This window comes from Phodopus roborovskii, unplaced genomic scaffold (assembly GCF_943737965.1).
Source record: "Phodopus roborovskii unplaced genomic scaffold, PHOROB, whole genome shotgun sequence".
NCBI lineage: Eukaryota > Metazoa > Chordata > Mammalia > Rodentia > Cricetidae > Phodopus > Phodopus roborovskii.
In genome coordinates this window covers 26,417,106-26,488,046 of record NW_026126407.1, presented here as the reverse complement: position 1 = coordinate 26,488,046, position 70,941 = coordinate 26,417,106, and the positions used below count along the sequence as shown (strand labels likewise).

The window sequence follows — 70,941 nt, the reverse complement described above, 5'->3', positions numbered from 1 at the left end:
ACAGCAGGAGGCTTTATTCAGGATCCAGCTGGCTGGGGCTCAACTTGTACCACACAAAGGAGGAGGAGAGAAAGCCCCCAGCCCAATTGTACATGAGCTTATAAAGACAACCCCCCCCCACCGCAAGCTAGGGGGGGGTCTGGGGTTAGGGGCTAGCAAGCTCCTGATTGGTTGGGCCCAGGTGGCTGGACTCATGCTCCTTATCTGGTACCTGCATCTGTGTTTCTAGGAAATGTTTTGCAAGCCCATCCCCAGGAGTCCTTCCTGTTCAGGAGTGCAGTTTCTCAGGCTATTCTGAGACCTAGGGCAACTGAAAATTTTCCATCTTAACACCAAGACAGGCTCCAAAACAATACAGAGAAACCCTGTCTCAAAAACAAACAAACAAAGACAAGGTTTCTTTGTGTAGCCTTGGCTGTCCTGAAATTCACTCTGTAGACCAGGCTGGCCTCGAACTCACCTGCCTCTGCCTCCTGAGTTCTGGAATTAAAGGTGTAAGCCACCCCTGCCCAAGGGAATTGCCCTCCATAGAGGCCTAGCCCTTCAACTCCATCTGAATTCTCTGTGAGTCCAGGGGCCTGCTCAGGGGAACCCACAGGAATGCTTGCATCCACTGACAGGGATCAGGGCTCAGCCTTTGATGAAGATCTTCTTGGAGCCATGTGTACAGGAGGAGGGCAGATACCTTCATGAAGCAGTTGTTTCTTAGCAGTTACCTTAGAAAACCTCATCTCCACCTTTGCCTAGGTCCTGGCCTTTCTGGCATCTGTTCAAAGGCCACTAACCAGGAAGTGGGTACTATTTACGAGATGGTACCTGCCTATCTGCTTTAGCCAAAGTCCAACTTTCATTCCTGCCCTTCCTGCCAGCTTGGCAGCATCATCCCCATACCTTTTTCTTTTCCCAGGACTCCTAGACCTCCCTCCCCAAAAGGGTGATGTAGTTCTCTAAACTTGCCAACAGGGGGTGCTGCTGTCATAGGGGCTGAGCTTTAGAGGGTCAGAGGCTGGTGAGCATAGGACTTGAGGACACTCTGGTTTTGCAAGACAACAGTGAACCCATAGACAAGCCCCACCCAGCAGTGGAGGTCACCTCCTTCCCCCTTCCCTCTGCCATGCCCACAGAGCCAGGGTGCAAAGGGCAAGAACGAGCAATCTTGGGACATCGCTTTAGCCTCTAGCTGTGATCACCAATGACCAGGGCATTCCTGGGGCAAGCTGAGACTTTTTGACCTCTTGCCCTACTCTCTAACTCAAGTGCATTGATCTCAACCTCAGGCCCCAACCTACCTGTGGCCATCCATGTATGCACAGAGGGTAAAGTGCATGGGCTCTCCTTGCACAGCCCCTAGAAGGAGACCTGGGGAACGCCCAGGTGATTCCCACATTTTCTACCTCCCAGCTACACTCCAATTCCCATCCTCTGATTTGGGAAGCATCAAGATACCCCAAGTATTTGCAAACCTAGACTTAGATTCAGAGGATTGAAACATTTCTGCCAAGCCTGCCAACCTGAGCTTAAACTCTGGGTCCCATATGGTAGAAGTTGTCCTCTGACTACCACACACACAGTGGTAGGTGCCCTCCTATCACCCCTAAATAAATACAAAGATGTAATTTTTTTAATTAAAAAAAAAAAAAGCAAAGCAAAACAACAACAAAAAACAGCCCTAACCCTAACCCACCAGAGATAGTCATTTGAACTGTCTGCGGTTAGCCTCCTCACCTCTAGGGTGCAGCAGGGGTTTGGACTGGGGTGAGGCACCAATAACAAACCTTTAAGGAGGCACTAACTCTCAGACACACACAGAATGCAGAGTTGGTCCCTGAGAGTTCATGCTTCCTTAAATGCTGATTCATTGGCTGCCCCTCCCTAGTGGGCAATCCTTCACAGTAGCCCAAAGAATTTCTGAAGGAAGGCTCTGGTCAGGGACCCACTAGCAGCCATGATGTGCCAGGTAGAAAAGGGTGTGTTCTGCCTTTTGAGTTCCAGGCCTTGTTTTGTTTCTCTGTGTACCAGCTCTGGCTGTCCTGGAACTTGCTCTGTAGACCAGGCTTGTTTTGAACTCTCAGAGATACACTTGCCTCTGCCTCTTGAGTGCTGGGATTAAAGGCGTGTGCCATCACTACCTGGTAGAGTTCCAGGTCGTTTGGGCTGTCCCCTGATGGTGGCCTCTCTTATCCCTTGGGATGTGGACTTTGGCTCATGCCTGGCAGACTTGGTTAGACTGGTACCTCCTCAGAGGAGCCATCTCCTCTAAGTACTTGCTGAGACTCCTTGCTCCTCTCTCCACCGCTTCAGCATCTCTGTCCCTTTGCCTCATACTCTTGGTATGACACATATAAGCAGAGTGGACTTGGTAGGAGGAAGCCAATCTCCTTCTGCCCCTAGAGACCTTCTGTGTAGGCTAGCAGAAGGGATCTGTAGACCGCCTTGCTGAACAACATACCCCACAGGCATCAGACACCCTAAGTCTTCAACATACTGGAGTTTCTGCTTTATGAGAAGCTGCATACATAAGCCACTGCCTGGCACCCCAGCCCATGAGGAATTTTAAGGCATGGGCTTTGTTTCCTGAGAATGATAGACAAGTCACCACAAGCCCCTGGCTCAGTTTCTTCTCCCAGAATGCTATGGTTCATTCTGGCTCTACTGATAGAGCCCAGTCTTCCAGGACACTCCCTTTATAGCACTACATGTTAGCTATCTGACAAGGTGACACACTCACTGTGGTTTGTCACTCATCCAGCCCGAGGGCAGCATTACTTTTTCCTGACCACCGGTGGGGGTGGAGTCCTCTGCCTCCCGCCTGCTGCCAGACAGGTGTTCTTTTGGGGTAAGAAGTTTATTAGAGGAATTATAAACATAGACTCACAAACAAGCAGCATATGGGACTCTGAGGAGCATTCAGACCCATAGGGCAGAGTAGGAGACCCTTCTTGTAGGTCTGAGAAAAGGGGTGGAGGTTTTAGAACTGGAGCCTGGGCCAGGCGGTAGTGGCTCACACCTTTAATCCCAGCACTGAAGAGGCAGAGGCAGGTGGATCTCTGTGAGTTTGAGACCAGCCTGGTCTACAGAGTGAGTGAGATCCAGGACAGCCTCCGTAGCTACAGAGAAACCCTGCGGGGTGGGGGGGGTGGGGGGGTGGGGGGCAAACAAACAAAACCAAAAACCTGAAGCCAAGCTGCCACTGTGTCCTGGGTAGCAGGGGGAAGGGGGCAAATTCCTGGGAATTCATCCTCTGAGGACCCTAGGAGTCAGGCAACCTGAAATCTGTGAACTTCCTGGGGGAAGTGAGAACGACACCTGCTATTCTCTTGGGCTGAAGGATTCTTCACAGATCTGCTCCCAGTAGGGGGCTTGCTATTTCCTTCACTGATTAAAGGGGCTGCAGCAGGTGGGCATGGCCTGGAGCCTAACACTGGTGGGGAGAGGCTGGAATCTCTCACAGTGGTCCTAAGTGCTCTCTCAAGCCAGTCCTGTGCTTGCCTCCCAGGTAAGGAAGACAGCCACTTAGCTGGAACCTGCAAGTCTAGCCCCTTGTTTTCTGTCTGGGCAATTCTTTCACCAGGACTCTCATGGTCTCTGTAGGACTTCCTACAGGGACCACACACACACACACACACACACACACACACACACACACACACACCCCAAAGGAAGAGGGCAATGGAAAAGGGAGCAGAGGTCCCACTGGAAGGACAGAGCTGAGCAGAAACAACCCCAAATTCCACTCAGATAAGAGTCACTCTTCATTCTCTTCTGAGACCATGAAGTTTTTGTAGAAATTGTGTTATTGTTAAGATTATCCCAGGGAGTTTAATCTCTGAGGCAGGGCAGGCAGACCTCTGAGTTTGAGGCCAGCCTGGTCTACAGAGCTAGTTCCAGGAGACAGGCTCCAGAAATCCTGTTTGGAAAAACAAAAAACAAAAAGAAAATATTTTCCCAGGGAAAATGTACATACTGCTAAGGCCAGCTGAGTCCACCTGCCCTTTCATCGATTCACTTATCCACCCACCCACCATTCACCCATCCATTCTTTCATTCATCATTTAATCCATCTACTTATTCACTGTCCCATCCATCCGCCTATCTTCCCTTCTCCTCATCCACCTACCCATCCATCCATCTTTTTGTTCATTCATCTATCTTCTCATTCATCCACCTACCCACCCTCCTACTCATTCTTCCATTTATACATCTCCGACCCTATCCTGCCATCTACCCTCCTTCCAGAACATCCTGCACTACTTCTCATTGGTCACCTGCTTTATGCTGAGCCTCAGGCTGGCTCTTGAGACTACGGTAGCAAGCAAGCCTTCCTCTTGTCCTGCTTTTCTTCCATAAATGTGACCTCTACAGAAATCCAACACAGACATTTTTAGGCCCTCTCCCTGGTTTGCTTTATGAGCTAGGATCAGTTGGTTCTCTAACTCAAAAATACTGGGACTGAAGAGATGGCTCAGCAGTAAGAACACTTGCTCTTGTCATCCAGGTTATGTTACCACACACACACCCATACACACACACACACACACACACACACACACACACACACACACACCTACCTGCAGCTCATAATTGCCTGTAACTCCAGCTCCAGAGACGCTGGCACCCTTTTCTGGTCTCCTTGAGCATTGCACACATATAGACGAGCACATACAGGTAAAAATGGTCTTAAAAAGTAAATCTTTAAAAAAAAATCAAACAAACAAACAAAAACATCAAAAGCTCCCTAGCCATAGAAGGAAAAACAATAACATATTCTCTCTGGGACTTCACTCAATTGTTGCCATGGCTTCCCAGGTACTCTTATCTCCAGGGCAACCCCCTGGAATTGGGATTCCCAGGCTGAGTCACTAGGAACTGTGGGCTTAGCATAAACTCTGCTCTTGCAACATTTAGAGTTTCCCTAGCTCTCTAGTAGGCCATGCATGGCAATTCTGAACCCAGCTGGAAAAAGCAACACTACCCTGTCAAGGACCACTGCTTGGCCCATCTGCCTGCCTTCCCCTAGGCTGTTTTCAAATGGCCACCACTATTGCCTTCCCTGCACCCAGCTCTTCTGCCAGGGAGCTCTACTGTGATTCCTGTCTTTCCAAAAGCCACAGCCTCAGCTGTGGCCACAAAGATGGCAATCCGATAATTTATGGACACAGGCTTTTGGGTGGCCCTGTGCACCTTGACCCAAGATTCTACTTTGGACTGAAGATGCAAGGGAGGGAATCAGACTCTGTCTCCTGCAATACTCCATCCTCCCCATTCATTCCCTGCAAAGTTTCCTGGCTCATATTCAGACCCAACCCACAGCCATCTCTGACTGGAGCTCTGGCTTCTAAGGACAGAAGGAAGTAGCCAACCTCACACTAGCATTCCTCTGGGATGAGGGCAGTCTTCTGCCATGGACCTGTGGGAGGGCAGGGCTCAACCCTTCATGAAGGAGCTGAGGCCACCCCTAGAGAGGGACTCTGCTTTCATCTGCAGGACCTGGCTGGGCTAGGGACCAGGGGGCTAGATCGAGAAGTCCCCTTCTACTCCATGCCTTCAAATCAGCTTCACTGATTGACTGTCACTGTGCCCCTCACTGTCACTGTTCCTAGCCTTGAGCTTGGCAGGCTGGACTGGGCAGGAGGATCAGCACTTCTTGAGCAGGTAGGGAGAAATCTTCCCAATTAAAAAAAAAAAAAAAAAAAAAAAAAAGAAAGAAATAATAGCCAAAGAGTGAATATGAACCAGCACAGTTACCAGTACCAATAATCCCAGCATTTAGAGGTATGGGAGATGAATAGGATCATGAGTTCCAGACCAGCCTCAGTTACACAGGAATTTGAGATGAGCCTGGGGTACAGGAAACCCTATTCAAACACTCAGGTGTGCACACCTTCAACGATGTGGCTCAGTTAGAAGTGTCTGCCTAGCATGCATCAAAATCTGGGTTAGGTTACCCCAAGCTGCAAAGACAGGCATAGGGGTACACATTCCAGAGATGGAAACAGGAGGATCAGAAGTTCAAGGTCATCCTCAGCTGCTTAGTGAGTTCAACAACAGCTTGGGGTTGAGATCTTGTCCCCCTGCAAAGGCAAACAATAAAACCCTATGACTCAAATGGGGACAGTCATTCCTTAGTTATCACCTGACTTTACAGTCCATCCTCAGCCAGTGGACAGCCAACATTGTACCCTGTGCAACCACCCTTCTGCTGTCCTCCCTTGAGGTCCCCACCTCCTCTGGGAACAAACTGCAGCCAGTAGAGAACTGGGCAGGTGCACTGAGGTGGGGCTTTTCCGGGGCTGGTTTTCCCCAGTTCCCACTGGAAGTTCCATGAGCTGCTTGCTGGCCAGGGATTCTGGACATGTGCCCATCCCTGCTGCCCGCCTTGGAGCCCAGCTCAGCGCTGGGCAGTTCCGGGAAACTCCTCGATTTCCTTGTTGCCTCCACGTTGGCAAGAAAGCGAAACCCAAGCCCCGCCCGGTCCGACAGAACTCAGAGAGTGGGTGTTGGGAGCTGGGATTGGCTGCCAAGATACTGAGAGTTAGTTTCTCAGGCTGCAATAGATGAAGGAGTGTTCTTGTGGGACATCCTACACAACACACACACACACACACACACACACACACACACACACATCCTACACACACACCTGCTGCCAAGATACTGCGTGTTAGTATCTCAGGCTGCAATAGACAAAGGAATGTTCTTGTGGGACATCCTCCAGCACTTCTATGCTCCTTCCTACTGTGTGTGGGGAGAAGAGGTACAGGCAGAGGGGATTAGGAGCAGGAGCGCTTCTAGAGGCTTGCCAGCTTCAGCTCTCCGAGGTGTGATGGTGAGCACTGAGAAGTTTAGCAACTTGCCCTAGGTCACACAGTTTATAACTGCTGAGCTAGATGCAAACTGCTGCTGTAGGAGAATGCTGGGTGGGGGAGGAAGAAGTGCTCTGGCCACTGGCAGGTGAGCTGCCTGGCAGGGGTGGGGCAGGCAGCTAGTGTGCAGGCGTGAGAGAATATAGGCGTAGGGTTAGAATGTAGGCAGCCACCTGGGCGGCCCAGCTGGGAGGCTCTGCGGTTCTCCCGCCTGCCCCCTTCTCCCTTTCCAGGAAGCCAGCCGGAGCGGAGCCTGCAACTCACCCCCAAGTCAGGGCGGATCAGGAATGTGGAAGTTGGCCCAAAGGGCCTGGCTGCCCACTCTCCTCCAATCACGCACACCCAGCATCAGAGTGCATCACAAGAAGAGAGGGTCCACCCTAGAGCCAAGCCAGGCGGGAAAGCCTAGTGTGGGGTAGGGGTGGCGCCTCGTCTACTCCGCACAGGGGAAGGGTGCTGCTCCCATCCAGCCCTGCCCAGGGTCATGGCCTCTGGGCCTGGCCTCACAGTCTCCTCCGCTCGGCTCTCCGGGCCCCACAGGGCGGATGGGAACTGAGGCCTCTTTCCTCCCAATGCTGTGTTTATAAGAAATGAAACTCCACAGCGGGCCCCAGTGGCAGCCCACACGGTCACACGCATACTCCCGCGGGTGGAGGAGGGGCGATGAGTTCCGGAGCGGCACCCACACCACCACCACGGTGCAGCAATTCCAGTATGCTGGGACCCAGTGCAAGACCCTGTGCTTTCCCAGTCAGCTGCTGCCCCCCATTCTCCGAGGTCCGGATTTAAAAAAATAAATAACGGTACAGCGTTTATTCTGCTGTGTCATACAGTGTGAGTGCCAAAGCTGTGAGCGGGGAGGGGCTGGTCTCGTGTCCAGGCAATTCCCCAGAGTCAAATTTCAGGCTAACCCTGAGCAGAAGTGGGATTCCCATTTACCGAATAAGTTAAGATTTCGTTTTTGCCCAAAGTGTCTCATAGTCACAGTGGTGGGACCTGAAGTTTCAAGTCAAGCTTTGGGATGGTTTTGGATACTTTGATATATGACTGTGTCTTTATTTTTAGACAGAGTCTGTGTAGCCCAGAGTGACCCTGAACTACTGGTCCTCCGGCCTCTACTTTACTAGTGCCAACATTACAAGTGGGCACAGCACCTCATCGGGTTTACGCTATGCCAGGGTATCGAACCTAGGGTTTCGTGCATGCTAGGTAAGCGCTCTACCAGTTGACATAGGTCCTGCATGAAGTGGTTTATAGTGAAAATAGAGAGCTTGGCTGCTAGGTGGTCTTTTGGGCCTGTAAGTTAGGAAGCCCTGCTAAGAGCTAGTCTACTTTGGGAGCAGTCAAAAACCTATTGAAGCCTCCCTAGGCCAGGTTTCCTACCTCAGATCTCTGAAAGTGTTTCCCATCCACACCTGTCTATCAGCACAAGCACAGGCGTCTGTATAAGGAGAGTAGTCATCAGATGAAGGGGGGTTGAGTGTGACACATCCGTTTAGAAAGGAATTTTAGTGCTTTCCAGGTCCCAGGCACCTGCTGGAGACCCTAAGGGCTGCAGCATGGCTTTGGTGTAGTGTGTATACGTGTACGTGTGCGCGCAGTCCGTGTATTGGGGTGACAGCCTCCTGCGGTCCCAAATTAATAGGATCCCCACTTAGAAGGTGGTTCTGAAACCACCTCATAATCAAGGAGGCAGAGAACATGAGAGAGGTGGCAGGGGACAGAGTTTGGTCCACCAGATGAGAGGGGAAAGGCTCCTACAGTGTTTATGTGTGGATGATTTTGCCCCCCTACCCCATCTCATGTATCCCAGGCTGGCCTAAACCTCACTATGTAGCCAAGGATGATCTTTGACTTCTGATTCTCCTGTCCCTGTCTCCCCCCTGGGCTGGGATTACATGGATAAACCACCATGCCTGATTTTTGTGGTGCTGGGGTTGGAACCAGAGCTTCGTTCACACTACAGAGACACCTGTCAACCAAGCTACATCCGTGTGTCACTTCCAGCATTATGGTCATCATAAAAGTCACATTCAAGGAGACCCTGCCAAGCCCCTCTGGAAGTCCAGAGAACCTCAGGGTCACCTGAGAAGCTGCACAGTATACTCATCCTAATTGAGCCAGGGTACTCTGGGGGAAGGCACCCTATGCGTGCCATTGAGCAGGATAGGCAGCCATTCTCCAGCTCTCAGCTAACTCCCAGCTGTGGGTTGTGAGGCACCTGCTAGAATCTGACAGAAAAATGCAGCCTGCACGCCCTGTTCTCCACTCACTCGGGAGGCACTAGGTATGAGGAGATAAGACTCAGAAAGCTAAAGCCCAAGGGCGAAGGTGAGAGGGAGGAGTTCTGATTGGTTGTGCTGAGGGCACTCACAGAAACTGGGCATTTGTTCTGAGATTTTATGGGGCAGAAATGGACGGATGCCGAGTGTGGCAGAGCACTTCTGCAACTCCAGCACTTGGGAGGTGGAGGCAGGAGGATCAGGAACTTAATGTGACCTTTAGGGGGCAGGTAAAGGAACCTGCTATACAAGCCTACATAAAAACCACTAGGCAGAAGTTGAGGACCAATGCCCTAAACTGTTCTCTGACAAGAGATCTATGGGATTATACATGAACATGTACATACACATAAATAATAAACAGTTGTTCTTCGAGACAGGGTTTCACTGTGTATCCTTGGCTGTCCTAGAATTCACTTTGTACACAAGGCTGGCCTCAAATTTACAGAGATCCATCTGCTTCTGCTTCCTTAGTGCTGGGATTAAAGGTGTGGGCCATCACTACCTGGATTAAGTACATATTTTGAAAAAGACGACCTGGGTTACATGAGACCCTGTTTTTTGTTTGTTTGTTTTTGTTTTCTGAGGGAGCAGTTAGAAATGGAATACTGAGTATTGGGTAACATGGTGGGGGGCCTGGCGTGGAGAGAAAGAGATGGAGAGGAAAATAGTCAAGGCAGAGAAGTGCAGTAGAAGGCTGATGGTTTCCTGTGGACACTTTTCATTTAAGGAGTGTTTAAGGGCTTTGATAGTCTACCTGATTTCACAGGGGGAAACTGCAAGAAATTTGATTGAGAGTCTCACTGGCTTGCATGATTAACGAATTAGAATTAGCGCTCCTGCTGGGCAGCAGTGGGATGGTTTCTGTGAGGTCAGAACAAGGAAACAAAACAGCAGAAAAAACCTAATTGGTTAATGTTAGGGCGGTTCAGGGTGCACTTTGAGTCTTACAGCAGGGAGAACTAAAAACTCCTGTTTTTTAGGAAAATCTGGTTTGGTTTAAAATCTGTGTACTCCTTTAAAATTTCAATTAATAATGCAGTACTTAGCATGAGGGACTATATTTTGTTTGGTCTGTTGGAGCCTGGTGTAGGAACTCGGTCCAAAATAGTGGCCTCTGACAATTTTGTTTAACAATTTCCTCAACAATAGGAGTGACAGGCAGATTTTCTCTGGCTTATAGCTAACCGAGGCCCAGAGAAGAATAGTCATTTCTTTCTTTAAAAGAGAAAAAAATTTATTTCATTTTTAATTATGTAGTAGGTGTGTGCATGTGAGTGCAGGTGACCACAGAGGCCAAAGAGGGCATCAGATTCCCAGGAGCTAGAGTCACGGTGGTTGTGAGAGGGCCAATGTGGGTGCTAGGGTCCAAACTCAGGTCCTCTGCAAGAGGGGCATGTTCTCTTCTCACTAAATCACCTGTCCAGCCCAGGTAGTGTGGCAGAAGAAAGGCTCAGTTCCATATTGTTTTCTACCCTCTTCTCAGAACAGCTGAAGGGGCAGGAAGTGAGGTGGGAAGATGAGAGTTTGAGCCTAGCTGAGGATGTTGATAGAGTGCTTGCCCAGTATGCATAAAACCTAGGTTCCATGCCCAGCGCCAAATACACCAGATGAAGTGGTGTATAACTGCATTCCCAGCATTTGATCGGTCAGAGCAGGAAGATCAGAAATCCAGGGCCAGCCTGGGATACATGAGCTGCTTCAAAAACAAAAAGAAAGGGAAAAGTCAGTAACAATAAAAATATTGGAAACTTGGCAGGGCATGGTGGTACATGCTTTTAATCTCAGCACTGGGGAGGCAGAGGCAGGTGGATCTCTATGAGCTCTAGACCAGCCTGGTCTACAAGTTCCAGGATAGCCAGGGTATACAGAGAAACCCTGTCTTGGAAAAACAAAAACAAACAAACAAACAAAACAAAAACAAAATGGAACTCAATGAGGTTTAGCAAAAAACAAAACAAAAAGCACAGCACCCCTAATTAGAGGCAGATTCTTACCATTTAAAATCAGGCACCAAGCAAGCATGGTAATACAGACCTGTAATCCCAGCACTTGGGAAATCGAGGCAGGAAGATGAAGCATCTAAGGCTTACCTGGTCTACAAGAAACTCTTTCGAAAAACAAAAACAAAAATAAATTAAAAGAGAAATAAGAATCTCTAAAGTCAAAGTGGAGGGGGCTCAAAGAACATTTAAAGATGTAAATGTCAATTTCACTGGTAAATCCTAGATGTGGGGGTGGGGTGGGGGAATGTCTCCTAATCGGAAAGTTGTTAGCAATTGTGCAGATTTTGCTCACAGTGTTGTCTCTATTGGGGTAAAAATGGAAATAACCTAAATGTCCTACAACAGGGTATTTATTGGGTAAAATTTTATTTGTCCTTATGACAGAAAACAGGTACCCATCACTAACAGTACTGCCAATGGACATTCCAGGACATGGACTGACTTTCATTATGCATACCCACACAGGTATTTTAATGTATTTCTAGTCTCCTGTTGCTTTCAATAGGGTGTCTGTGGGCAGCAAGAGTTACAAAGTTCCTCTCCCTAATCTCATTTTGAGTTTTCCAATGGCTGTGTCAGATTGCCTTAATATATAAAGCATCCATCTGCTGCTCAGAAAGCAGGTGTCACGACTCTGAGTCAGAGTTCAGAAGGTCTCGTCTCTGAAGCAATTCTCCCTCTTATTTGCCACTTCAAATATCCCAAATTCCACCTCCCTGTTCTTTCTAGAGTCTCTGTTTCTTCCTCTAAAGTTCCTCCTGACATCTTGATTCTTGTAGCTTCGGAACCTCCTCCATGAGGCAGGAAAATGGTTGGCAGGTATAATCATTCATCAATACATGTATTACAGCTTTGCAACACTGCAACTGGGTGCTGTCCTAAAGAGATGGCTAGGGCAAAGAAAGTGACACAGGAAAATGACACCGCAGAGGAAGATGCACGAGGGGCCAGAGTTCTGGATGAAACGTGTACACACCAGCCCAGCCTCTAGGGAGACGACACTGGCAAAGGTTATGTGTGAGCACAAGTTAACCCACACTGCCTGTGCCGACCCCTTGGGACCTGGGTCCCCGTTTCTTTTATTAGATTCAATGTCTTGGCCACAATTTCTCTGTGCTGCCCAGAACTTCTTCAGAGCCAGACTTTGGGAACTCAGAAATGACTTCAATACTGCCAGGGAGGAATTCTCTCTCAAAGGCTATGGTGTGAGGTTATAGAGCAGAGGCAAGAGTCCTAGAAGGAACCACAGCCACTTCTGAATTCCCTCTACTTTCTTGGTCTCAAGTAGTTCCAAGGATACAAGGGAAAAGGGTCACCTTGGTCACTGCCAGAACCTCGTGGGGGATGGGGAAGCAAACCAGCATCGTGTGCCGAGGTCGGGCACACACATTGTCTCTCCCCATCACGATAAGAGGCTCTCCCATCACTGCAGACTAGCAAGGGGACTATTGCCATTTTGTGGTTAAGGAAATTAAGATTCCCTGGGTCCTTCAACAGCTGTGCCTGCAGAGTCCAGGCTGGGAGTTGCTACTGACAAGCAGCTCCACACAGCACCTGCAGCAGGTTAGACCTTCTGTCTCAATTTCCCAAAGGAGCCAAGCGACGGACCATTAAGAGAGGTGTCACCTAAGGCAGTATAGGGACCGAATCCCTCCCTTCTTGACACCTCATTACCAGACTTTTTTTCGGGGTGATTCTGTCCCGGGGTCCCTTCTGGAGAGGGAAGTAGGTGTCCTGGAAACCTAGGAGTTAGAGGTCCCGGGTGGAGGAGAGGGGGAAGACGGTCACAGGAGCCAGCAGGCTGGGAGCATGCAGAATGAGGCAAGTCTCGCTTTCCAAGACAGACGAGGGGGCAGGCGTGGAGGGGAGAGCGGGGCGGGCCCGCGGGAGCCCCGGGGCGGCGGCGAGGGCCCTAGGGGGTGGGGAGCACAGCCGCCTTGTACTTCCCCTTCGCTGCTTAGCTCTACAACAGCCTGATTTCCCCGAAATGATGAGGCGGCACGGACCAATGGGCGCGCGCAAGCGTCCCGGCGGGGGCGTGGCCGAGTCCAGGCCGGGGAATCCCGCTAAGTGTTTGGTTTTCTCCGCGGCGCCGCGGACTCGCCAGTGCGCGCTACTCCCTCGTCGAGGCAGGACGTGCTCTCAGACTCAGTCGATCCGAACCGGCCGAGGCGAACCAAGGTCAGCCGTATCCAGCGGCCCCCAGCATCCCGGGCATCCTTCGCTCTGTGCGCGCATCGCGTACCTACACCGCAACCCTCTCTGTCGGGTACCCTGTGAGGATCGCTCCTGCTGCAAAGGTGAGCCCGTCGGAACTGCGCGGGTACCGACGGGCAGCGTGGAACAAAAGGCGCGCGGGACACCAGGAAGTGGGAGCCAGGGACACCCTGGGCCGGGGTGGCGCGCGGGCTCGGGAGGGCGCTGCGAGCGATCCGGCGGGAGGCGGGCCGCAGCGTGCGCCGCCCCCTGGCTGCGCTCGACGGTCTGCGTGCGCGGGGCCGCTGCGGGGCCTCTCGGTGGCCCGGAGCGTCCGTTGCGCGCTTCGGCGAGCAGTGCCGGGGGTCTCGGGCGTCCGCCCGCGCGCACTTTTGGCTGTCGTAGCTTGGCGCCTGGGCCCCAGATTTCTGGCCCGCGGTGCTCGGTGGCAGAGGTTGGCTTGCTGCAGTGAGTGGCTGGACCCGGTTGTGAACTACAGGGTTTTCGGGAGGAGGTGCCACAGGTGTTGCTTGCGCCACTTCTCTTTGCAGCAGGGGAAACCAGGCCGGAAGGGGTTGTGCCCCAGCCTATGCGTTGTGGGCACTGGCTGTCAGAGGGGGCATAGCCTGGGTTAGGGAGTGTTGGGGGAAGTGCCCAGGATGGAGAGTGACTTGCTTGCCCAGTCCGGAAGGTGCAGAGCTAGTGGTGACAAGCAAAAGTAGTCTGTCCCTTTCTTTCCCCAAAGATTGCATTTTAAGAGAAAAGTTCTGGCATTGAAATGTCTGTATTTTGGCTTTTTTTTTTTTTTTTTTTTTTTTTTTTGCACATAAATCCTGAAACCATCCAGACTTGCTTGCTTGTCTCCTCCTGAGACTGACTGGGAGAGAGTGAGAGAAGGGGCAGGTGGTTTTGCCCATGATGCTGGAGAGATTTGGAGGGCAGTTTCAGTCTATTTATTTCAGAGTTCTCTTTTCTATGCCTATAGGACCGGATACCTGGCTGATGGCAGGGGGAGGATAATGACCTGGGTGTGAGGGCAGGGGAAAGTAATTGAGTGGCCTTGGGTGGAGCAGGACAGTGCCCAGGATTGTTTAACAGACTTCAAACACAGACCTTCTGTCTTCTCCCTTCAGCCACCATGCCTATCACTCGGATGCGAATGAGACCCTGGCTAGAGATGCAGATTAATTCCAATCAAATTCCGGGGCTGATCTGGATTAATAAAGTGAGTGTTACTCTGAGTATTTCTGCCACTGTTTTCACCCATGTCATCTTGGGGGCCAAAGTTTCATTAGTGGAAATGAGAGAGCAGGAAGATGTAGTTCCCAGAGGTGCTGCATGCCAGGACGTTCAAGGTTTGACTTTATGCTCCCTGCTTCTTCCTTCCTGAAGCTGTGGCCAGCCCACCCTCCTAGAGGCACAGTTCTCAGCACCTAGACTCCCAACATCTGCAGAGCAAGTAAGCTATATACCTAATATCCTACCTGGCTCCAGTTGGATAGACAGGCGATGTTGGGCTGGCTCTGCAGAGGACCCAGTTACTGTGGCCTAAGAAACCACAACTGGTACACATGGCAGCATAGACTACACAGATTTAGCAACAATACCAGCATTGCTAACAATAATTGCTGTGGTTGGTATCCTTCTAAATACATTGCCTGTACTGTGCATTTTAATCTTCATAGTTATCCCGTGAGTTGGGTCTCAGATAAGGAAACTGAGGCACTTTAAGGTAGATTACAGGATCACACAGAAAGTGTGAAAGCCAAGACTGAACTTGAACAAACTTGACTGAAAGTCTATATAATAGGTGAAGGCACCTGCTGCCAAGCCTTACAGCCTGACTTTGATCTCCACAAAAGTGCCCTGGCTTGCAAATATCCCTGACACACACACATTTAAAAATAAAAACAAAAACAACAACAAACAACAACAAAAAACCCAAAACATTTATCAGTGTGTGGCTGTTGTCCCCATACATACTCTTTTTATTAAAAACAAACTCCCACCCCAACACACATAAGAAAACTTTTCTCTCTCTTTGAGGACATAGGCAAGCACTACACAGGCAGTCAGCATCCATGTGTGATCTCGGGCTCCCTTGGTGCATGACCTGGATCTATGTAGGAACCAGTGGTTCCAGGTGTCCTGGGTAGACACTAATGCAGGAAGCTCCCCTGCTCCCAGTGCTCTGAGCCAGAGAAAAACATCAGAGACCTGCCAGGCTAGGGCTGAGAGAACATGCCTCTTAGGGCTCTCAGCACATCTGCAGCAGGCGTGTAGGATGGGGATATCAGAACCCAAACCACTCCTGACAGGTGCAGAATGGCCTGTTTAAGGCAGTCAGGATGGGTCAATCCAGGCCAGATGTCAGGGTGAAAGGGGAAGTCAGTCTTTTCCCATACTTGGGGGCTGGGCATATACTCAGCCACAAAACTTGTGGTCTCCAAGCTGACACAGTTCTATGTGTGCACTATTCAGGAAGAGATGATCTTCCAGATCCCATGGAAACATGCTGCCAAGCATGGCTGGGACATCAACAAGGATGCCTGTCTGTTCCGGAGCTGGGCCATTCACACAGGTGTGCAGGGTATTGGGGCAGGGGAGGCTGTTACCATGGAGGCTCTGAGTGGTCCTGAGCTCCTCCACACTGCATGCAGAACTATTGGAGCAGGGGTTGAGGTGCACCTGTGTTTCTCTAGGACAGAATCCATTGTTTAAGCAAGTTCTCAAAGGATTTATAAAGGCAAAAAAATCTTAGAAAGCATGCCCTCAGGGAGTCTGTAGCTAGAATACAGTTGTTCCTGGAAAAGACAGTTGTGAGTCAGGCTACCAAAGGAGACTTTCATCTTCCTTTCTCAAGGTATGGATTAGAAGCCTTGGTTGGCCCAAGTCTCATGTGATTGGTGGCCTACTTTTAGCTTTAAGGAATTCGGGTTCTTGGTCCAATTTAGACCTGTTAGTAACTGTCCTTGTTGTCCACTCTGTACACACTTGTACTTGGGAAACATCAAATAAGCCTTGGTATTAGCCGTCTCTGGCTAATAGTATAAGCAGGGAGACTGTCATGGCCCAAGACAGTGAACAAATTTTGGGATAGAGACACTCAACTGAGCCCTTCACTTGCCCTCTTGCCTGCTGGATGTCTGAGCCAGCCTTGGGCATATGACCCCCGGGGTCTGCCGCCAGTGGTTTTTGCTAGTTTCACCAGTATGGGTATTTGGGATACATCCCAGCCCAGGGAGCAACTGATGGATACATTCACTCTCCCATTCTGTAGGCCGATACAAAATAGGGGAAAAAGAGCCAGATCCCAAGACATGGAAAGCAAATTTCCGTTGTGCCATGAACTCCCTGCCAGACATTGAGGAAGTGAAGGACCAGAGCAGGAACAAGGGCAGCTCAGCTGTACGAGTGTACCGGATGCTGCCACCCCTCACCAAGAACCAGAGAAAAGGTAACCAAGGGCACTGGGACCTCAGGAGGAAGGGAAGGAGGGAGGGCGGAAGGAAGATCAGCTGGGGTTCACAGTTTGTTTGTCCCACAGAGAGAAAATCCAAGTCCAGCCGAGACACTAAGAGCAAGGCCAAGAGGAAGGTGAGTGTGGCTCTGTGCAGCCAAGTCTTTGGTCACCTTAGGTAGGGTGGGCAGTTCAGAGCACTGCAACAGGCCTAAGCTGTCTTCTCTTTACAGCTATGTGGAGATGCTAGCCCTGACACCCTCTCCGATGGACTCAGCAGCTCCACACTGCCTGATGACCATAGCAGCTACACAACTCAGGGCTACCTGGGTCACGACTTGGACCTGGAGCAGGACCTTAACCCAGGTGAGGTTGCCAATCTGGCAAGGGAACTCATAGGTTGAGTCCAAGAGGCACCGTGGTGGCAGCAGAGGGTAGCCTATTAGAGCAGGTTGCAGGGTGGAGGTGCCGATCGATGTAGACTAAAAGCATGCCATCCTGACCTATGCTTTCTGCTGTGCCCTCCTGCAGCACTGTCGCCGTGTGTCGCCAGCAGCAGTCTCCCAGACTGGCACATGCAGATGGACATTGTGCCAGACAGTACCAGCGATCTATATAACTTGCAGGTGTCGCCCATGCCCTCCACCTCTGAAGGTTTGTCCTCTTGGGGCCTGGCCTGCCTCATGTGTGTTTGGATCTGGAGGGGAAGTAGATGCTTAGAAATGTGCATGCCATTGAGCTGATGGAGCTGGAACTGGGAGCTGCTTAACCCAGCCCCCATAGCACGAAACAAGCCCATGGGACACAAGAAGACAGTTCAGAGCCTTTGTGTGCTCCAGGCCAGGAGGGAGGCAGGCAGGCCAGGGCCGCATCTTGGTCAAAGGTGGCTAGTGCTCCTGGCTTCTCTGCCCTTAGTTGTCTGAGGGTGAGGAAGGAAGTAAAGGGGTGGGATACGGTCTTGCTCCATGGTTGGGGAGGGTGAGTCATTGAACCGGTGTCCTATTCTGGGACCTCCAGGGCAGACAAGATGCTGGTTGGAAGGCTCCGGGTGGGGGTGGGGGTGGGGGGTGGGATTGCAGGGCAAACGTGCATGGCCAATCTCTGCTCTTCCTCACAGCTGCTACAGATGAGGATGAGGAAGGGAAGTTACCCGAGGACATCGTGAAGGTAAGTCCCCTTCTATGCCACATCTGTGAAGGGAAAGCAAGCTAGGGAAAGCTTCCAAATCAGTGTGGGCAGGTGCTGTTGTTGCTTGGCTGCATAGCCCCACAAGTACCCCCTCTCCGTGTGTTGGGGTGACTGCTGCTTCAGCAGGTGACATGCCTAGTCTCTAGCAGGCCTTCCTGAAACAAGCCTCAGGGTCCCAGACAGCTCTGAGTCAACCCCCATCAGCCCTGTGTCCTCCTCCCCAGCATGCCCAGCCCATTGAGTTTGGGAAATGCACATCAGGTTTCAATAATCAGCTTTTGGGATCTGTACTAAGATGACTTTTAAAAAAAAAATTTAAGAACTTTTTTTCTTTAGCAAGTGTTTTTGCATTTTCTTTCTTTTTTCAGCCTCAGTTTTCAAAGAGGCTGTAAAAGTTTTTGAGGTCGTTTTATCTGGACCCTGGCCTGTGGGCACAAACTTTGAGATGTGGGTCTAGTTCCCTGTCTTCAGCTGTCCTGGCTTGTTATGCTAACCTTTGCTTTAAGCTGCCTTTCCAGTTGTATGTCCTCCCTCAGTTGAGGGAAGTCATGCAGATTCTGTGCCGGGGGGGGGGGGGGGGGGGGGGGATAGGAAGAGAAGGACAGTGGTGACTAAGCAGAGGCCAGAAGGGCCCAGGTAGCTTGATGTCCCCCACACTCTTGGGCCTGGTCTTGACAGTTCTGCATATTGTCACCCATTGGAGAATATGCAAATATCCAAGGGTGTGATTCTGCTTGGGACAGCTTAGCTCACTGAGGGCAGGGCCGCAGGGTGAGTCTGCACTGGCAGATGGCTGATGGCTCCATGTTCCCTCCCCAGCTCTTTGAGCAGTCTGAGTGGCAGCCGACAAACGTGGATGGCAAGGGATACTTGCTTAATGAACCGGGAGCCCAGTCCTCTTCTGTCTATGGAGACTTCAGCTGCAGGGACGAACCAGAGATTGACAGTCCTGGAGGTAAGAGGTCCCCAGGTCCTTGTGGATTCTGGGAGAAAGGAGAAGTTTATGGTAACTTGGAAATGCTTGGAGGCAATGCCAGATAAAGATAAACTGGGTCAGCAGGTACAGCACCGAGCGCTGTTTCCATGCTGAGGATGAGCTGTGCTTGCTGCTGAAAACGGTGTGAGGTTTTCATACCCTTCCTTATACAACTTTCGGGTTTTTTTTTTTTTTTGGTCATCTTCCAGGGGACATCGGGATGGGCATACAGCATGTCTTCACGGATCTGAAGAATATGGACTCCATCTGGATGGACAACCTGCTGCCCCCCACTGTCAGGCTATCCTCCATCCAAGCCATTCCTTGTGCACCATAGTTTGGGTCCCTGACCCATTCTTGCTCTTCTGGGTGAGCAAGGCCTAGCATCATGGTGGCTGTGATACAGAAAAGCTAGACTGTTGTGGGTCCCTTGACATGGCAAAGCATAGTCCACTGCCAAGCAGGGAAGAGACCACCCTCCTTGGGTCAGAGGACTCTCAGGGCTTGGAAGGCCAGGGTCACAGTTTTTCTTGTGAGGTGAAGCTGGCCCTGACTCCTGGGAAGATGGAGTTGGAGTTCTGAGGTTGCTGTGAGGTGGGGGACATGGACAGGAGTCACCCTCTAGCTCTTTAAAGCCTCATTGCCTACAGAGGGTCTTGTCACTGGGCAGGCTCTGCACTGGGAGACAATTGCACTAAGTGAGTTCTATTCCCAAAGAATTGCTGCCCTTCCCAGCCGAGCCCTGGGATGGTTCCAAAGCCAGTGAAATGTGAAGGAAAAAAATGGGAGTCCTGTGAGGCCGGGCTCCCTTAGCCTCAGAGGAGCTCTGCCTCGCTATCTACTCTCCAGCTGTGGGGCTCAGGAAAAAGAAACTTGGCACTTTCTCTGTGGACCTTGCCACATATCTGATCAGAGGTGTACACTAACATTTCTCCCCGAGTCTTGGCCTTCCCATTTATTTATACAGTGCCTTGCCTGGTGCCCACTGTCTTCTCAGGCCTTGGCAGTCCTCAGCAGGCCCAGGGAGGGGGTTGTGAGCGCCTTGGCGTGACTTTGACTATTGGAAACGCCACCTAACTACTAAATTGTATTTGATCACATATGGATCTGTGTAAATATGTATATTTGTCTTTTTATAAAAAGCTAATTGTTTACAAGGAGTGTGACTTTTTGCTTAGAAATCGTAATCTGTTTTACTTTTTATGGAAACATTCTGGTGGGAGTCTTTGGCATTCTGCCTGAGCTTTGGCTGAGCACTGACATGCATCTGTCATGAATCTTTCCAGTTATGGTCAAGAAGAAGATGGCAGGAAGAGGGGTTTGGCATGCCATGTCACAGAGACTTGCTCATTTAAATTCATTTGTTATATTTATTTTTGTTTTTTTGAGACAGGGTCTCACTAAGTAACCCTGGCTGTCCTGGCATTCACTATGCACATCAGACTAGCCTCAGACTCACAGAGATCTGCTTGCCTCTGCCTGCTGAGTTTGATTGTTATAATCACATTTTATTTGTTTAGTATATATGCGTGGAGATCAGAGGCCAACTCCTAAGAATTTGTTCTTTAATGCTGTGGGACCTGGGATCAAGTCAGGTCATCAGGCTTGGGAGTTGATTTTGAACACTTGGGGCCTTGTTATCTGTTAGTCTATGACAAATTTGGAGGAACCTAGAGCCTATCTGTTCTGCTGGACAAACAGGTGCCATTCCAAACAATGAACAACTGGTATGACACTGGCAATTGGAATAGACAACAGTTCAGGCAATGTCCGCAAGGCCTGCTGCCGCCCTAGGTCTCACTTGATGGAAATGATCTTGCTGTATTGATGCTAGTCAAGCCTGGGAACTAAGTGCCTGAAATGTGACCAGTGATACATACAGGAACTTGACTTTTAATTTTTATTTCAGTGACTATGTGACCAGTGACTATGGTTTGGGCTCATTTGTACTAAATAGCAGGTACAGCTTGGGGGCAAATCTGAATGAGTGATTACCCTGAAGCATGAACATGTGTGAGTGGCAGGTGGGCTCTCACTAGGTGACTGTCCTTGACTGGGGGTGGGAGTCCTCCATTACAGGCCCTGCCCATCTGGAGATCCACTTCGGTTTTTCAAGGACAGCTTTACTGGGAACTAGGATAGAGATGGATAGCAGCCTTAGTCCTTCCAGGGCCCAGTCTTTTACCAAGAATGAGATTTGAGGTGGTTAGCCTCCTGTGGCATTTACAGAGTTTTCTAGTGGGTGGCTTTTTAAGTAATGGCAGGTAGGAGTGGTGTGAAGCCAGCTAGAGTAGATTATGGAGGGAGGAATTCAGTCTACCAGAGTCAGTGAGACCCACTTTAATGTTCTCTCCTGATGGGGAGTAGTCAGTAGTGACATACGCGAAGTTCATTATCATATCATCACTACATCATTGGAAAAGCAAAGGCATCATGCTGTCAGCTCCCAACCTCCAGGGCCAAGACAGTCCACATTTCCTCCTATGGTTAGGACCATCCTCTGGGGATGTCCAGAGGGGGACCCCAAAACTCTACCTAGGTCAAAAGTCCTTGAGGACTTCCAAGATGAAGAATTGTCCTACCATGGGTTTCAGCCCTTGCCTGGAAGACAAACCCTGTAAAATATGACTATTCAACTAAAGGTGGCAGCTGGTACCTGGAATGGGGCAATATGATATAAATTGAGCCAAATTTAGTCCTAAGATATTCTAAAGACTTAACAGTACTTCCAAGGGCTACACCTAAGAGTTCCTGTCTAACCACTAATGGACACTCCTGGCTGAGCAACTGGGAAGTCACTGAAAGATTAATTTCTTCCTGGTTATGATGACATCATAATTACCAAGGGCCACTTCCCAGTGGGATTAACTGTCAAAGAGGTGGGGTTTGCAGGAAAAGCCCACTTTCTCCAGCACAGAGTCTATGTTGGTTTTTAGATGGCATGGCAGAGCTCTGCCCTCCTTGTCATGGTGGCCCAAGTTAACAGATACTTGAGGGCATTTCTAGTGAGTCATTGTGGTCTCCTTGCCTTGTCCCAATGGTGTTAACTTTTAATTGAGGTGGCTTGTTCATTCACTTCTTTGAAGTAGGAAGAATGCCAGAGACTATGCTGTATCAGCCACTATCATCTCTAAGTACACAGTTTGCAAAGTGCTGGGACAGCCCTGGCTTAGAGGATGAGGGATGGATCCCTCTCAAAGCCAGCCGAGGAGAGTTGAGATCCTGGAGGAAGCTTGGTAGGAGCTGGAATCCTTTTCTCTGGAAGCAAAGCACTCCTCTTGGCAGGGTGGAGTCCTGCCCACAGTGTCAGATCCAAAAACCTACTCTTGTACAAGGGAGGGCAGTGCGTGTGTGTGTGTGTGTGTGTGTGTGTGTGTGTGTGTGTGTGTGTGTGTGTGTGTGTGTGCATGTGTGTACATCCTTCAGACAGTTCTGTTAGAACTCCCAGCTGGAAAATTTTGCTCTCATCAGATGCTATTTCTTAACTCCAATGCAACTCGCCCTCCATGTGGAGGATGTGTGAAGTTATCAGACCCCTGCCAGCTGTCCAAGTAGTAGGAAGGAGGTCTGGGTAGGAATGAGCTGGTACATGCCTTTTCCAAGAGCTCTCTTGGCCCAAGTCTGAGGCCTCACTGGCTGGCCTTGGAGTTTCCTCAGCTCCAAGCAGTTCCCAAGAGACTCACTGCTGCTGTTCTTAAGGAGATTGCAGAAATCCCTGCTTCTGATGACTAGATGGTGGGGGTCTGTGGTGCCTATGCTCAGTTTCCTTTCAACAGGGGAGTTTCTAGAACCACTGGGGCAAATGCATGAAGACAAAGTGAAAATTAGAGAGGCAGGCTTCCACCTGCCAACCATCTACCAGGAAGAAGATATCAGCATCTAGGAGTCTGAGGGACCAGACTATCTAGCTGGATATGACAACACAGACAAAATGCTCAAGTGCACTAGTATGCGTGCACCCACCTCCCTGCAACACCATCCCCTTGTTCACAGAGCGGAAATCATTGTTCAGCAGGCCAAGTGGCTTGCCCAAGTTGACATCTCTCCATGTCCAGAACCCAGACTGGTTCCACACTATCAAGGTTCCTGAAAGAAGGAAACAGAATAGCTAGGAAGGAAACTAGGACCCTATGCCAAGAAGGCATTTGGGACTGTTGAGCTGTCCCCTCCTGATGCCCTAGAGTCCAGGCCTAGAGAATGTGACTGTGCTTTCCTGGGGCCCTAATGGGGTGGGGTTTGCCTTGGCCTTCAAGAGAAGCAATGCTCTACCTATTCTGGGAGGCTACCTGCTGTTTCAAGGGCTAGGGCCCCAGGGGCTGAGAAACAGTAAGTAAGTTGATTGACTTCAGAGCAGCTAGCAGCTTGGCCGCAAAACATTTATTCCTGAGGACTCTGGCCAGCCAGGGTTTAGCTCCCCAGGGTTCAAGGTGCACTTGTCAGCCATGTTTCCACCTGAGCAGGGTGACCAAAGCCGCACTAAACCAAACCCACTACTGGGTTCAGAGCAGTTTCCCTCCCAGCTCTGTACCCAGAGCTGGACCTGCAGCTCTGGTGGGTTCCCCCACCCCCTCCCTGACTGGGCCTTGTCTCTTTCTGTTCTTCTTTCTTTGAACATACAAGCAGGGCAGTGCTGGTGCATGCCTTTAATCCCAGCACTTGGGAGTCAGAGGCAGGAGGATCACAGTGAATTCGGGCCAGCCTGATCAACAAAGCAAGTTCTTGGACAGCCAGGGCTGTTACACAGAGAAACCTTGTCTAGAAAAACAAAACAAAACAAAACAAAAGTCCCCTGACTATAGATGGGGCTGACTGACTCTGCTACCATTTTTTTCCTATGAAGGAGATCCTGACAGAGAGGAGTGCAAACTCTTCCACAGCAGTTACAAAACTGAGCTATACCTCTGCTCATGGAGAAGGGATGTGCCAAGACTTACCTCAGGAGAAGGCCCCAGGGTGGGTGTAAGGACATGAAAGACCTCTCTGAGAAAGCTGACTTTATGGACTGAGGTAGTTAGTTATGTAGTTGTGGAGGTGAGTTTTGTAGAGAAGAACCATGATTACTTGTTCAAAACTATGAACAAGTTCAGATGTGGTAGCCCACACCTTTAATCCCAGCATCTGGGAGGCAGGGGCAAGTATGTCTTCGCCAGCATGCCAGCATGCCAGGGTTACATAGAGAGGCCCTGTCTCAAATAAATAAAAGAAAACAACAAAACCCCACTCTGAACTAGGCAAGGAGTTCCATCATGTTTGTCATGTCAGAACAATGTCAGGACTCGGGTTGGAGCTGCAGATGCCTGTGGGAGGTGGAGGCTCACTGTCATAGCTGGGACCCAGGGTTCCCCTCCAAGTGCTTTTGCTAGCTTTCTGGAATGCAAAGGGGAGCCACTTGTCTGCGTGACAGAGCAAGGGCTGGAGTCTGGCAGTCCTGTGCAGTGTGAGGAGGGCAGGAAGGAAGGCTAGGAGTGTCCGTTTCCATGGCCATTCATCAGCACTCCTCTGTTGCAGAGCAGAGAACAGCCGGACGCAGATGCTGAGCCCAGTAGACCCTGTGCTCCCAGCTTGCAGAGTCAGCCTTAGGTCACTTGGGACGACCTCACTTTCTGTCTCTGTGTAGTGTGGGCCCTCATAGTCAAAGTGTCACTTTGTAGGTGTGAGTCCCTTCCTGTGTGCCTAGGTGGTCTATAGGGAACTAAATTATCCTGTTGGACTGGAAGCTCCCCAGGGACAAGGGCTCTCTACATTCTTACAGTGCTCAGCCTCAACTTAAACTTAAATGCATATGGACATTTGTCCATGGCACCTGCTCTGCTGAGCTCACAGGGACTGTGAGGTTCAGGAGAATAGGCTATGGGATGGAGGTACCTCTGGTGATTAGGCCTGCCTCTGCAACAGAGTCCTGACCAACCAGCAGCTAAGGCTAAAGGCCCAGGGACAAGGGCCACTGTGTATATGACACAATCTGCCTGTGTTCCCAGTAGGACTGAAGTTGGAAAGCTGAGTCATTCATGATGCTTATTTTTATTAAAACCACATACACAAGCACCTGGCAGGATGGTCCAGTGGGTAAAGACTCTTTGCTGCCAAGCCTGATGACCTAAATCTGGTCTCCAGCACTCACGTTGTGGAAAGAGAACTGACTCCCACAGGTTGTCCTCTGGCCTCTCTCTACACATGTGCTGTGCATGTACAGTAAACAAATTAGCAACAACACACACACACACACACACACACTCAATTTTCTAATGAAAGAAAGGGTGTGGATTTGGGTGGGTGGGGAGGTGAGAGGATCTGTGAGGAGTTGAGAGAGGGAAAACAGCGAACAGAATATATTGTATGGAAAAAAATCGATTTTCAATACACAAGAAGAACATGATTTAATTGTACAAAGAGGAAGATGTATGAAGAAATTAAAAAAAAACATTTATTAAAGACATCTGCAGAACACCACCCAGAAGTGACCAGGGTGTGACACTTTTAGACGCTCTGATGCAAACACATTGTGTCACTCATGCATACAGCTGAGAACGCTGAGCCATGCAGACACAGCTGGAAGACACCTCATCTTTCTAGCATCTATGAATCCAAAGGACTGGTGTGCAGGAAGCAGAGGTGACTGAGGCAGACCTGGAGGTGCAAAGGAGATGAGGTGCCAAGGGTCTCTGTTTGCTCAGAAATGAAGAGGGGGTTCCCAGGGTTTGAGACTTCTGGTCTCAAGGGAAGAGGCCTCAGGGAAAGCAGGGCTAGCTGCTTACCCTCCTTGAGGGGTACAGGCCCGGTCTAGACTTTCTTGCTTGTCCTTTATAGACAGGCTCTCCTGCTAGGGGTCAGAGGACTGACTAGGATTTCCCTTCCAGCTCTTAGCCTAAGGCTCAGAGGACAGACAGGAAGGAGTGAAGACAGACAGACAGGCTGTCATCCTGAGGAAGGGCTTAGGGGACCTCTAATATCTGCCTGCTGCTCTATAAAGCCTGAGTTGAGTTGCCCTCAGATTCTGCAAAACTCAGGCAGGCTCTGGCCTCAAAACCTGAAAAGCTTTTTCTAGGCTCCCACAGCCAGGGTGCAGATCCTGCCTTCCTCTTCTCTCTTCCAAGGACTGGGAGCAGAAGGATGGGAAAAGAGTCCAGGAGAGACTGAGCTAATGAGGAGGCGGCAGGTGGGAGGTGACTGGGCAATGACAGGCATAGCCCATCTGTGGTCTAGCCTATGCCCGAAGATGAGGTGATTGGAAAACCTAGAGGAAGGAGTGACTGAATGCAGCAAGCAGAATGACAGTCCTTGGTGGGACAAAGATGCACACATTCTAACGCACAGAACCCATGACCACGCTGTTTTGTGACAACGAAGGATTGAGCTTGCCCATCAGTTTAATTTGAAATAGAGAGGCATCTGGGTCCAGTAGCGTGGGCCTATAAACTCAAGAGACTAAGGCTCAAGTGAATCTTAGAAAAAAAAAATTAAAGTACATTTATTTGTTGGGAAGGTGGTTGGCCATGCCACTGCCATGTGTGTAAAATTAAAAGACAACTGGTAGGAGTTGGTTCTCTCCCTCCACCATGTGGGTCCTGAGGATAAAACTCAGGTTTGTCAGGCTTAGGGTTAAGTGCCTTCACCTGGTGAACATCTACATTCAACTCATCCTGCTCAGGGGAATCTTAAGGTCAGGATCTGCTTGGGCTACATGGTGAGTTCAAGGCAGTCTGAGCGACACAGCCAGATCCTATCTCAAACTTCAAAGGTTTTAACTTCCATTTATTTATTTATTTGATGTGTGTGTGTGTATGTGTGTGTGAGCACATGCACATACACATGCACACATGTGGACATGTGAAGCAAAGTGAGGGAAATTCTGGGTTTCATTCCAGTGTTGAAAGCCAATGCATGAAAGAATGAATAAGAGACAGACAACTACCCTGGGTTATCTGGAGAGGTTCAGTGGTATCACAAATGTCTTCTTTGGGAGGAGAGGTTTCAGGGATTGAACCTGGGGCCTTGATCATTCTAAGTTTGCTCAACTATCACTAAGTTAGAGTCTCAGTTCCCACAAGGGTTTTTGTTTCGTGTTTTTTGTTTTTACTTATTTATTTGTCTGTTTGTTTTTGGAGACAGGGTTTCTTTGTGTAGCCCTGGCTGTCCTGGAACTCACTCTGTAGACCAGGTTGGCCTATAACTCACAGAGATCTAGTTTCTGAGTACAGGGATTAAAGGTGTATGCTACTATACTCAGATGCCCACAGATGTTTTTAAGGGGAAAGAAGGAGGCAAGAGAGATAGACAGAACCTGGGATGTGGCATTAAGTGAAAGACAAGACCATCCATTGCTGGTTGTGAAGAGGGAGGAGGGCATCATGAAACCAAAGAATATAGGAGGCCTCCAAAAACTGGATGAAGGCAATTTAAAACAAAAACAAACAAACAACTTTTTTTTGAGGCGGGAACTCACTCATTCACTGTTCCATAAGAAGCCCGGGCTGGCTTTCAACTCTTGAAAATCCTGTCTCAATCTTTGGAGTACTGGGTGTGTGTCACCTTGCCCATTGACTGTCTACTAGAGCCCTCAGAAGGGGATATAAACCTCCTGAAACTCCAAGCTAACTCTACAAGATCTATTTTGTACATTGGACCCTTAGAATCATAATAGCAGTGAGCTCTTTTTTAAAAATAATTTATTTAACTTTATTTTATGTGCATTGGTACAAAGGTGTCAGACCCCCTGGAACTGGAGTTACAGACAGTTGTCAGTTGCTGTGTGGGCACTGGGAGCTGAACCTGGGTCCTCTGGAAAAGCAGCCAATGCTCCCAACCACTGAGCCATCTCTCCAATCCCAGCTGTGTGCTCTTCTCAGCCATCAAGTGCATGGGCATTTCTTACAGCAGTAACAGGAAGCTGACAGTCTTCAGAAGCTTCTAGTAGGGAGGCTGCAGTTGTACCAGGTCCCAGACTGGGCTGGAGTCAGTATCACAGGACACAGATGATGCCTCTCAAATGTACCCTGGGCTGGCCAGGGAGATCCTGTGCATCTTCTCTGTACTGGGGCCCAGGATGCCCTGAGGATACAGAGACTTAGTGGCAAATCCTGTTCCATCTAAGCCTGGGATAGGCAAAGAAGGATATCACCAGGAACACCTATGGAAACCGCCCACACAAGCCCTCAGTGACTCCAGATGCTTACTCTGGCATTGTCTCTGGCTGAGCACCTGTAAGCCCATGCCCTCAGGACAGACAGAACCCACAGGGAGAGTCTGTGACCACACCTACTGGTAAAGAATAGTCTCATTGCTTAGCTGTCCTCCCTAGGGGGGTCCAGTTTGGCTCCAGAAAAGCACTTAGAGGAAGTCACTGAGTTAGATAACAAGCAGGTCTGCACGAAGTCACTTAACTAGTTAGGCTCACCGCTGGCAGCCTTAGCATCTTCATTCTTAAAGTGGAACCAATGGCTAATCTTGCTTGTCAACTTGACACACCTAGAAAGAGGGAACCTTAAATGAGAAATTGCCACTACCAGATTGGCCTGTGTGTCAGCTACCCGAGGACAGGTGGTCCTGGATTGGATAAGCAAGCAAGCAAGCTGAGCAAACCAAGGAAAGGAAGCTAGTAAGCTGTGTTCCTCTGTGGTCTGTCTCTGCTTCAGTTCCTGGCCTGGCTTCCCTTGATTAATGGCTGTAACCTATAAACCAAATAAAACCTTTCTTTGTGGTCAGTGTTTATTACAACTGAAAGCCAGCTAGAACAATGTGGAGGGCAATACCTGTCTGTATCAGCTGCTCATAGAGCTTGTGGGGCTCTGATGAGCAACACAGAGATCTGGGCAGATCCAGTGCTGTGAGTCCACCTGCCTTTTGGTGTGTGTGTGTGTGTGTGTGTGTGTGTGTGTGTGTGTGTGTGTGTGTGTGTTTGTCCTGGGGTGGGGATGGGGGTGACCAGTGTATCCTGAGGGGAAGGAAGGGAGAGTACAAATTCATCAAAAGCACTTCTCACCCTTAGGCTGTAGCCAGTCTGTAAGAGCAGGCAGGCCCAGCTAGCCAGCCACCACCTCTACAGCTCACACAGGATGCGGATGCGAGAGCCACCCTTGTCCCCACAGGATGTCCTGCTGGCTGGAGCTCTGCACTATGCTTGTTTGTTTTATTTACCACCTAGCTAACAGGGTCTCACTATATATCTCAGAACTGGCTTTGAATTCACAGTAATCCTCCTGCCTCAGCCTCCTGAATGATGGGACTGCGAGTGTGTGCTACTGCGCCCGGCTCATTTTCTTTCTTTTAAAGAATATTTTCTGCGAACATAGATGCCTGCACAAGAAAGGCCTGCAAAAACCACACCAGTCTTTTTCACAAGGCCCCTAGATGGAGAGCCTTGTGCCGTGAGTGGGAGAACCAGTCTCCTTTAAGGATGAGCAACCCCCCAATCCTAAATGGTAAGCCCCAAACACATGGAGGGCTTATATTGAGGAGGGGATAGAGGCCATGAAGGGAGTTGGTGAGGGGAGGTCAAAAGGATCAAAATATAGTCAGCTTGCCTATGAAATTTTCAAATAAAAAAGAAAATGTTTTCTAGCATTCTTCTGCATTAAAAGCAGCCCTTCCTGAGAAAACACAACATTTTACAGGGAAAGATGGGACGTGAAACTGCCCAGTCAGCTGCAGCCTGAGGTCTATCTGATAGCCAAGGATGGAGTAAAATGCAGAGCAATACTTGTGGCAATTACCTCTGGGCGATGCGTTAAAGGTGATTTAGTTCCTTGTGTTTCTTGCATGAACTTTTCCTGGGGTGATGAAAATAAACTCCTATTCACCCTGTTCCCAACCTTGGGGTCACAGCCAGGACAGGAAATTCATTCTAGGAGGTCATAACTAGACTTGGGCAGACTGTGAAGTTCTGCCCTGGTATGGACCCTAGCCCTGGCCTTGGCATTGGTCCTGGACATGACACTCTGTTGCTGGGAAGATAAGATGCTAGATGAGATGCAGTCTGGATCCTTAACAGCTCTTTGCAGCATTTGCCCTGGTTTCATCCAAGGTGCTCCTAACTCAGCTTCCAGGGACTCCTCTGAGAGTAGAGAAAAGGGCAAACTCCTCCCCCAGGCCTTGATGTTGTTGACATCTCTCCTTGGCTTGCATCTCCCAGACTCAGTCTGGGAGTCTCTGCCTCTTGGCCTTGGCCTACACTGCAGCCTGCACCTCTCCCAGCCCTACCCTTCCTTGAAGAACAAAGCCTGGCATGGCCAAAGCTGGTCCAGCCTGCTGGCCTGCAGTGACCTCTGCTTCCCCCTAACGTGTGTAACAATAGCTGCCTCTGACTATTAACTTCAGGTCCCTCCACAGAAGTGTTCTTCTTCAACTTCAGGACACCAGAGACTTCACATGCTCAAATGTGAACAATACCCTCCAACAGCAACCCCCACCTCCCTATCCCCACCCCTTCACCCCTTCACTCACCCCCACTCCAGGGTACCAGTTCTGCAATGTGGTGATCCTATGCATTTTCAGATGCCTCTGAGGTATAGATTGTTAATTTGATTTCACTGGTAACTGAAGCTCCAAACGGTTAAATAACTCAGCCGTGGTCACTCAATGGGTTTGTGGCAGAGGCAGGACTTGATCCCTAGAAAGTTATTTTTATTCTCTTTCCATGTCCTAGCATTTGAAGGCACAAAGGGTGTGTTCAAGTGAACACTCAGAGGACACCCAATGATGTCTGGCAGTGGATGTGTTAATCACAGTAAGTAAGGTCAAGGATTATCATGCAATCAGCAAGTCTGTTCAGAGCATCTGGGTGCTCTGGCAGGCAGGGACAAGTTCATTCACAGCTGTACTCCTGCATCTAGCAATTCCTGGAACACAATACATGCTCCTTAAATGATAGAAGTAGTCTATCATCTATTCAAATAACAAAGTGAATAATATAAACTAATGTTGATGAAATGTATACTACCAGCCAGCTGCCTCGGGGCTCCAGGATCTGTGGGAAGGGTTACAACACAGGGTTTTACAACAAAAGATTACCTAGACAAAGGCCATAAGAATATTCTTTTTTTTTTTTTTTTTTTTTTTTTTTTTATTTTTTTTAAAGCTGCTGGTGATGGTGCATGCCTTTGATCCCAGCACTTGGGAGGCAGAGGCAGGCAGATCTTTGTGAGTTCCAGACCATCCTGGTCTACAGAGCAAGCTCTCCAAAGCTATGGAGAAACCCTGTCTTGAAAAATCTAAAAAAAATCTAAATAAATAAATAAATAAAATAAAGTCTTTTTTTTTAAAGGTTTAGTTATTTTTATTTTATGTGCATTGGTTTTTGCCTGCATGTATGCATGTGTAATGGTGCCAGTTTCCCTGGAACAGACAGTAGTGAGCTACCATGTTGGGTGCTGGGAATTGAACCCAGGTCCTCTGGAAGAGCAGCCAGTGTTCTTTAGAGGGCTGGAGAGATGGCTCAGTTGGTAAAGTGCTTGTATCTCAAGCATGAAGTCCTGAGTTTGATCCTTACAACTTACATAAAAACTCAGGTGCACCCTTGCAGTCCTAGCACTGAGGCAAGGACAGGAAGATTCCTGGGGCTTTCTGGAATCCTGGGGCCTAATCGGTGAGTTCCAGGTTCAGTGAAAGACTGCCTCAAAAAACAAGGCAGACGATGACTAGTGCATAACGCCCAATGTTGGCCTCTAGCCTCTACATACATGTGCACCCTCATACCCACACCATACTACAAAGGAAAAGAAAGCGGCTAGAGATATGGCTTAGTGGTTAACAGCACTTGCTACTCTTGCGGATCAAGATTTGGTTCTCAACATGTATTTCATGCAGCTCATAATCACCTATAACTCCAGCTCCAGGAAATCCAATGCCCTCTTCTGGCCTTTGCAGGCACTGCAGTCACATGCACATATCCACTCACAGGCATACACACACAGAATACCAGCAGCAGTGAAAGAATGGGAGTTAACATTTCCCCACCCACGCCTCTGATTCTGCATGTTCAGAATCTGGACATGCCTGTTGCTTCTTCAGACTGGATAACCAGTGTGCTCAGGACCACAGTGTGGAGAGTCATGCACACTGAAATTGGAGAAGCTAAAGGAATATGGCCTTTATTAACACTTGCCAGGACGTCCTATGTAAGAAGAGCCCTTGGGGAAAAGCCTTGGGCATCTCTAAGGAAGCTGGTTCCAACTGGTAGTAGAAGAAGGGGGCCCATGGGCAGCCTGTGAATCAGGCTCTAACAACTCTGTGCTTTGCAGCATATACTACCTACGCACTCACTCAACTGAGTTAAATGTGACACAAGACTCATGCCAAGAAGGGAAATGAGGGTGGAGTAAACAAAGTCTGTACCCACAGTGACTATCAGGCCACCAGGGCTGAGTGAGGGAGGCCTTGGTCCCTCACTAAGTATCTCCTAAGCTCCATCATCAGCCCTGGCTACTGGCTGCTTACCTCGTCCTTAAGATCAGGTGGCTGGCAGAGTGAATGAGGTGTCTATGAAGGGGGACTCCTTAGGGATCCTTGGCTGAGATGACTTTAGGTGGGGAGCAAGGTGGGAACAGAAACCCTGGTTGGGTCATTTGCATGAATTCCTCTGTTTCTTCAGGTCCTCTGAAGTACAGACAGGCATTGGTAAAGAAGACAGTGCTTTGTGGGCATTTGCTTCCTACTGGTGACACTATTAGGCAGGGGCAGGGGTAGGGGTGGACCCTAGGAAGTAAGTCAGTAAGAGCAGGCTTTTGAAGGTTATGGCCCAGTCCCTAGTTCTGGCCACTCTTTGCTTCCTGCTGAGCCCCAGCCATAGACTCCTGTCACAACTCCCACTCCCCTACCATGATGGACTGAAATCCCTTTGAAACTGTGAGTCAAAGTAAGCCTTTCCTGCCTTAAATTGTTCCCTTCAGCTATTGTGTGACAAAGCTATGCTTTCTTCCAGCCTCCATTCCCACACCACAGATGGCTCTCGGATATGTAACATATCCAAAGCTGTCTTCCTTCCTCCCTGCCTTCCTCCCTCCTTCCCTCCCTCCCTCCCTCCCTTCCTTCCTCCCTGGAGGGCAAGGCACTGTTGAAAGGGCAGGAAAGACACAGGACACACCAAGACCAAGTTCTCAGCACAAAGGAGGTTTGTTCCGAGGGACAGAGGGCAGGGAACAAGAGACAAAGATGGGAGATAGAGGTTAAGGCAAAAGGGAAAAGGAACAAGGGAGAGAGAGGTAGGGAAGGGATATTTTCCCTGGAGGGACAAAGGACTGCTTCGGGATAGAGAAGAGACAGATATGGCCCATAGGCAAATGACAGTTTATAAAAGGAATAGAAGGAAACCCCATGTTAGGATGAGTTGGTTTGTTTTGATTGGGCATGTTAATTAAGGTAGCAAAAAGGGGGCTTTTGGTTGCTGGACTTCAATACTTTGATAGCTGGACCTTGATGGTCAGCCTTAGGAGGAGGAAGTGGCCAAATAAGGGAACAGACCTTGATGGCTAGCTCTAGGGATGTCATCTAATGGTTAAGCAAGGAATGAGGGAGAGCAAGGCCTGCCAGAGCTGTGTTTGCCATGCTCAGGCCTACTAGAGCCCTTCGCTTTCTGTAGCTGCCTTTATCTTCCTTTGCCAGTCACAGGTTTGGTACAGCAATGTCTCCAAGGAGGTGCTGTCCATCACTGCACTCTTGAGGGCAACAAGAGATTCATAGACACCCACTCCTTACTTCCATGCCTCCCCTCCCCCCTCTCTCCCTTCTGCAGGGTCTCATGTAGCGCAGGCTGGCCTCCAGTTTGCTATGTAGCCAAGAATGGCCTTGAACGACTGATCTTTCTCATTTGACTTCCCAAATGTTAGGATTACAGGCATGGGACACCATACCTGGTTTATGTAAGACTGCAGTTTGAACCCAAGACTTTATGCACGATAGATAAGCATTCTACAACCTGAGCTACATCCTCAGCTCATGTGCTATTTATTTATTTATCTGTCTACCTATTGTATATATGCACGAGTAGGGGCCACATTTCTACTCTCAAGTACATGTCAGAGAACAATTGTGGAAGTCGAGTCTCTCTGTCTACCATGTGTGTTACTGGGAATTGAACCCAGATCATCAGGCATGGTGGCAAGCCCCTTTACTTGCTGAGGCCTATCATCAGCCCTGCTTCTTATTTCCTATGGTGAAAAATTATATGCATAAAAACATACAAAACATATGTTCTGTTTAACAAATAACCACAAGACAAATGTCTATGTAACCACCACCCAAAGCAAGAGCTGATTATCCAATGACTGGCCTCCAGAACCCTCCATGTGCTCCCATTCATCACAGCACAGCCTTGGCTCTCCTCTGTGACACTGATGTTCATTTCCATCCTTTGTGAGTTTGCTTTCCACAATCCAGTGTTGCCAGGGATAAGCTTTTGGAGGAAAATTTATTGTATGTATTTTGTCGTTCTCTTAGTAAGAGACAATGATCATGACAGTATTTTAGGATGGAATGGCTACTACATGTCTCTGTGTCTCCTGTTGTCACTGCAAGAATGTCGCACAGTTTATCTGGGCTCTTTGCTGTCCACGGACATTTGGGTTACCTTCTGTTTGCTTGTCTCCAGTAGCCTAAGCTGACTTTAAACTCAGGATATACTCCTACCTGACCTTTAACTCTTGATCTTCCTTGCCTCCATCTATGAGATTACAGATGTGTGTCATCATACTTGGTGACATTTTGGATTCTTTTTCTGCTGTGTAGATGCTGTGTAACAGTTTCCCTTAGGTTGAAACATTCCATCCTACAGGAAAGCTCCTTGAACAGGAAGGTAAACAATTCAAAATAGTTTAGGAAGTCCCTGAAACTGAGAAGATTCACTAGGCCCTTCCCTGCCAGCATAAACAATAAACCTGAGAGTCTGTCTCAGAGGGAAGAAAGTTGAGCAACAGCCAACCACCGACATTGAGCTTCCTGAAAGAGGTTTAGACCAACCGAGCCACCTGGAAAGGACATCCTTCAGCCTGTTGAGCTCCCAGCACACCGTGCAGGTTGCTCCAGGTCTCAGCTTTGTCAGCTGCCATCCCTGCTGGGGTGGGATTTGGTGATGCAGCTGTCTCTGAGTCATTTCTGCTCCTGTAACTAACCCCCCACCTATATTCCTGTAAGTAACCCCAGAAACTCATGGTTCACTAAGTTGGAGGTTGGTGTTATCCATATTTTGGTCTGTCGAGGGCTTCCTATCTGGGTAGACATGTATGCGTATTGCTTCTCCCCAGGAAAAGTTTTGTCACACAACAATGGATGTGCTGGTGTCCAACAGGTCAGACCGCAGCAAGAAAAGATTCTGCGTGGGACTTTGGGATAATAAGGTATTTGTATTTTCATCTTAATTTTTTTCTTTGCATTTATTTATTTTTTGGTAGGGGACAGAGAACATGCCAAAGCATATATGTGGAGGTCAGAAGATAAGTTGTGGGAATCAGTTTTCTCCTACCATGTAGGTACCAGATATAGACCTTATCATTAGACTTGGTGGCAGGTGCTTTTACCTGGTGAGCCATCTTACCAGGCCCCAACTTCTTTAAAAAAAAAAAGAAAAAAAACATAAAAAAAGTTTTTATTTGTGGTGTGTCTGTGTGTGTTCGTGTGTGTATACACATGTGTGTGCATGTATCCAGAGTCCAGAAGAGAGTGCCAGATGCCTTGGAGCTGGAGTCACAGGTTATCCACTGTGGGTGCTGAGGACGAACTCAAGTCCTCTGTGCGAGCAGCAAGTGCTGCTGACCACTGAGCCACCCCCTCAGCCCGCTCATCTTCACTTTTAATCTAGAAAGTGTTCCTCAGGGAGATAGTGCTATAACTCTGCTGTGTTGTGTGCCTCCTCTTAAGATCTGACTTTCTACCATCTGAACCCTTTGGCCTGGCCAGTACTGTCCCTTCTGTCCCTCTATGGCAACCTTCTCTCTGCTCCTCACACTGGTGGTGCAGTTGGGTGGGGGTGGGACGAAATTCAGAAGAGGAAGTGGAAACCAAATACCAGAGCCATAAGGAAGTCTGGTCCTCCAACGCTGCATACTCTGTGGAGGAATATGTGAGACTCTCGGGGAGCCTGTGTGGAGGCGTGCCCAGGCCGCCCCGCTGAGGTACATAGCCAGACAATCTATTGCTTGGCACCATGTTCCCCAGGCGTACATCACATGTGCAATCTTCACCTCAGTTCCCTTGTGTCACAATACTGAGTCATGGAGCCAGAGACCTTGAATGCCATCGGTACCGAGCACTGGCTAACAGCATGGGATCTGGACCTGTCTAAGTTGAGATTAAAGTGTGATTTATTAGTGGCGTAACTCTGGGTTAGCCCTGGCTTTCTTCCGCCTCGGTTTCTGTATAAAAGAGGGCTGGCAGGGTTACTGAAAGAATCAAAGGCTGTAACGTGTAGAAGGAGCCTAGCAGAGTGCCGGCACAAGTGAAGAATGAGCAGAAAATGGAAACTATCATGGAGTTCGTGGTGGAACCTCAGGCAGAGGGTGGAGGGCTTGTCCTGGCAAGCTGGGCTCTGGCCACTGCACAGATGGTGTTGGTCAGGCTCTGTGAGAGGACCCAGGTGGACTCTGAAACTCACACAGCCAGGAAAGTTCTGCCCCACCCCCGCTTGTCCACCTTTGTTCAGAACACTGTCCCTCTCCATGGGATTCTGAAGGGCAATGATTTCAGAGAGGAACTTCACTGCTTGTGGAAACCATCAGCCCGCCCCTGAATTGCCTCTAGGAGGCTGCACTGGCGGATGGCAGCCATGGCAGCCAATGGGCAATAAAGACTGTTGCTAGGGTCACTGTGAACCTTATTTGGCGACATGGGACTGACCCTGCATTCACCTCTGAGAACCCTGAGAAACGCCAACCACAGCTGTGAAATATGAACATCTCAAAACCACAGCTGCATTTCCTCTGAGAAAAGATTCGGCTCTCCCCCTTTCCCTTCCTTCTCTCCCTGGATGCAGGGAGAGACCTGTGATTCTCAGGGCAGAAAAGCCTGCCGCCTGATACAGACTCATACTGAGCAGGCGCAATGGCAAGAAGGCAGCGACCACTACACAGCCCCTCTCAAGTCCAGACCCTGCAAGGACCCAGCTTCCCTCAGCTGCTCCTCTGTACCCTCCCCACCACCCTCCACCACAAACACACCCAAAGGGCCTGCTCCTTGCCCCCACTTCCTGCGGCCTTAGGAAGCCTGCTGGTGTGAGGAGAATGAGGATGCAGGCAGGGAGGGAGGAAGTGGGCCTGCCCTGTGGGCCCTCACCATCTGCACTGGTCACATCGCTTCAGTGCAGCCCAGGCAGCCCACAGTTCAAACGGTTGGCGGTTTCGGTTTGTCACCTCTGGTACAACTTGCAGCTTAACATTAAATGAAGCCATTGTCACACCCCAGACAAGCATGAGAGGGGAGATGGGCTGACATCCACAGGTCCCCTCACTTTTGCATTGCTCTGTGTGTTTGGGATCTGTGCTTGCATTCATCTCAAAGGCTTCTCACAGCTCTGGCCACGGTAACAATAGTACACAAACACACACACAGAGTAATAAAATTATTTTAAAAAACAAAAACAAACCAGTCATGTTCCCAACCTTCGGCTCCCAATCCACAGGATGAAAATGGCTTTTCTTTCCTGGTCCTTCTGGAGCTGGGTGTCCTTGTGTATATGGGGAGGGCTACGTGAAGCCCGGCTCTATAGGAAAGGGGGCAAAGACAGGGCTATGTTAGGTGTACCACAGTGGTCTACCCCTGTGGCCACTTCCTACTACTAGACCTAGAATCCTGCCATATTGGAGACCATCCAAGTATTCTATGAGCTGGGGCTAGGAACTGGGGACTGCAGATCTGGGGTGCTCTGAGGGCCTGGGAAGGGGTGTGGACATGGAAGCCCCTGAGGCAGTAGTCTCCAGGGTGCATCATCAGGGTTATACGATGACCAGGCACATATCTGAGTGTGTACTCGCTGCATTTGAGGTACTTTGGGGACACAATATAAGCCACACAGACTAAGTCTGGGCCTCAAAAGATGTGTAGCTCAACAAAAGAGGCAGACATTGGACATGGTACCACAAAGATAGCTGACAAATTCGGGGTTGGGAAAGGGTGAAGTTTGAGGGTGTAAGCTTGGGGGGCTTGGGGCTGCTGTTCCCTGAGGAGGAGACCAAGTTCTCTCCTGTATTCTAATTTGATCAGGAAGTCTGCAGCCTGCAGGAAGAATGACCTGCTGGAACCATCCAGTGTGTGTACACTGGAACCCATGTGGTATCTATAGGGGTGGGGCTGGAAGAGAAGCAAGCCCAGGTTTTCTGATCTTTGACCCTCAGTTAAATTGTATGATCAAGCACCTCCTTCCTCATGGGGGAGTCCCCCTCAGTCACTGTTGGAAAGCATCTGCACATGAAGACATGTTATGTACTGACCTCCTGCCCTCAGTGCACAGGCCTCTTTCTCCCTCTGGGACTCTCCGTGTGGCAAAGGCGGCCTGGTACCTCTGAGGGATGTGAGGCTGTGATTTCCAGCTTCAGTTTAGAAGCAACTCTGCCAGCTTCCTACTGGCCCTCATCCTCAGGGCTTCAGAGAAGCTGTAGGGAGAGCAGGAAGCTGTTCAGCCAGCACCCCTGCTCTGGGGGCTCCTGGAGGGCAAGCAGGGGCAGAATTCCTGGTCTCTGAGCTGGGGTCCTTCTGGGATTCTCACTTGGCCTATGGGCTACACAAAGGCAGTCTGAGGGTATGAAGGCAGCTGGAGCATACCAACATGGCCTGAACCAGCTTCATGGCACTTTCTAATACAACTGTTCATGAAGGGGGGGCTCTCTGTTCAGCACCCCCTCCTTCTCTGCCTGACCTTTGACCCTCAGTTAATTTGTGTGAGGAAGCACCTACTTCCTCATGCGGGGGGAGTCCAGGCAGGCCACTGGAGTAAAGGCAGCCCTTTACAAAATGGTTAAGATAAAATGTGGCAGTTTTAAGGATCTCCAGGAAGCTTCTTTCTCCTGCCTCAGTTTCCTTTTCAGCTGCTAAAACACAGCAGGGAGCATCAGGACAAAAAAACAAGTCCAGAAGATCCTGTCCAAGGCTGTCAGGCCTCTTTCCTCTGTCCAATGTCATTTACTTGAAGTTCTTAGCCTAACTCTAACTGGCTTGAGGCCACTTTGCATCTTCTCCCCACCCAGTGTTTGAGAACGTGTGGGGTGGGTCACCCATGCACCCTTGCCCTGGTTTGATCTTGCAGAGAACAGGTGGACAGGTCCCTAGCCAGCCTGGCAGATGTAAGTGGACCTAATCTCTAGGGCAAATTTGTTCTTCGTTGCTCCTAGTATCAGCCTTTGATCAATCATTAATCAAAGATACAATAAAAAGACTATCCTCTCAGGACTGGGCTGTAAAGCTCCTGGCTGCAAGGTTAAATAAAGCCTTCTTTGGAGGCCTCCCAGTCAAAAAGAGAAGGGCTGCGTGTCTTCGGCTGCCCCAGAAGACAAACAAGGGCTCTGTCTGTACTGGGTGCACACACTTCAGCTCTGTCTTGGCCATGACATCGTGTTTTACCTTTCTCTACTGATCAAGGTAGAGACGTCTTGAATCCCAGACCAGGTGGCCAAACAGAGGAAAGGAGCTATAGTTAGGTTGGAATGTGAGCTTGGGGTACCCCCAGGGTATGTGGTAACTGCTCTCTTACTGGGTCAGATCGAAGTGCAGAAGATGGCCTCAGGAGAGGAGGCACAGAGAGAGAAAGAGGCTACAAGAGGGCTCAGAGGATTTGCTGTTCTGGCCAGCCCCTTGAGAAGGGAGGTCCTGTTCCCCAACAGGCTGGAGAAGCAGGATCTAATCAAGGATAGTGCTAGGCTCAGCACCATGTCCTAGAAGCAAGTGCCTCAAGGCAGAGGCTGGAGGGACCTGACTAACTGACAGCGGTTCCAGAGAGCTGTCATTCACCATCTATAAGGGCACAAGAGACAGGCCTCTGTCCATCCGTCACCCCACCATGTGTACCTGGACTGGCCCACTCTGCAGCACAGTTTTAGATACATTAGGAAAAAAATGGGCATTTTCAGAGAATTACGACCCAGTATATGAGTAGAGTAGAAATCATGAGTAGAGCAAAATCAGCCGGGAGAAATCTCTCAAGAGATCATTGACATCCAGAATACATCCAGTTCTGCATGGCTCCAAGAAAGGCGGTAACACTGTGAGATAGTGTGAGGAATTCTTCCTTTAGGTTCAATATGGCTTCTGAACACACACTCTCTCTCTGTCTCTGTCTCTGTCTCTCTCTGAGAGGAAATAGAAAGACACTGAAATTTTAACAGTGGCTATGTTTAGTGCTTGAGAATAATTTTGAGCCCCCTTCCATGTTTATTAATAGTTTCTAAAATCTAAAATACACATTCCTTTTCCTGGTCAAATATAATAATATGTATCACTACATTACTTACTTGCCATGACAAAGTATGAGACAAAAGCAACTTAAGGAACAAAGGCTAACTTTGGCTCATGGTTTGGGGTACCATCCTCATGATGAGAAGGCACATCAATAGGTTTAGGAAGCTGGTTACTTTGTACCAATAGTGAAGAAGCAGAGAGTGCTCAGCTCTCTGTTTTTTTATTGTTCAGCCTAGGATCCCAACCCACAGGATTATGCTGCTCACATTTAGGGTGGGTGTACCTACCTTAATTAACCGAACCTAGAAAGTGCTTCATAGACAGGCTCAGAGGGTTATTTTCCTCATGACTAAATCCTATCAAGTTGACAATCAAGAAAACCATCATAGAAATAATCATGCTTTGTGTCTGAGACAGATCTAAATAGAGAAGGCTGGTCTAGGACCCCTTGGTAGCTCAGAATTATCTTGCCTCAACCTCTCTAGTGCTGACATCTGCTTGGTCATTATAAGCCTTTTAAGAGTATGGTTTCTGGCTGGGTGGTGGTGGCGACAGTACTTGGAAGGCAGAGGCAGGCAAATCTCTGTGAGTTCGAGACCAGCCTGGTCTACAAGAGCTAGTTCCAGGACAGCCTCCAAGGCCACAGAAAAAACCCTGTCTCAAAAAAGAAAAAAAAATAAAGTATGGTTTTTGAGGCATTACATATAACCATCTTTAGAAGGTTTCCCCCATCCTAACTGGAATCCCTATACTCATTAATCATGAGTTTCCCACTTTCCCTCCTAGTCCTATCAACCACCCTTCTACTTCCTGTCTCTATGAAGGTGACTATCCTAAGTAGCTCATGTTAGTGGCATGTTACAAAATGTGTCCTTCAGAGTCTGACTTTTTTTTTTTTTTTTTTTTTTTTTTTTTTTTACTTGATGTAAGGTCTTCAAGGTATTTATACTCAGGAAACAATAACTTAAGCATGATGAATATTTCCAACCCAGAGCACAAGGAAGGGACAGGGCAGCAACTTCAGGGAGGTAAAGGATTTCCTTCCTACCACCTTCAGACCCGATCCAGCAAAGAACACCACAGTCTTGAGATGTTTGTACTGGCTTTTCATTAACTGAAAATGGTAAAATTCATATGGGGACTGAAAATCAAATGCTTCACCGGGAGCCCGGTGGGACTTTGTTGCAGCCCATGTCTGTTTTCAGAGTTCACTCTTCCTCCTAAAAACTTGGTTACCCTGTCTCAAAAACCAAAACAACAACAACAACAAATGAACAACAATTTGGTATACCCCATTAAAATGGTCATAATCACTTTCCATTGCCCTTGCAAAAAAGAGTAAATTCCTGGCACTTGGAGGTAGAACACATAGTCTTTCTGATGCCTAGAACCAAAAAACAAAAACTACAAACAAATACAAAATAGTGAGGTTGGGTGTATAAGCTCCTGACACTGGGCTACTGGGTGACCCACTCTTCTGCAAGTCCCTGATATTTATGCAGGCTGTTGACTTTGTATGCCTTTTGTTTCGTTAACTGTCAGTTCGTCGTCCACTAGATTGAAGTACTAAACCTTCAGAGGGAAACTGTGTACTTCATCACAACGGTTTACCCTCTTCCCTTGCTGCTGCAGTCATCAGAATTATTTGGTCTGTCCACTCCTCTGTCAATGTGTTTTCTGCACCCTTTGGCTGGGGTAAATAATGCTGCTATGAGCACTACATGTACTTGGATCTTGCCAGTTTTCCAAAGGCTAGGGTGCTAAATGCTTGATTGGCCTAAGGCACCAATGAGAAGTGATGAGACATTAAGGTGGGGACTGGTGGAATAAAGGTCACTGGGGATGTATGTGTCCATGAAGGAGATGTGGGGACTCCGCGTGTTCTGCTTCCCCAAGGACATAAGCAACTTCCTCCACCATGCAGCCTCTGTTCTACTTTATCCCAGGCCCAAAGGCAATGGTGTGGGTGACCATGGACTGAAGCCTCTAAAACCCTGAGCCGAATGGTCTTCTTCTTTAGGTTGATTACCTCAGGTGTTTTGTTATAGTGATGGCAAGCTGATAAATACAACAAAAATCTCTTCAACCCCTGCTTTCATTTCTTTTGGCTACACTGATAGAAGCAGAGGTGCTGGACTCTATGGTAGTTATTGTTATTATATTATTATTGTTATTAATAATAATAATAATAAAACAATACATAAGGTACTAGATACTGTGGCAGTTTGAATGAGATGACCCTCTATTAGGCTCATATATTTGAATGTTTGGTTCCAAGTTGGTGGTCTGTTTAAGAAAGACTAGGAGTGTAGTTGTTTTTCACTCTTTGGCTCTTTGCTCTTTATTCTTTGGGGGTCCACTACCCAGCTCCCAAATAAATTACTCAGAGACTTAATTCTTTCTCATGAATGCCTGGCCTTGGATTGGCCTGTTTCTTGCCAGGTTTCCTTAACTTAAAAATCCTGTTTATCTTTTGACTCTGGGCTTTACCTTTCTCTATTTCTGTATACCTTTCTTTACTTCTTACTCAGTATCTGGCTATGTGGTTGTGTGGCTGGCCCCTTCTTTTCTTGATCCTAGATTTCCCCCACCCTAATTTCTTCTGTTTATTCTCTCTGCCTGCCAGCTCCACATATCCTTTCTCCTGCCTAGCTAGCTATTGGACCTTCAGCTCTTTGTTAGACCAATCAGGTGTTCTAGACAGGCCAAGTAACACAGCTTCACAGAGTTAAATAAATGTAACATAAAGAATGCAACACATCTTTTTGTCATTGAACAAACATTCCACAGCATAAATGAATGTGACAACATAGGAGTGTGGCCTTGTCACTGGGATTGGACTTAGGTTTCAAAAGGGGCTGGTCTCTGTGTCTGCCTCTCCCTTCCTCCAACTTGTGGATAGGATATAAGTTGTCAGTTGCTGCTCTAGTATCACGCCTGCATGCTTACTGCCTTGCTTCTTGCCATGATGGCTGTAGACTCACTGTAAGTGAGCCCCCAATTAAATGCTTTCTTTTATAAGTTGCCTTGGTCATGGTGTCTCTTCACAGCAACAGAACAGTGATGAAGACAGACACAAACAAAGGGTCTTAATGATTCTCCCTCCTATATAGCCTCCCTGGCTCTTTTTCCTCTTCTGTGTTCCAGGCACCTTTTTGCCCCTTCCCATCCCTCTTCATCACCCACTGTCACCCTCTCTTGGTCTCCTTAAGACCCACCATTGTGTTTTCCTTCATGGCCACACCATTCTGTATTCTCATTAACCATGCACAAGACTTCCCATTTCTTGCCAGCACTTGCTTTCTGTTTTGTTTGTTGATAATAACCATTCTGGAAATTGTGAAGTAGCATCTTGTTACGGACTTTATTTGCATGTCCCTCATCCAAATTACTTTCTCACCATCCCAAATCTATCAGAACAAAATCCTTATAATAACTAATACTGTCTACTTGATGGGGAAGGTGGAGTGCAGACTGGGGACATGCCAATCAAGGATGCATGTCAGAAGCCAGTGGGGTAGGAGCCTTTTTGTAGGATGGAAGGGTATGATTGCTATTGGTATGTGGACCCCAGAAGTGAAAGGGAGCTTGCTCTTTTATGAATCTCAGATGGTAAATATGGTGAAAACAGAATATGATTATTGCTAGTGGGAAGATGAAGCATCTATAAGCTTCCTACAAAGGTGGAAGAGGGTGCCTGCTTCCTCTGGTTCAGGAAGCACCCTAGTCAATGGCTACTGCAGACCATTTGGGTCAATCAGGAGAACCTTAACATCTGCACTTGGATGATTAGTTATGGAGTGCTCGACTTCCAGAACAGTTTCTGAGATGCATTGTAATGAACAATTTTAACAGAGTCCATGAAAGCTCGGATAAAGGGAAGTCGGGCACTTATTGGGGAATTACTCATAAATGACAAAGCCGAGGCCTTCTGCCTTTAGCTGCTAGATGCTGCCAACCACCTTCCGACCACCACCCAAGAGAGCAGCTCAAGTGCATTTCCCAGTCTACATGTAGCCTCTGAGCTCTGCCCTGAAGGTCTCGTACCTCAAAGACTATCGATTGGCAGAATTCCTGCAACAATAGCTCTGTATCTGTGGGACATGGCATGAAGCAGAGGCCAGAGTGGTTCTGTGACCCAGCCTCTAACATGTCAATTTATGCCTTGTACAATAGTGTGTAGCTGGCAGAGTTTCAAAGAAGAGAAGGAAGCCCCTGTTCTTTTCCAAGAGCACATGGAGAGAGAACCCTGAATTTTAGGCACTAGGGTGAGTTCCAGTGGGGTGCTTGGAGCCTACTGCTCTGTGTTTGGGGGCCCTTTGTGCACACCTTGTCCAGACACCTGCATTCCAGCCTTGGTCCTGGGGACCAGCTTGTGACTCAGTGGAAAATCTCCTGACTAATCAGTGTGGCATGGTGCTACCATGGATCCCACGCAGGTCAGTCAGCTTGACCCCGCCTAGCTCTTGTCTATGTATGGACCAAGTCTCCTTCTCATGTTGGAAAATGTTCTTCCCAAGTTACCATGGGAGTAAGGGAGTACCCTGCAGTCCCTGGGATGAGGTTAATTACAGTTCACAGGCCATGGGAGATAAGCATAGGTAACAAGGACCCAATCAAGGCAGCATGCCCCCAGAAGCCATACTGTGTGTTCTCACTTTGAGTGCTGCAAAAGTCAGAGGCCTGGGGGTTAAGGAGAGATTAAGAAGGTTCTAGAGATGGAGGAGGCCATTCCAGATGAGGGATGCAACTAGGAACCACATGGGAGAGCCCCACCAGCTGATCTGGCATCCAGCACAAAGGCCACAGACAGCAGGCCTCTCTCTCTTAGTCTCTGGAACACATGCTCTACTGTCCCCAGCCTGACCATAACCTCAGACAAGAGCTGGGAACCATTCATGTTATCCTAGAAACTGGGAAGTACCTGGCATGGTGCCCTCTACTTCCTCTCCACGATTGCCCGAGGCTCCATAAGGACCAGCAAGGGGCCATTTTTGTGGTCAGGAAATGTCTGTGGTAGCTGTGGATGCCTTAAGCCCCACCCCCACCCAAGCCCTTTTGAAGTGGAGGTCACATTCCTGAAATCTTCAACTGTTAGCTTCAATTTCTTGCTTCTCTCTGGGAGGTGCATTTAGTGGGGAGTGAAGATTAACTTTCTCAAGTCTTTGAGATTCTGTCTAATCCAGGTAGGGTAGGAGACCCACACAGGGTTTAGTTGGGTGGTTTTCAACCTTGGCTGCACACTAGAGTTATCTAAGGACTTTCAGAAATATGCTCAGATCCTGGCTGGGGATGTAGCTGGGAGGATGGTTACTGGGCAAGCACTAAGTCCTGGGTTTCATTCCTCAGCATGGCAGAAAACTGGGTGTGGTGGCCTACACCTGTGATACCAGCACTTGGAAAGTGGAATCAGGAGGATCAGGAGTTCTACGTCAGTCTTGGCAATATAGTAAGTTTGAAGGCTAGCCTGGGCTACATAAGACCCTGTCTCAAAAAGGAAGAGATATGCTCATACACAGATATTTCATCAGATTATTTCCAGAGAGTTCTAAATGGCTACTAGCATATAAAAATGTATTCAACTACATTAGTCACCAGGGAAATGCAAATTAAACCCACATTGTGATGATGATATCACTGCACACCCACTAGACCAGGAAACGAGAAAAAAAAATCAGAAAATACTAACTGTTGGCAAAGATGTGATGAACTCTCCCCACACACAGCTAGAGGAACTATGCAATTCCACTTTTAAGCATATATGCAATAGAAACATACAGGCCCCTGGCGATCACAACAGACATTCATCTAGTAACACTCTCAGCTGTAGAAAGATCAGATAAATGGAGGGATAGAGAGCAACTTGTGGTTTAAGATTGAACAAAGCAGCCGGGTGTGGTGGCCCATGTCTTTTAATCCCAGCACTCAGGAGGCAAAGGCAGATAGGTCTCTGTGAGTTCATAACCAGTCTGGGTTAAACAGTGAGACCCTGTCCAAAAATTAAAAGAAAAAATTTTTTTTAACAAGTCATAGCAATTATAGGCAGCAACTTGGATGAGTCAACTCAGAAACTTGTCACTGAGTAGGAGCCAGAAACAAAAGGGTAGGCTCTGTCTAAGCCAGTGACTTATCTGCTAGTTTTTTTTTTTTTTGAGGTAGGTCTAATGGAGCCTAGGCTGACCTTGAACTCGATATGCAGTAGATACTTTTTCCTGTTATATATTATCTGACTAGCTGGGTAGTGGTGGTGTATGCCTTTAATCCCAGCACTAGGGAGGCAGAGGCAGGTGGATTTCCTGAGTTCGAGGCCAGTCTGGTTTGCAGTGATCTTCCTGCTCCTAGCTCCCAAGTGCTGGGATTGGGGTCGGGGAGCTGCTGTATTCACCTGTGACTGTTAACATGCCCACCGTATCCAGCTGTGACTCCATAGACAGGCCTGATGTTTCCATGCAGACCATAGTTATGACTGGTAACAAGGGATACTGGTGAAATTATTCAACTCAATGCTGGTTACTTAGGCTGAGTTCACTTGAGGAAACAAGATTGAGATATATATATATATATATACATATATATATATGCCTTTTTTATGTCATCCTTTAATAAAAACTTTGTATTTATTTATTTTAATTCATATCAATCTCTTTGGAATCTTTGGAGTCAGAGAGAGAGATCCAGGCACCAGAAGTTTCAAATACACCGAAGAAGCAGATCCACTGAGATGCTTCAAGTCAGAGCTTGAAAGATGGCTCAGTAGGTAAGAGCACTTCTTGTTCTTGCAGAGAGCCCAGGTTTGACTGCTTGTAATTCCAGTTCCAGGGGCTCTGAAGTATTCTTTTAGATTCCACTGGCACTCGCGCGCGCGCGCGCACACACACAGACACACACACACACACACACACACACACAATACATGAACACACACATATACAAAAATAAGAAAAATTCCTTTGTTTTACATTTAGTTTTGCAGGGGGGAATGCATGCTAGGAATGCATATATGGAAGTTATAGGATAATTTGAGGGAGTGGTTTTCCCCTTCCACCATGTGGGTCCTGGGAATTGAATCCAGGTAGTTAGGCTTAGTGGCAAGTGCTTTCATCTGCTGAGCCATCCCATTGGCCCTGACGAATATAAAGGTTTTTAAAGGCCTCAAGCAGTCCTGATGAAAGACACTTCCAGCAGAGTGCAGTGTATGGGTGCAGTGTGGTGGAGATGCCATTTTTTTTCTGTGAGGTCCCCCATACAGGTGGAAGAGGTGTTGCAGCATGCTGTTATAATGTATTTCTTCCATGGCAGTGTGTGCTGAAGGCAGTTGCATCAGGGGACATGGTGTGTAATGGGAACATGGTAGGCCCATGTTCCACTTTGCCCAGGGAAAGGGATCACTCACAGCTATTAAATCACCCAGAGAGGTGGCACCTGGGCTTCCCCAGGGCAGGAGCTTTGCTGAGGCTCTGACAACCTTAGCAGAGGGAAGATGAAGGCTGACTCAGGGTGTCTGTGTTTATGGGTAACAGCCAGCTCTGACCCCCCAGGCCACGCCTCTTGGCCTCTGTGTCCAGTTTAGAAACTTGCAACATCTTGCTGAGGATCACATTGGGCTCTGTTTTAAAAGCATACCCAGAACTTCCTGAACATTCCATGAGGTTGGTGACACTCTCCCTAGAGATGGCTGGCTTCCAGTATACTCTGGTCAAACTATAGGCAGCTTAGGCATGATGAGACAGGACACAGGCTCACACACAGGTGTTATGCCTACCTGAGCCCCATCTGTCTCTCTGGAAACATGGACCGTGACCCTCCTGCTGTGGGAAGGGGCTATGCAGACAGGTCGTGCTCGGGTTCCAAGCCTTGGGGTCTCTTCCATGCTTAGCGAGAGGGCTGAACTAAAAGCTGTATCTTGCAGCAGTGTCTCTGATCTGCCTTGCAGGATTGAGTTCACAAAGCGAACTGGAAGGGGATTGAGGCTTCCTTGCTTCTGCTAGACAGGGATGTTAGGGGTGGGGGAGGGGTGTCCTCGCATGGATGCACTTGACCAAAGGACTCAGAGTGGCGTGGGATGCAAGAGAATAAATTAAACTGATAGAAGCTAAGTCACTCAAGGGTTGAAATGACCCTTCCTGGAGTGGTAGACTGGATCTCTCCATGAGGCTGCACCATCCCTCTTCCCCTGGTTCTGGTCCCCTCCCTGTGAGATGGGAATGATGGTCTAGGCCTTTTCCTCTGCCTAGAAGGCCTGAAGGTCCATAGTCCTGGGGTGGGTGGAACAGAAAAAAGCCTGAGCCCTGAGGCTCTGCCTTCAATGCCCCTGGCTGGAATCTCATTCATCCATGTCATCTTGTCTCTTGTCTATAAAATACCACAATGGTAACTCGTGCTGATCAGTGGGATACAGCACTTCCTGTTGCTGTTAGTAGCCTCCTTCCTTGAAGTTCTGAGGTATTTTACTAAAAACATTGGTGCCCACAGACTTACTTAAGCTAAATTAACAACACAATTACTCTGTTTTTAGCCTGACCATCTAGTAAATCTTTCACTTCATTGATGTTTAGTTTTTTAATCTTATTTATTTTTGTTTTTTTGAGACTGGGTTTCTCTGTATAGTTCTGGCTGTCCCGGAACCTGTTTTGTAGACTAAGCTGGCCTCAAACTCACAGAGATCCAACCTGCCTCCACCTTGAGTCCTGGGATTAAGGTGTGTGCCACCAACACTGGGCTCATTGTTGGTTTTTAATGGTCTTGTGTGTGTGTTCTCCATGGCATGCATGTGGTTGGAAGTCAGAGGACAACTTCTGGGGGTTGGTCCTCTCCTGCCATGTGGATTCCAGGGATACAGCTCAGGATGGCAGCCAGTGCCATCCACTGGGCCATCTCAGTATTCCTGTCTTCCTGACTCAGCCGCTACCTGGAGAGCTTGTCTTCTGTCCAGGTGATGTAGGAGGATAATTAATCAAGCAGCATCTCCAGCATCTCTGTTTTGAAAGCACAGCAAACCTCAAAGTACTGTGCTTCTTGTTTTGACATTTAGGGATTAAACCCACTTTTGTAGCAGCTGCCAAAGCCAGGCTTCAGTAGACTTTGAAAAACTTGTTCTACTTGAGCGCTGTATGTTTTATGCCTTGTGAAATGTAAATGGGGGCTGAAGAGATGGTTCAGTGGTCAAGATACACACACACACACACACACACACACACACACACACACACACCACACACCACATACATATCACACATACCCACACCACATACATATTACACACATACACCACTCCACACACACACACACCACACACACACACCAGCAACCCCCCCACCCCAAAATACATCTTTAAAAGCATAATCATAGGTTGCAGAGCTCATAGCAACAGTGGTCAATGGGACTACTACCACAGCATCATGGCTCAGCTCCAGTTTGTTCTCACAGGACACGGGTCAATCCACCTCAAAGCCATAGCCACTAGCACACACCTCCCTGACCCAGAAAACAACATAGATACAGGCTGGCACCAGACCCTCCTGTTGTCCTCGCTAAGAAGCATTTATACGAGGGCTGCAGAAATGGCTCTGTGACAAAGCTTCTGTCACTGAGTCATCAGGATTGACTCCAGAGACCTTCATGGTAGAAGGAGAGAGCCTACTGGCACAGGTTGTCCTGTGGGGCCCCTGCCCCCCCAAAAGCACTGCATTGCATGGGAGCACCCCTCCAACTAAAAATAAAAAAATTAAAAAGCATCATTTATGACATTTCCTTTTTTGTGCTTTTAGGAACTGAATGTCAAGAAGGAGTTCTCAATTATATTTTATTTACTTTTTCTTTTCTCTAGAGATATGTGTAATTCAAAGGACTATTCGAATTAAATAATGAGGGCAGACTGGAGGCTGTGACAAGACAGTGAGAGAATCCAGGGAGTGTCCATGTAGACAAATGGCGGTCTGGACTCAAAGGTGGGAACCTCCAGAGTCAGCTGTGGTGGAGGCAAGGCACAAGCCTCCCTGGTTCTAGCAGGCCCTTGTGCCAGTGACCAACAAGCCCATGACACTGAGCAAAATTGATCCAGCATCACAGAAGCTGGGTGGGTCCACCTGAGGGACTTCTCACAGGAAGCCTGGGGGAATCCCACAGGACACTGCCTGGATGTCCCCCAAGACATCCAACTTCACCTTGTAAACCCAGCAAGGATTTGCTCTCCAGGAAGTTACACCCCTGCCCCACCTCCACCGTTGGCACTGTTCGCATTTTTCAACCGGCCACATAAATTCTGAAAGTCACTATCCAGTCTTTCTCCTGGTTTCTCTTCATTTACCTGTTTATTTTCTTCACATTCTCTACTGAGATGTCACTAACCAGTTCCCCTCCATTGTCGGTAGCACAGTTAAAAGCTAGGATGAGCTCACAAGGCTCAGCTGGAGAACAGTTTACATTAGATGCAAATCAGAAAATGTTTTGTATAGGTCAGAGTCTCAGGAGGAAGCAGACACATCCCTTCCCTCCACCCTCCAGGGATGGGAGAGTTTAAGGAAGGGCCTGTTTATAAAGAGGGGAGGGAAGGCAGCCTTGAGAGATGTCCAAAAGGAAGGTGAACAGCCAGCAACAACACAGTAGGAAGCTGTGGCCAGGAACCCATCTCCTTCCAGGAGAGTGGGCCTGGAGGGAGCTCCTCGGAACCGCTGAGCTAGTATGGCAGGGAGTTGGGGGACAGAGCCCCCAGCACCACTCTGCTCCTTGCCTACTCAGCTGAAGTCTTCTACCTGGCTGATCTTGGGCAGCGTGGAGGGGGCAGAGAAGGAACAGGAGCTGGGCTGGGTGGGGTAGCAACCAAGGACACCCAGCACCTGCACCCAGCTTAGTCATCTTAAAAACACAAGTTGTGAGCTGCTCTTTCTGCCCCTCTTCCCTTCAGCATCCTCACCACAGGTCCCCAGGACGGAGAAGCAAGAGGCAGGAAGCCATAACAAATGTGTCAAGAATTCAGCACAGGACCAGAGATATGGTGCTGAGGGTAAAGCACTTGTTACCCCTGGATTCAATCCCTGAAACTCACATAAGTGTGGAAGAGAAAACCCGACTCTAAACTGTTTTCCTTTGATTTCTACACACATGCCATGACATAAGTGCCCCCCCCCAGCATGTACTCACTCATATACAATAATAAGAAAAAATATTCTAGCCCAGGGTTGGGGTCCCTGTCATAGAAAGACAGCCACCTCTACTTGGCTTAGTACTTCAAAGGTAAGCATGCCTATTCGTGGAAGTGGTTGAATTATCCATGTGGCCACTGTACCAAAGGGCTAGGAGTGTGACACACAGTTTAGGCTATTCACACAGATGAGCCCCTTTCTCCCCTAAAGGGGCACAAAAATGCCACTGAAGAAATCAAATGGGCCCGGTGCTGGTGGCACACACCTTTAATCCCAGCACTTGGGAGGCAGAGCCAGGTGGATCTCTAAGTTCATGGCCAGCCTGGTCTATAGAGTGAGTTCTGGGGCAGCCAGGGCTACATAGAGAAGTACTATCTTAAAAGAGCCAAACAACAACAAACAAAACAAAACCCAAAAACCACAGACCAAAAACCCACAAATGGCATAAAACCCTTAAAAGTATAGAACAGTAAAGGAAACATGAATGGCTGAGTGATTTCCACAAATCCCGGAAGGGGGAAGAATGGGAAGTGCTGGCTGCCAAGAGGGAAACAGAGGGGTACACTTGCAGATGGGAAGCCTCTGTGCCCCCAGAGCTCCAGAGGGGCTGGGACTTGTGGCTGATGGGGGCATGGACGCTGGAAACTCCCATCCTATACCCTGCCCAGATGGGAGGAGAGAAAAGGGGTGTGGGGAGGGCAGAAGGATGCAGGGATGAAAATGGGTGGAAGGCTCAGTCTGAACTGAACCATGATAAGACTCAACTTTCAGGCTGGGGGGATGGTTGGGTGGTTAAGCCATTGCCATGCAAATAGGCGGACCAGAGCCTGGATTGCTAAAAAACCCACATAAGTGAGCTCTGGGCTTGATTAAGAAACTCTGGATCAGTGATGACTGTGGAAGAGTGATTGAGGATGTTTCTTTCTTTGTTTTTTGAGACAGGGTTTCTCTGTGTAGTCCTGACTGTTCGGTAACTCACTCTGTAGACCAGGTTGGCCTTGAACTCACAGAGATCTGCCTGCCTCTGCCTCCCGAGTGCTAGACTTAAAGGTGTGTGCCACCACTGCATCGCTTTTCCTGCTCTGGATGTGGACAAGATGGTGCTGAAGATGGGCAAGTAGCCAGTACCTTTGGCTTGTGGCTTCTCTCCGATGGACCAGAGCTGGGCTGTCTCAGCAGTTGCAGAAGGCAGTCACTTATCACCGGAAGCTCTGACAGACTAGCCTTAGGTCAACAACTCTTCTACCAGGAGCCAATGGTGAGGCGTGGAATGGAACAGGCTAGCTGGGGCTGGAGCAGGTCTAGAGGGCTATGTCTTTTCCTAACTGTTGGCCTCCCAGTGCCTCTCCTCCCTGCCTGGAGTTCAGAGTTTAGAGCTTTGCCCAAGTGGCTATTCAGCTGGCTTACCTGCCCAAGTCAAATGAACTACAGCTCAAAGAAAGTGTTTACATTTTTATTTAATGTTGAGTATTATGTGTGAAAGGATAAAAGTATCACATGTGGAGGTCAGAGATCACAGTTGTGTAGAGTTGGTTCTCTCCTTCCACTTAATGCAGGTCCATGGGATTGAACTGGGGTCTCTAGGCTTGCATCATCAGATGGTGGGCACCTTAACCCACCCGGCCACCTTGCCACCCCTGCCCTCTGTTTTTAACTCTTCAATGACTGCATTAAAAATATGCACACCTAAAAAAGCACATACATTTTTAAAAGTATGCCATCATTGCAGTAGTATGCCTTGTAGAAAACAAGGAAATGCTGACATGCCTTGTGAGTCTCTTAGCCTTTCCCCAAAACAAAACAGGACATCAAGGCTTCTGCTAAGAGTCCTCCAGGTCCAAGTGTTCCAGGCACACATTTGCAGAGTGCTCTGCACATGAGAGTCTGTGCTGCAGCCTTGGAGGTATTCCTTTCACCAAGTGTGGGAGACAGGCTGTGAGGCAGGTCACATTGTCCTGTTCCCAGGCTGGCTAAAAGACTACTCATTTTCAACTTCCCAGGATGCAAAACTGTCTCTGTGATGTAAGGTTTTTCTATTTTTCTTTATTCAAAACCAATATATCCAAATATATTGCCATAATCCCAGCACTTGAGGGATGGAGGCAGGAAGGTCAAGAGTTACAGGTCAGAGCTGACTACACAGTGAGCCCAAAGCTAGCCTGTGCTACAGCCTGTCTTAAAAAACAAACAGCCAGTTGGAAGTCATGGCATATGCCTTTAATCACAGAATCAGGAGGCAGAGGCAGCAGATCTCTGTGAATTCTAAGCTGGCTAAGTCTACAGAGTTTCAGGCCAGCCAGAGCAGCATCATGAGATCCTGTCTCAAAATACAACAAACCAAAACGACATCTTTCTCAATAAATACGTGTGTATGTCACTCTGATGCTAGCCACACCCTTGAATAGATGAACAAACTCCAAATAACTCCTTTTCTGTTTTAGAATTACATTTATTTATTTAGTGTGGATTTGAGTGTGTGTGTGGGAGCACATGTGTGCCAGCTGAGCATGGGGAGTCAGAAGACAACTTGTGGAGTGGGTTTTCTCCTTCCACCATCGTGGGTCTTGGGGATCAAACTCAGGTCTTCAGGCTTGGTGGCAAACACCTATACTAAGCAATCTAAAAGGCTCCTGAATAATTTCTTCTTAAAGTTTCCTTTACAAACAATGCAGTTATAGATACCTTTGCACATTCCCCTTTCCCTAGATATGATTATTCCTTAGTTCTGTAAAGCCAATTTCTTGATTCAACACTGTACACAGTTGTTCTCCCCCCCCCCACAGGGTTTCTCTGTGTAGCTTTGGAGTCTATCTTGGCACTCGCCCTGTAGACCAGGCTGGCCTCGAACTCACAGAGATCCACTGCCTCAACCTCCTGAGTGCTGGCATCAAAGGCCTGTGCCACCACCGCCCGCTGTACACAGTTTTAAAGTTGTCTCTTTCTAATCACATCAACAGTCCCCCACCTCAGCAGTTCCTCACATCAACAGTACATTTTGATACAGACATGCTGCCTACATCAACTAGCCTGAATATTTTCATGTTGTCATTTAGACTAAGATTCAGCAGGAAACCAGAGGAACCATATGCTGAGGTGGGAATGAGTTTAGTAAATTCCTGATCTAGAACTAAACTGCTCAAAGCCTTCCTTGACTTCAGAGCACTGTGTAGGAGCGCTCTGGAGAGAGCTGGAATGGGAAGGCCTTTGGGTGGTGGAGCAGGGAGGCTATCTTGTGGGTCCACAGACATTTTTCCCACACTGTGAAATGAACAAAGGCTGTCACTCTGAAGTCACTGGCTCTGTGGAACCCGGGTGACTGGATCACTGGGAGGGCAGGGTCATCCTCAGTGAGTCCTGCCCTATTGGCTGCTACCTCCTTCTTGTTATGATACTGCATGAGACCCATGCAAGATGGGGCCATCTGGCCTTGGGCTTCCTTCCCTGCCTCTGGGAAAAATGAGCCAAAATGAAATGTTTTCTTTTATAGCTTATCCAATCTCAGGTGTCCCGTTGTAGCAACAGAACACTGACTAATCTTCTAATGCTCATGATGTCACATCTCCCCTGAAATTACAGAACTGTCCCCTAGTCCCAGGGTTCACAGTCTGCCCCTGAAATCAGCACCAGCCCCCTGGGACTTCCTGGGCTACTTTCCAAACCCTTTAGCATGGGAAATCCCAAGCTAGCCACAGCCCTACTGTTCTCACCTCCGCGTTGCTCTTGTCTGAGCGGCTGCACGCTGAGCACCTACAAGAAGAAGAAAGGGAAATGAGCAGGGTCACTGAGATGTGGGCTAGCGTACACAAGCTGAGACAGACACAGTGACATACATGGCTTCCACCCAAGGCCCACTCTACTGAGATTTACTTTCACTCAGCCTTTGTAAACTGGAAGAAGTCCCAGCACTCTCCCATCCTGTTTCAAGGCTCAGTAAATAGAAGCAACCTATCTATTTATCTTCACTGATGAAGCCAGTCACCAGCTATCTACAGAGTACCCTATGGCCATATCACTCTGAATGTGCCCAATCTCATCAGCTATTTATCGAACACCTACTATACATGCCAGGTACTGTTCAGGACTCTGGGTATGCAGCTGTGGACAGAAGTACCCACCCTTAGGGGGTGTGTGGTGTTCTTGGAAATACTAAAAACGGAATAAACAAACAAACAAATAAATAAAAATATACACACTAGTCAAAAGTAGAAAAATGCTATGAAGGAATGAAGTCAGGAGAAGGATAGAGAACATTTTGAAGAAGCTTCAAACTTCTGAATAGTGGAGATGGGATGTAGCTTAGTTGGGAAAGGACTTGCCTAGGATGTACAAAGCCCTTGATTTGATGCCCAGCACCACATAAAACTAAGTGTGGTTGCATGTGCCTGTGATTATTACACTTGGGAGACAGAGTCAGGAAAACTGAAAGTTAAAGGTTATACTTGGCTACATAGTAAGTAACTTCCAGGGCATATTAGGATACAAGAGATACAAAAGAAGGAAAAAAGAGGAAGAAAGAAAGGTCTACACAATCACAGAGCCGGGGATGGCTGGATATCTAAGAAAGTACATAGTGGAAAAAGGAACTGAAGAATTGAGCACATGAACCCAATGGGTTAATGGAAAGGCATCCCCCATCCCCCAGTCAGGTACAACAAAGGCAAAGGTCTGGAGGTGACAGCTTGCCTGGAAAGGCAATGACCAATGAGGTCAGTTGTGATCAGAGCAGTAATAAGGAGAGGAAAGAGGAACAAGAAGTAGGAAAAGTGGAAGGACTCTAGCCAGGTGCTGGCTCAGGCAGGTCTTGCCCTTTCCCCCAATCCTTCTGCCCTGCTATAAACCATTAGATTACATCCCTAAAGCTAGCCCCCAAGGTCTACTCCCTTATTTGGCCACTTCCTCCTCCTGAGGCTGACCACCAAGGTCCAGCTATCAAAGTATTGAATCCAGCAATCAAAAGCCCCCCTTGGCTCACCTAATTGACATGCCCAATCAAAACTAAATACCTCAGGGCTGGAGAGATGGCTCAGAACCCACATGGCAGCTCACAACTGTCCGTAACTCCCAAGATTCAACACCTACAACGCACATAAAATAAAATTTAAGAAACCCTAAAAACTAAACATCTCATCTAACTCGGGGTTTCCCCTTTTACCTTTATAAACCGCCATTTGCCTATAGCCACATCTGCCTCCTTTCTATCCATAGGTAGTTCTTTGTGTCCCTTGTCCTTCCCTCCCCCAATACTCCTTCCCCCTCTCCTTTGTTCCCTTTCACTTATCTCTTCTCCTCTTTATCCCCTGCCCTCTGTCCCTCTGGGGCAAGTAAATCTCTTTTGTGCTGAGAACTTGGTCTTGGGGGTCCTGAGATTGCAGGGTGTTAGAGGAAAGCTAGCATACAAATTTGGGCTTTGCTGCAGGAATGGAGCCTCTAAAGGGCTTTATACAGAGAAACAATGTAACTGTTCATATTTGAGCAGCAGTAGTCCTGGAAGCATTGTTGTGGAAATTTAGGAGCAAAGTAGAACATTCAGCAAGAGAGCCAGCCATCACTGACACACCAGGGATGGTGGTGGCTTGGACAGAGTAGTAATGTGGAATTGCTGAGACATGGTCAGATTCTGTTAAGAGAAGCTTTGCTGATGGATTACAATTGAGATTTTTTTTTTTTTTTAAAACGAGGGAGGACTCCTAGGAATTGGGGGTTATTTTGGTTTGATTTCTGGTGCTGTGATAAAACACTGAACAAAAGCAACTTAAGAAAGGCAGGGTTTATTTCATCTTACACCTCTAGATCATAATGTATCATTAAGGGAAATCAGAGCAGGAACCTGGACCACAAACCATGGATGAACGATGCTTGCTGGCTCCCTCTCTGGCTCATGATTTTGCTAGCTTTCTTATACAGCCCAGACCCATTGGCTTAAGGGTGGTGCCACCCACTGTGGGCTGGACCCTCCTCCAGTAACCATCAATCAACAAGAAAGTAGAAGTCAGGAGAAGAGATGTGGACAACAGAAGCCCATTCAACAGCATTCAACAGCTCAACAAAGGTGCCTGAGGGCTCACAGCAAGTAGGCAGGACAACAGGAGAAGCGTGTCAGGGAGGATGAGCAGCACACAGAGCCACATAATATGAAGATGGAGAACTAAAGATTGGATGTAGCATCTTGTATACCTGGTCACCGAAAGACCAGCAGATGGGATGGGATGAACACTTCTCAAGTGCAGCAGGTTCAGAAGAGAGAAGCTAGAGACTGGGGCTGAGGAATGTGGGTAGCTGGTCATAGCAGGAGAGCTAGAGGCAAAGGGATGGAGCATGGAAGAGAATTGGGCTCTCTCTTCGCTTTCCTCAAATGCAGACTGGTTCACTCACACCACCTTTAACTGGAACCCTGGATAGGGCCAGGTTCTCCCAGTTGTCAAGATTTAGCCATTTCTGGGCTCATGAGCCTGCTATCTCTCTGCTTCTTGATTCCTAGGAAGTCAGTTTCATCTCACACTGCCATGCATAGCCTCAGGATAAATATCCAGAGCCTGGGGCTGCTGAGAAATCCCCTTGTTCTTACAAGCCAAGATCTCGAATCTGATCTTCCATGATGAGAGGCTCAAGGACTAATCAGCCAGGACTTCTGTTCTCTCTCACAGAGCTGCCTTCTGTTGCAGAAGGCAGAAAATACGGAGGACCCTCCTGCTGCAGCCTGTATTGTCAGCTGGCCTTTCTGGTAACCAAACTGGGCTAATTCCCCTCTGGGGCTTCGCTTGTATTATCTGCCCTCTCTGTACTCCTGGACCTTGGCTGGGGCCTGAGGTTGCCAAGCTACAGAGCCAAAAGGGGAGCCCACCCCCCAAATACTGTGGACATTTTCCTTCATGACTACAAAAGACATAAAAGACAATGTCTTTTCACTGATGGGTTTGGGAAATACATAAAGACAGTTAACCCCTTCTGAAGACATTTATAATTCTACATCTCAGCAATAATTACAGTTAATATTTGGTATTAACTGGGGTGGTAGCATACACTTGTGATCCCAGCATTGGGGAGGCAGAGGCTGGAGGATTACTACAAGTTTAAGCCCAGACTGGTCTACACAGAAAACTCCTGGCCAACATAATGAGACTTAGCCTCAAACAGTACAAAACAAACAACAGAAGCATCTCATCCTTCCAGGTGCTTTTTGGTTTTGTTTTTGCATATCTTTAGGCAGGGTTTCATGCTGCACAGGTTGGTCTTGAGCTCCTGACCCTAATGATTCCCCATCTCAAATTCTGGGATTACAGGTATAAGTCACCATGTCTGGCTTGCAATGTAGAATTGGGGGAGGGGAAAGAAATGAAGTCGTGTGTGGTAGTGCATGCCTGCAGTCTCAATGCTCAGAGCTGAGGCAAGAGGACTGCAGGGAGTTTGAAGTCAGTCTGAAATGTATAGTGAGGCCCTGTCTCACAACAGTAAGGGGCAGGAGAGACGACCCAATGGTCAAGAGCACCGGCTGCTCTTTCAGAGGGTCAAGGTTTGATTTCCAGCACCCACATGGTGGCTTACAACTGTCCTTAATTCCAGTTCCAAGGGATCTGAGGCCTTTTTCTGGCCTCCATGGACACCAGGCATGTATTTGGTACACAGACAAACATGCAGGCAAAACATCCATACACATAAAATAAATAAATAAATTTTAGTTACAAAACCAAAAAGAGAAAGAAAAAGAAACAATGAGCATTGTTTTGTGACTTGAATTTTTACTAACTCTGTTATGAAATACTTCTGTCACTTACGTTTCCTCTTAAGGATAATTTTTGTTTCTTAGTACTTTGTATGTATCTTCTCACAATATATTATCTAATCCCCAAACACTGGCCATTTGTCTTGTTTCTAGTGAGTGCCACCAAAAGGCAATGTCGTAATGAAAACCTGCTGTCTTTTTCCCCTCAGAAGTGGGTGGAGGTTGCAAATCTCAGAGCGTTTCCTTCAGTTATTAATACAAGTGTCACTGTCCTGTGTCATAGTTTCATGGCAGAAACAGGTGAGGGAGGAAAGAGGAGGAGGACCTCCAGACACCAAGAGCCTTGGTTGAGAGGCCAATTCTCAAAGGCCCTAGCCTTTCTTCCCCCTTAAGGGCTCCTGTTTAGGAAAAAACAATAGGCTCCTCCCATTGGCACCGAAAATCCATGGGGATTCCCCACCTTAGCCAGAGAGCAATGTCCTTCTCTGACCCAAGGAAAGAGCCCACTCCAGCCCCTTGGGGAAATCCCAATGGGGCTCCTCCCTCCCCTCTGTATGTGGGGTTGTCCTGGCTCTGGGTCAGGGCTGCAGGGACCTCCCAAGTTTGTTCCCATCCCTCATAGAGCTGCCAGGGACAGTCTGTGCCCTCAGAGGCAGTACCTAAAGAGCAAGCAAGTTCCAGCCCTGAAGGCCAACACCACACCTGGGAATGTGTCCTGTCTCTCACACACTCCAGCTTATCCCAGAAGGTGACCACCTGGGGAAGGCTTGTGCTGCAGGGGTGGGATTCTGTCTACTGGTGGATCTGTAACCCTTAGCTCCCTGCAATGGTCCTCAGCACAAAGCACTCCAGAGGCCTTAGCTAGCTCATCTGCAAGGTGGGTATGATAACATCAATCCTACAGGTTTGTCGTGAGGGTTAAATTAAACACTGGTAAAATACACAGGTGTCCAGGGTTCAGCAAACACCAGTATCCAAAGGCCTGGAGGATGGCTCCCACCATGCCCCATGACACAGACAGGAAGCTCTGTGGAACCAGTTGGCCTCTACACATTCACTTCTGAATACAAGACACTCCTGACTTGAAATGCACTGTTGTTTTATACTGGTACAAATCCTCATCTCCCATTCCAGGACAGTTTAAGGACAAGAAGTATCATCTTGAAGAGACCAGGGACAGTCATTATCTCCTCTCTACTAATAAGGAAATAAGCTTAAGAAGATAGGGGCCTTGTGTGAGTCACAGCAGGAAAAGGCTGGGCAAGATCAGAGCTGGGTTCTGATCCCTGGGGGCTCATTGTGTTGTGGGAGGTGGGTTTGTGGAGGGGAGTGTGGGTAAAAAGGGAACAGCCTAGTCACAGGTCCTTAAGAGAGGAGGCATGCCCTGGGAGCAGTGGCACCTCTCCACCACCACCCTGCCCCTCCACACTAACCTGAGCCCCACCCCATCTTCCTGTGTATCTTCCTGCAGGTAGCAGCTGTGACTCTCCAGAAGCCTGGGGCCAATGAAAGGGGGGCATGTCCCAGGCTCCTTCCATCAGTGCAGTCCTGCCAGCAAGGAACTTGAGGACCCATAGCTCAGGGTGGACATAGGGACTGTCAGTGGCCTGCTTAGGAGCTGGCTGACATTACTGTGAGGCAGGAAGAACTCCCACCAGACCATAAACATCTGGATTTATTAATTTCTATGCACGTAGGACCAGGACCCTAGGGTGTCTGGTATGGTGAACAGGCTGAATGAAGGAGAGACAGCTAGACTTAAGCCAAGGGTAAAAGGGAAGGGACAGAGGACTCAAGGTTTGGATGACCTAGTCTAGTCTCCCCTTCCCCTACTAAACGGAACACCTGTAGAGAAGCAAACCTGTGGCTAATTCATCTACATGGTTCCACCACACCCAAGAGGTCACACTGCAAAAAACCCGATACCCAGTAAGTGCCGCTGATTAGAACTGTCAGCATGGGACATGGCATTTGGCATCTACTTTGCATGCCTGAGCCATCAGGGCAAAGGCCTGTCCTGTTGATTCAATGTGTCCTGGCTAAGATGGCTCTGGACAGGGCAGCAATCCTTCCTCCCTAGCATCTCCCTCCCCAGACCCGGAATACATTGTTAACTTTCCCTTCCATAGTCAAATGGGCAGCATCTGGAGGAAATTTTGTGGTTCTAGGTATTTCCCTATCCATGGCAATGGCCTGGCTGTATGGTGGACTGCCTTTGCCCACTAGCACCAGGGAGCTCCTTAGGCCACAAGAAAGGAAAACAGATTCATTATCTCCTTGCTCAGACTAAATCTGTGGCTTTTCCGAGTGGTCAGACTAGCTGATACTTTTCAATCTGTCACCCTCACTATGCCACAGACTGCATGACTGCCAATAACCCCGATGCTTCATGCCCCAACTGGTGATACACATGTGTCACCCAGCTAGTTGGGATTGGCAAGGTCAAGGCTTGCTTGGACTACAGAATGAGTCCATAGCTAGCCTGGGCAACCTAGTGAGTCCCTGGCTGGAAGTAACACACACACACACACACACACACACACACACACACACACACACACACTCCAGAGAACATATCCGTAAGAACAAATCGGTAGTATTAAACATCACAGTGAAGTGAGGGGAAGATCTGCAGGTTGGAGATAGTCTACTCTCAAGGGTGGGTCCACTTGGGTGAAGCCTGAGCCTCACTCAGCTCAGCAGGCATGTGCAGATGTCTGTTTTGGATCAGATGTGGGGCCAGAGGCCAGGAATGGCTCTGTGATGCTGGGGTTGTGCGTAGGGTAGGGTGTGGGGAGCACCCCAGCTGACAGTCTTGTGAAGCAGCCACTTTCACACATGCTTGTTAAACCAGGCTCTCTCCTCTCCCTTAAAGCCTCCCCTTAGTCAGGCCCCGCTTGGCTGTCTGTGCCTGACTGTGCTGGGGCTGCAGGGCTTGTGCAGAGAACAGCACTGACTTGTCCAGCTGGCTGGCCCAAGGGAAATTCTACCCTCTCTGAGTCACCACACAGCAGGAGCTTTGCACAAGCGGTGGACTACAAACAATCATTGTGTTTGCTTCACCAAGCTGCACTGCTCCCAAAATCCCCTGTGATGTCTTGGGATGAAATCTGGATCCAAAAACTTCCCCATGTTTTCCCCAGCTTGAACAGAATGATGCCTTAGCAATCACATGCTACTCTATGAGCTTGACTTCCCCACAGAAAAGACAAGACCTTAGATTCAAGAGTATGAACTTATTGTATTGTCAGGTCCAGGAGAAACCCAGGTGCCTATTAGCATAGCTGTTAGCACACTGGTCTCCAGGATCACTCAGTACCTGTGGCTCTTTCTTCTCAACTCTTCTCAGCCCACGCCCTACCCTAAACCTCTCCATTGACTTTGCTTTCCTTCTCGGAGTCTGATTCCTACATAATCCTGCCATCTAGGCTTTGCGCTCTCTTGGTCCTCTCTGCTCTTGGCTCTTGGTTGGCTTGCCCCACACTTCTATCCCTTTCTTGCTTCCTCCATCCCTCACGGCCCGGTTCTGTCTACTGGGCATGTTCAATGTACTATTTTCTCTCCTTGTTCTGGACTATTCTAGATGCCTCTGGCTGTTCTCTCCCTCATAGCTACAATTAAAAAAGAAAATCTTTTTAACCATACCTTGGAGAGATCATGTTGGAGATCATGTTCTCATTTCATTCACTTGTGGTCTGGAGTGACCAATCCCCTCCCTACTCTTTGGTTGGGATCCTACCAGAGGCTGCCGCCAATTGGCTGAAAGGGCCCAACCTACTCATATTATCCTTCAGCAAAAAGACTGCTCTAGGACTCTAGGCTTCCTCCAACTCCAGCTTCATGTTAGATACACAAAGGAATGGTGCACAAGTCCCAACACAGAGCCATTTGTCACTGCTGTGGTCTAGCACAGCTGCTGACTAAATGAAAAAAAAAATGAGGATGTGACACTCGTAGGTATGGCTGAGGAGAGGGTTTATTGTGAGCTCTGGGAACCAAACCAAGGTCTTACGCTTGTGCAGCAAGTGAGGACTTTGTGGACTGATCTATCTTCTCAACTCTGTTAGTCTGTTGAAACAGGATCTCACTAGGTAGTCAAGGCTGACTTAGAACTCACCATGTAGCTCAGGCTGGCTTTGAAGTTGTGGCTTTCCTCCTACCTCTATTTCCTGAGTGCTGAGATCAGACATGTACCACCACATATACAGAATCCTCCCTCAACACACACACACACACACAAGAAATGACGTGCAGTAGAACCTGAGCAGAAAGGGATGACATTAAGTACCTGCCCATGCCTAAGAGCATGGATTGGGGTTAGGAGATGATGACCAGCACATGTCGGGACACAGCATTGCTTTAAAGAGTCTAATCTCTATTAGTTGGAGAAAGCCCTGTGCCCACCAAAGCTGCCAAGACTCTGAGAGAAGAGTACATTCTTGCCATGACCCAGGAGCCTAGGAGCCCTGCCTGTGTTTCTTTCGTATCAGACTGTCAAAAGGGAGGATCAAGCCTGGAGTGAAGGATAGCTCCCCAGATGGGCAGAATCCCCAGGAGCCCTGTTGGCTATGTCCTAAGTCCCTGCTCTCTCCTAAAGACAAGACACAGCTGCTTGTAGGAGACTGGGACCATATCCACCCCCTCCCATGTCACCCCCCCAACCCCCACTGCCACTGTACTCTCAAGAAGCCAGAGCCCCGCCCCAGCCCGCCAGGAAGTGAATCTGTAATTTGTATGGCCAGCCTCTCATGAACCCTCAGGCTGGCTCAAGACACTGAACTGTTGAATAACGGAGATTTTTTTTCCACCCAATGTTTTCAGAAACTGTTGTTTAAAAGATATAACCATCCCAACTGTTTACATGACCCTTGGGAAGTCTCTACAGACAGCATTCTCCATTCACAAGTGGAGCAGGGAGACCTTGCCCTGCTGAGCTCCTGACTTGCATAATTTCTTTTGATTTGCTTTTCCTGACATCTGGTGCTCCATATCACACACGACAGGTTCTGGGTCCCTGGACAATCTGCCCACAAGTCAGGTCTAAAGTGAGGTACAAACATGAGGGATCATTTAACAGGGACCTGATCTTGCTGGCTCCGCTTTTATGGGTGTGGGTCCACTATCTCGGCCCTCTCTGGAGGAGGCTGTCAGTGTACCTGGTCCAACTCTTAGGGCTAACTCTTTGGATTTGTGAACTCAGAATCCACAAAGTTCCTGTTCCCAATTGCAGGGGGATGCAAAGTTCCTGGGGACATTTTAAAGCAAATGTGAGGTCTGGGTTTCTTTCTACAACCACCTTTGAGGTCTCCATGACCCAGGGACTCAGCCCTTTGTATTAGAGAGGCTACTGTTGTCCGCACTAACATAGTGATGCAAAGGAATGATATACCATTTAGTAACCCCTGGGGGGCAACCCCAGAGATTATTCTAGGGCTCTAGAGACAGGCTTCTTCATACTACAAAGCCACCAAGAATTCCCAATAAAGGGCCAGGGGAATGATTAAGAGCACTGGTTGCTCTTTCAGAGAGCCCAGGTTTGGTTTCCATTACCTGCAAAAGGCTCACAACTGTCCCCTAACTCCAGTTACAGGAGCTCTGACATCCCCTTCTGGCTTCCACAGGCACTGCATGCACATAGTGCACTTATATACATGTTCAAAAACACTTGTACATATACAATATAAGTAAATAAAATCTTAAAAAAAAAAAAGGAATTGCTAACAACTGTCAAGGCAGTGCCAACATCTAAGCCAAGCAGAGCCTGGCTTGCACCTGTGCTGATCCCTTTGCTAGAGAAGGTGAAGGCACAGGGGTAGCCCTTCCATCTGGGAAAATGTGAAGACTCACGGCTGGAGAGATGGCTCAGAGGTTACACGTGCTCGCTGCTTTTGCAGTGCACCGAGTTCAGTTCCCAGCATCTAATCAGGTGGTTTGTAACCACCTGTAACTCCAGTCCTAGGGGTCCAACAACCTATTCTGGCCTCTGCAAGTGTGTGTGTGTGTGTGTGTGTGTGTGTGTGTATGTGCGCACACACTACATATACTCATAGATACATAGCTATATACTCATAGCTAAAATGTAAGACTCCAGAAAGCACTCATTTATTTGACCAGGACCAATGCAATGAGACTTAAGAAAAACAACAACAAAAACCCCACCGTGGGTGGGTGTGGAGCATCTTTTCTACTCTTGGAGGAAAAAAGAAACAGAAGTCTTTAGTCTTAAATTTTTAACTTGGCCCATGACTGAGTGATCCCAGCCACAGTAAATGCAGTCCTCACCTTTCCTTCTACCTTGGCTTGTCCAGGAGCATCCCCCCAGGCCTCCCTCCCACAGAAAGCCCCTCCCATACGAGACTCTGCACATGAGGCTCCTCCTACACAAGGGCTCCACCCATAAGAAGTCCCTCCTGTCCAAGTCCCACACAATGTAACCAACACTTCCCACTGCAGTATTGGGTGTTCACACTGTGCCTGGTTTAACAGTTATCTGAGAGAAAGGGCCTGTGGTGGAGGCATATGTTTGTAATCTTCATACTCAATCAGCTGAGGCAAGAGGATTCTGAATTTGAGGCAGGCCTGGGCTACCCAACAAAACCTTGTCCAAAACAAACACACCAGCCTGGAGACTACTGACCTAAAAATAGCACCACCGAAACAGGAAAGGACAAATTTTGCAGAGTGGTCAGGAAATTGCAAGTAAGCCAGATGTTGAAAACATAAAGGTTTCTGTTGGTATAGCTGGAGGAGCATCAGAGGCAGAGGATGAAGAAGGCAAAGGCTGGGTTTAGGTAGGGATCGAAGATTGGTGTGGCCACTGACAAGGGGTCAGGCAAGAGGATGCAGGACACAGGCTCTGGGAGGATGGAAAGGAGATGAAAATTAGGCTTTGATTAAGGTGGCTGTGGTGCCTGCAACTTCAGGGTCCAGGCAGGTCTCAAGTCAAGGCCACTGCTTCCAGGGCAACTCCTTGACACTGGCTGGATGCCCTGGTGTAGGGAGTATTAGTCTTGAGTGTGTGAACTCCTGAGTGTGTGAGGTCCTGAGTGTGTGAACTCCTGAATGTGTGTGTGAGGTCCTGAGTGTGTAAAGTACTGAATGTGTGAATTCTGAGTGTGTGAGGTCCCAAATGTGAAGTCCCGAGTGAATGTTCGTTATTGACATCGGCCAGCCATGTCAGGGACACTAGCCTCAGACCCATGGGAAAATGGCAAGACCTTCCTCCCTTCCCCCAGGGTGAGACTCAGAGGATGGCAAAGCCTTCTTCTGGTTCAAGTGTGAACACTGACAGTATGTGCCGAAAATGTCCATCATAGTTTTCTCCCTTCACCCCTCTCCCCATTTACATCCTGAAGACTGGTTTCCTATATATATAGAGACAGCTCCTACAGAGATTAGCTTCACATGGCTCCTTGTTGAACTGTAGGTAATAACCCCACCTCCTTGTTTATGTGTATGTAATAACCCCACTTCCTTGTTTATCTGTATGTAATAACCCCACTTCCTTGTTTGTGTGTATGTAATAACTCTACCTCCTCGTTCAGCTATGTAATAACTGCCTCTCTGCCCAACTGTATATAATAAACACGCTGAGCTTCCTGGGCACTGTGCTTTCCCCATCAGAGACCCTGAACCACCTGATCCCAGCTTTTCTGTGTGTACGTATAATGGTCATTTCTTCATTCCCCATCTGCCTCCAAGTCAGGTCAATTCCTGGAAGCCATGCCAAGGATGTGGCACCATTGGACAGTCCATTTCTACCCAGGGAGAGAACTCCAAGGGTTCAGTCCTCACTGGTCTGGTTGGGATATTCCCAAAGGTCAGTCTGAGGTATCTCTTAAGAGAGCTCCCTTCTGTCTCCTTCTTTTCCAGAAACTAGATAGCAACCACTCTCACAAGGATACCTTTTCTCTGCCTGCCTCTTCCACTTCATCTTTCAGTAAATCTGCATTTCCAGTTCTGCCTGGGGTCTGCTTCCCAGAGAGTCTTGAACTAGTGGAGGTGCCAGTGAAATGGCTTAGTGGGTACAGACACTTACTGAATATGCACGATGGCCCAAATTCAGTCCTTAGGTCCTATCTAAAGGTGGACAGAACAAATTAATGCCACAAAAGTTGTCCTCTGACTTCCACATAGGCAACCATACAAAATAATAAATGTAAATGTAAAAGTGATTGAAAAGGAGTTGGGGTGAATGTTTAATACTTGCTGGCAGTGAGAAGCCACTGAAGTATTTTAAACAGAGAAAGCCACAACAGGATTTGAGTTATGTGAAAATAATTCCAGAAGTGGGGTGATGGATGCATTGTGGATTGACAAAGGGCAAAAGGAAGGATGTACTACCTTTTTGTTTTGTTGCTTCAGCATATTTTCATACTTCTAAATCATTTTATTTTGCTCACCCTTACCCTTCCACTGGTATCTGTTCCCCCGCTCAACTGGTCCCCCAAGCCACCCTGCTTCTCTGCTTTGATGTCACAACTGTAATGTGTGTGTATAGTTTAATCTCAATTGTGTACAAATGGGAACATGACATATGTTGTCTTTCTACCCTGCCCTTCACTTCCCCTGTTGTATCTCTCTACCTCTTCCCTAACATTCCCTCTTCTGTTTTCTACAGAGCAAGTACAACTGACTGTATGTTTCTCCCTTAACTCTACAATCCCAGTATTAGGAATCCATCTTACAAAAATGTCACCACAAATGTATAAGAGAACGAGAACAAAGATATTTACAGTCCTCTATAGATAGGAGCAGTGCACTGGAAAGTCAATTAGGAAGAAGATGAAATACTGGTATGTTAACACAGTGGAATATCTACCACAGAACACTTCAAAAGAATACAGTGGCTGGGAATGGTCATATATGCCTTGAATGCCAGCACTCAGGAAGCAGAGGCAAAAGGATCTCTGTGAGTTCAAGGCCAGATTGTTCTACATAACAAGTTCTAGGTTACACAGGGCTGTATATTGGGACCCTGTCTCAAAATAAATAAGTAAACACAAATTTAATATGGGGATTGGGGAGATGGTTCATGTGGTCAAAGCACTTGCTTTATAAGCACGAGGACCAGAGGTCAGGTCTCCAGAAACCTATGTAAATGACAGGTGGACATGGTGCTTGCCTGTAATTCTAGCCTTGGAAGGCAGCAACAGAGACAGGAGAGTCCCAGAACAAGCTGGCTAGGAAGACTGGTCATGCTGGAGAGCTCTTGGTTTCATTGAGAGACCCTGACTCAACGAGTAAGGTAGAAAAGAGACTGATGATGCTTCTTTATATCAACCTTGGCCTCTATATGCATGAACATGCACAAGTATATGCACCCATATGTACATGCAAAAACAGGTGTACATACACACATGCATACCACACCCAGTTTAAAAAAAACAAGTAAAACAGGTCTGTATGTATTGTTGTCTTAATGGATGCACACATATATGCTGCTATTGGTTAAGTTCCAGTTGCTGGACAAGGAATACAATGATTCCACTTTCATGAACAAGTGATGAAGTCAGGTATGAAGGGTATACGTGTAATCTCAGTACTCAGAAATAGAGGATCATGAGTTGAGGCCAACCTGGGCTACACTGAGAGAGATCTTGTCTCAAAAAACAAAGGGTGGAGGATGTGGCTCATTGGTAGAACACTTGTCTAGCATGCCTAAGGCCTATTCTTGGTTCCCCCAAAAAAATCTATTGTGGTAGTTTGAATGAGAATGGCCCCCATGGGCTCATATATTTGAATATTTAGTCCCTAGTTGGTGAACTGTTTTGGAGGGATTCTAAGGTGTGTTCTTGTTGGAGTAGGTGAGAGCTTTGAGGTTTCAAAGCTCACATGGCTCACTGTCTGTCGTTCTGTGCCTGCTGCCCGTGGATCAGGATGTAAAGCTCTGGGCTACTTCTCCAGTACCATGCCTATCTGCTTCCCACCATAATAATAAGTGACTAACTTTCTGAAACATGCTTTCTTTTATAAGAGTTGCCGTGGTCATGGGTCTCTTCACAGCAACAGAACACTGACACGCCCCCAGCTGACATCTGTTTATATAAGTAAGTTTAGGAGGTGTGCCGACTTTTTATAGACTTTACCTTGTGGTGTTGGGTAGGCCTTTCACTTTTTGTTTTGCGATGGGGTTTCTCTGTGTCCAGGAACTCACTATGTAGACCAGGCTGGCCTCAAAGTCAGAGAATAGCCTGCCTCTGCTCCCAAGGACATTAAAGGCCTATGCCGCCGCCACCACCCTCACTCCCACCCCACTTTTTACTTTATGCCCTTTTAAACATTGTAATGATGAATTCTGGGGGGACTTTTGTTTGGCTTGGTGTTTCTGTATTTTCCAATTTTTAAAATGGCGAATATAGTTAATTTCTTTCATGGGAAAACAAAATTTTAATTTAAAAAGCTCCCTAATGGCCTGAAGATATAACCCAGATGATAGAGCAGTTACTTAGCATTCGCAAAGCCCTGGATTTGCTTCCCAGAACCTCATAAGTAGGGATAGTAAGGGATGCTTATAATACTAGCACTTGGAAGTTCAAGGTCACCTTTTGCTATATAACATATTGAAGCCAGTTTGGGATATAGGAATCCATGTCAAACCAACCACCCAGCCACCACCCTCCCACCACCACCAACAAAAACACCAAAAGCTCCTTGACTATGTGTTCTTCATAATGCCTTTCCAGAGAAGAAATAATAAAAGTTTCCTGATAGTGGGAGAACTATCAATGGTTGGTCTAGCTAAACAAAAATCAGAGACCAGCTAGAATAGTGCTGAGCTCAGTGCATCTTTGGGTGTTAGGTAGATGACCACAGAGGCAGGCAGGGAGGAGGTGGGATGAAGAGGCTGCATGCTGGTTGTGCTCATTTCCAGGAGGCTCAGGTAAGAAAATGCTGTGAGAACAAGGGGGATGCTGGCCTCTGTGAATAAGGGGGATGCTGGCCTCTGTGAATAAGGGGGATGCTGGCCTCTGTGAATAAGGGGGATGCTGGCCTCTGTGAATAAGGGGGATGCTGGCCTCTGTGGATAAGGGGGATGCTGGCCTCTGTGAATAAGGGGGGATGCTGGCCTCTGAATAAGGGGGATGCTGGCCTCTGAATAAGGGGGATGCTGGTCTCTGTGAATAAGGGGGATGCTGGCCTCTGTGAATAAGGGGGATGCTGGCCTCTGTGAATAAGGGGGATGCTGGTCTCTGTGAACAAGGGGGATGCTGGCCTCTGAATAAGGGGGATGCTGGTCTCTGTGAATAAGGGGGATGCTGGCCTCTGAATAAGGGGGATGCTGGCCTCTGAATAAGGGGGATGCTGGCCTCTGAATAAGGGGGGATGCTGGTCTCTGTGAATAAGGGGAATGCTGGTCTCTGTGAATAAGGGGGATGCTGGTCTCTGTGAATAAGGGGGATGCTGGCCTCTGTGAATAAGGGGGATGCTGGTCTCTGTGAATAAGGGGGATGCTGGCCTCTGTGAATAAGGGGGATGGTGGCCTCTGTGAACAAGAGGGATGCTGGCCTCTGTGTCAGAGTATAGGAGAGTAGTGAGGGCTAGAAACTCATAGCCTTTAACAGGTTAAGAATAAACTGAGTGCTGGATGTTGGTGGTGCACACCTTTAATCCCAGTACTTGGGAGGCAGAGACAGGCAGATCTCTATGAGTTCCAGGCCACCTTGTTTTACAGGGTGAGTTCTAGGACAGCCAGGGATACACAGAGAAACTCTGAGTTGAAAGCACACAACGACAATAA

General features: G+C 48.2%; 1 protein-coding gene and 2 long non-coding RNA genes across 4 annotated transcripts; 1 reads left to right on the top strand and 2 right to left on the bottom strand.

The window, feature by feature from the left end:
- Positions 1 to 13,112: 13,112 nt before the first annotated feature.
- Positions 13,113 to 20,131, top strand: Irf1 (interferon regulatory factor 1). Of its 2 annotated transcripts, none has more exons than XM_051180693.1 (10): positions 13,113 to 13,451; positions 14,481 to 14,572; positions 15,829 to 15,928; positions 16,628 to 16,804; positions 16,895 to 16,944; positions 17,041 to 17,173; positions 17,339 to 17,461; positions 17,925 to 17,974; positions 18,815 to 18,950; positions 19,181 to 20,131. In XM_051180693.1, exons 1-10 carry the CDS (start codon positions 13,139 to 13,141, stop codon positions 19,306 to 19,308), a joined length of 1,302 nt encoding a protein of 433 aa, XP_051036650.1. In that variant the 5' UTR covers positions 13,113 to 13,138; the 3' UTR covers positions 19,309 to 20,131. The 2 variants fall into 2 exon arrangements, with proteins under 2 accessions (XP_051036650.1, XP_051036651.1); XM_051180694.1 differs by lacking the exon at positions 13,113 to 13,451 and adding an exon at positions 13,777 to 13,870.
- A 7,491-nt stretch (positions 20,132 to 27,622) lies between these two features.
- Positions 27,623 to 28,776, bottom strand: LOC127219781 (uncharacterized). The gene is made up of 2 exons (XR_007834288.1): positions 28,366 to 28,776; positions 27,623 to 28,019 (listed from the first exon to the last, which is right to left on the bottom strand). It is a non-coding gene; the product is annotated as an uncharacterized LOC127219781 (long non-coding RNA).
- Positions 28,777 to 37,499: 8,723 nt separating this feature from the next.
- LOC127219780 (uncharacterized) lies at positions 37,500 to 38,538 on the bottom strand. Its single transcript, XR_007834287.1, has 2 exons — positions 38,381 to 38,538; positions 37,500 to 37,653 (listed from the first exon to the last, which is right to left on the bottom strand). It is a non-coding gene; the product is annotated as an uncharacterized LOC127219780 (long non-coding RNA).
- Positions 38,539 to 70,941: the final 32,403 nt, after the last annotated feature.

Bases quoted from the DNA above. Each gene is read 5' to 3' on its own strand.
- Irf1 (XM_051180693.1), top strand. From the start codon at position 13,139: ATGATGAGGCGGCACGGACCAATGGGCGCGCGCAAGCGTCCCGGCGGG. The intron at 15,929-16,627 runs GTGTGCAGGGTA...CCCATTCTGTAG, and splicing joins GAGCTGGGCCATTCACACAG to GCCGATACAAAATAGGGGAA. The intron at 18,951-19,180 runs GTAAGAGGTCCC...GTCATCTTCCAG, and splicing joins AGAGATTGACAGTCCTGGAG to GGGACATCGGGATGGGCATA.